Source organism: Colletotrichum graminicola (genome assembly GCF_000149035.1).
Source record: "Colletotrichum graminicola M1.001 genomic scaffold supercont1.1, whole genome shotgun sequence".
NCBI lineage: Eukaryota > Fungi > Ascomycota > Sordariomycetes > Glomerellales > Glomerellaceae > Colletotrichum > Colletotrichum graminicola.
Window position 1 is genome coordinate 1,768,387 of NW_007361005.1, and position 54,095 is coordinate 1,822,481.

Below are 54,095 nucleotides of genomic sequence, written 5' to 3' on the forward strand. Positions count from 1 at the left end.
TGGATGGCGGGGTGCGTTGGGAGGGGATTGGAGGGGCTGGACGGTGAGGCTGATGTTTCTTTTGGGGAGTTTGAGGTTTTCGTGGTTCGATAAGGGGCGTGTACAACGTATGTTACTAGCTTTCTGCCCTTTTCTCTCTGCCTCTTTTCCTTGGCCTTTAACATCCCCCCTTGTGTGTGTGTGTGAGGTTGAGTGGCGTCGGGACTCAGGTTAACAAGTTCATTTCTGGGGGAGGGGGAGAAGGTTGAGTCGGGCGACAATGGCATTGACAGCACGAGCGCGTGGGCGGGACCCGTGGCCTTGTGTCTTCGCCTTCAGAGGGTTTCCTTTTTTGCTTTATGTTTTTTTTTTTTTTTTGAACTTCTCGTCCCCAGTGACTGGGTAGCTGAATCGTCTTCTTGGGATGGTAAAGTCTATGCGGAGGGGCCGGAAAGCCGGACTGGACGAGGTTCAGGTAAAACGACGGGATCGCGATGCTTGATCACGATGGCGGCGGATGGTTCAGAGGTTTCTGCGATACGCCGCGAGTGGCTTCTGTGGACCTGGCCACACACACACACACACACGCCCCTTTGAGTATTATAGCAATGCTGGTGTTCCAACTGCCGTACACATGCACGCTTTGTTGGGGGAGGGGAAAAAGTACAAGCGTTGTTCGGTCGAGAACCAACTCCAACACGGCGAGTCCCCAGAGTTTCGGGGAGGCCTTCCGTCTGATATTCCGAGCCACTCGCGGGCGTCGCAGCGCGAGATGTTGCTTACTCAGGTGTCCATGCTGGGGGGGGGGGGAGGCCGCACGCGGACGGGAGGGATGGGGCATGTTCGAGAAGCGTGGAGCAAAGAGGTTTGATATTGCCAAGGTTTTCTTGTGATAATTATATCAAAAAGGTATATCGGCCTCGATCTGTGGTGGTCGATGCATGGGCCGGCTCGCCGGGTCATGCCGGGACAGGGGGCGGAGATTCATGATATTGGGTTCAGTGAAGAGATTGGCGTGACATGTACTTCTGGTTGTTTTGAGACTAGCATTTCTTTTAGGAAGATGGAGTAAGAACCTATTCGTCTTCTGAGATGTCGATGACCGCAATCTTCTAGATTCGACGACAGAGAACCAATCTCTAGTTCAGCAACGTTATGTTGTTGTTCACTTGTTGCAAACGCAGCATCTCTTGCCGTTCTGCCCCTACACGAATGACTCCTTGTTCCCAAATATCCCCATGACCCGTACGACCGACGCCCTGGCTTCGTCCTGTGAATCCCGAGCAGTCGTGCAACAGCCGCCTCCTACATTCGGCTGTAGCGAGACTAGGATTACTTTCTGCGAACAAGATGACGAGAGCGAAAGCGACCGCTATTGTAAGGCACTCGACGATCCGCCTGTCTCTTTCCCCGTCGTGTTCGCTGGCCGGGGGTTGGTCTTGGTAGTTTCTCCGTGGGTCTAAGGGAGGAGGGTCCCATTGCGCCAGTGGTTCAGTCGCGAGGTTAGTCTGGGGTGGCGGGTTCGTGATTTCCTGCGGGTGGCCTTGGAAACCAACACTCTCCTCCTCCTGTTGCATCCACAAACGCTGAGATCCCAACAAGCTATCGCTGGGCAGTGTACCAAAGCATTCGTCGATACTACTGGCCAAGATCGATGCCGTGTTCTGGAAACCTCCATGATTGCCAGACGGAATGTGTTGGGCCGGAAAAGGATGCCCTTGGGGTGTCGGGAACACATCGTCTGGATCTACATCAATGTTCCACATAAGCCAAACCGCCTCTCTGTAGGAAGCGCAGTCGGTCTCGTCGAAAATCACCTGCCACCTTGGGAGGTCTTGAACAAAGTCCGCTAGATAGTCCCTGTGGTGGCGGGCTTCGAAAGTGTCAACCATTGCCCGTGCGAGACATAGGAAAGCTATTGATTCGGCGAGGCTCTTGGGTGCTCTGCCGTGGATCAAGAGTCTCAATGTCCTGATTCCGAGATTCCATAACAAGCGGTAACTGGACAATTTCTGGCCAACCCCCCGAAAATTACCGGTTGAAAGACTGGCCTTTTCTTTCATAATCCCATGATGAACGAGAATACGATTCCGAAGATGGCGCATGTCTTCTTCGGTGGAGGGATTGACCGCACGTCGTGCAGCAACTCTCTTGGCCGTCGGTAACGTCCTTGGAAGCTTCCGCAACATCTTTTCAGCATTACCGAGATCAACGGTGCCCAGTTCCCCAATGTGCAAGCACTTGATGGCCATATGGACATGGGCGCCACGTTGAACCCTTGCGAGCGAGTGTTGCTTGCGAGCGAGTGTTGCCCATACTTGGCCGCAGCACTGAGCGGCGAACCGTTCTTGGCAATGCAGTTGACATCGCCGCCGTGTCCGAGGACAACATCTACCGAACTTTGAGATCCGAATCTTGACGCTGTAGTCAGGGCGTCGTTTGCATCGGCTCCTTGTCCAAGGAGAAACCTCACAGACGCTGTATCGTTGATCGAAGCTGCATAAACGACGAGATTATCAGGGCTGCATCCTCTTAAAAGATATTCTCTGACCATAAAAGCATTCTCCTCCACTGCCGAGATACTCAATGGTTCATTGAGAAGAGTTTCCCAAAGTCCTGTGCTAAACCTGGGGATCTCTTCGCGCACCATCCACGGGTCTAACCATAAGCGATAGGAGAATCTGTCGTCGGTGTGTATCCACGTGTGCGTAAAACCTTCCACTTCCTCCAGTGAATCCGGCCTCAAATGCTTTTGAAGGGGCTTGTCCAAGGTTCCAGCGAAGGCGTCAAAATCTTGGTGTGAGCGAAATGTCCTCTTCAACATTGACCTCAAACGAGTGATGGACGTCGAACAAAAGATGTCGTCCAAGCCTTCTTCGGTGGTGTAAATATTTTGCCGTGGGGCAGTGTCCAAGAGGGTTTCGTCGACAATTCCACGCTCCTTCAACTCCTCGCAGCCGAAGGAGCTTTTGATAAATTCCTCCCGTGAATCTGACACGAAACCCTGTCGAAAGGCCTCATTCAAGCCTCCAGCGCTGGCGTCAAGATTTTGGCGTGAGTACGTTTCCAAGAGGTCTTCGTCGATAATCCCGCGCTCTTTCAACTCCTCGTAGCCGAAGCTTTTGAACATGTCACCGTTGCAGAGAACTCGGCCTACGAGAAGCTCGAGCTCATGCAGTAGTGCTCCGGACCGTAGCCTGTACCAGCTCCAGCCACGCAACTCAGACAGGCGGTCCTGCAGAACAGCCCGGTGTTGAAGCAGAAGAAGCCCGTCAACAGATGAAGAGGTGCCAAAATCGACCCCCAGTTCTCCAAGTGTATCTTGGACGACGGAGAGTAGTGGCTTGCTGTAGAACGTGATGTGCATCTTCTCATCTGTCTTTTCCACCAAGAACACGGAAGCTGATGCTGCTTCATGACGGCGGCAAAGGCATTGTGATGTGCAGGGTTTGTCCGAATATTGGTTGATCCACGATCGCTCGCCAGAGGAGTCGCCCTGATACTGAGCACCGCTAGTAGTTCAAGACGGTCAGCCATAATTCGTACTGATCTCGGGAAACCATGATAGAGAAGGTATAATTACTCTGAAAGGACCTCCTTCAACCTGAACCATTTTTTTGAATGCTCGATATGGACAATTCTCTTCGTACTGTTTGTCGTCATCGGCCATGGCTGCAAGACTTGGCGGGTCTTCGGTATCAGCGCTCATGTCGTCAACTTCGGGGTCTGCCGAATCGTCCATAGGCGCTTGTCTATACTCTTCGAGTTTCTTATCGTGGCTTGCAAGCAAGGCGTCTGCAGTCATTTTCTTCCGCCGCAAGTATTTGTCGACTTTCCGTGACTTTGCTTGGGCCTCCCGAGCACCGCCGTCGCTCACCTGGCCCAGGAAATCCCTGACCCTTTCTTCCGTGTTGTATTTGTGGATTTCCCACTTCTTCAGGCGACCTTTGCACATCTTCTCACTTTGGTTTCTGTGTTAGTACACATCGGTCGATATTGCGATATTGAAGCGGAGGGAAAGGGGGCTTGGAAGAATACTCACTTGACATGGAAGCAATGCTTCTCGGAGAGTAAGTTGCACAACTTCCTTCAGACTGCGCTTGTCTTCGATGTAGAGGTGTCGGATAAGCGGTTGCATCTGATTCCACTCAGACTCCGAGTACCCTCGAGCGCGCTGAGCTATTCCTATGTCATGTTTCAATACTTCAGCCTTGTTTACGACTTTGAACGAGGGGATGCCTTGTCGACGTCGGAACAAAAGTCGCATGCATGAGATTCCTGGGAACCAATGGGATTGCCTACCACTGAAAGAGCCAATACTGGACGGCAATGGAGATGCAGCCGTTAGCGCCTAAACTTATCAGTTGTTACCTGACAAAAGTCTCATGCATGGTATTCGCCGAATAGAATCGTGCCGGACGAGCCATGAAAGGGGCTTGGCCAGCCCCATGGTATGCCTTACGGCGACCCAGATGATGACCTCAATGAATCGCTTGCATCTTTATGATTAGTCTTCTCAACCATTATTTCCCCCATTTCAGTATGCTCTCCTACTACGACGTCGTAGGCATTTAATACAAGGTCTTCGACGGATTACTGCGGTAATCGACGACTAGTTCATGCCAGGCATGTCCAAGATCACTATGGAACTTGCAAGCAGGTTTATAGACTCAACTGATGCAGGCTTGTCAATCTATGTACACTAGGCTGTCTGATGCTCTGAAATATTGCCCCCTGTTGAAGAGGGTATGCTTCGATAGCATACAACTCAAGAACATCCGAACTCCCGCCTCGCGCAGACCATGTGCCTGTCTAGCACCAACCTTAAACAGACCACAACCACGGTGCGTCAGGGTTACCAAGCCACTCAGCTAGAATCGTACAACACCACAGCATCTCTACCTATCCAGAGCCTGGCTTTGGCACTATATCAATGAAGTCAGCGATGGGTACGGGGGTCATGTAGCGTCGTGCTTTAGTGTCAAACTCACCATTTGCCAGTACACGCCTTGCATCTTCAGTAATTCCTGATGGCTGCCTTTTTCCACTACCTTGCCCTCCCCCAAAACAAAAATAACATCAGCGTTCTGGACCGTTGCTAGCCTGTGGGCGACACATATCATGGTGCGACCCTTGCTTGCACGCTCGAACGCAGCCTGGACCAGCTTTTCCGACTCAGAATCAAGTGATGACGTTGCCTCGTCGAGCAGGAGGATTTTCGGGTCGCGTATAAGGGCCCGTGCAATAGAGATCCGTTGCTTTTGACCTCCAGACAGAGAGAAGCCTTTAGAGCCAATGTCAGTCTCGTATCCTTCCGGTAAGGAGACGATAAAATCGTGGATGGAGGCATCGCGGCAGATCTGATGCAATCGCTCATCGGAAATCGTGTCTACATCAATACCAAGGCATATATTCTCACGAATAGTGCCCTGAAACATGCATGGCTCTTGGGCCACGAGAGATATGTTCTTGCGGTACTCAGCAGCATCAAGGCTATATATACTCTTGCCGTTGCACAGAACATCGCCTTTGTCGAGGCTATAGAAACGTTCCAGGAGGGAGATGACAGACGTCTTCCCACACCCCGATGGACCTACAAGGGCGGCAAACTGACCCTTGTTGATGGTCAAGTCAATGCCTGTGAAGACAGGAGTGTTACGGGTGGGGTAACGGAAGTGGGCATTCTTCAGCTCGATCTTGATGCCGCCTTCTGCGTCAGGGATCTGCTCCGTGGCGCCAGTGCCATCTTTTGTGTCTGCGTTGCGTAGACTGATGATCCGATTTGCAGCGGCTGAAGCTTGAGCTGCATTGGGACCATAGCTGAAGCCTGTTCCAGCGGCCTCGGCGCCCTGGATAACGGCCATAAAGCAGACGAAGAAGTTTACAAGACCATACTCGCGGCTGGCCAGAAGGCGTCCACCATACCAAAAGATAAGACCTTGGCAGCCCAGGCTCACGCTATCAGCCAAGCCAAAGAGCAGGCTGGTCCAGCGGGCTTTTCTATAGGCTTCGGACACGTGGCTCCGCAACAACCTGTCATACCTCGAGTGAATGACGTTCTCCATAGTCAGGGAAGTGACGGTCCTAAAGGCACCGATGGCCTCGGCGGCGAACCTGGAGCTCTCAGCAAACACGGCAGCGTTCATCTTCTCGAATTCGAGCTCGTATTTGAACTTCCAGTATCCAGCAAACAGACCGACAGGCATCGTGACGAACGTCGCGACTAGAGCTAGTTTCCACCCGAACGCGTAGGCGATAGAGAGTGCTCCTATAACGTTGAACACGGCCATCACGAGGGCCGACATGTTGAGTCCCAAAAGCTGCTCAAGCTGCTTAGGGTCGCCGGCGACGCGGGCAACAAGAGTGCCGAGCGAGTTCTCGTCGTCGTCAAAGAAGGCCGTCTTCTGGTGGAGGATGGACTCAAAGTACTCCTTTTTGTAGACGGCGCTGATCTTGTGCTGCACGTGGACGGCGATGGCTCCTTGGAAGAAATAGCCGAAGCCGACGCCGACGGCGAGTGCAACCCACATGAGTGACCAAAATTGGCCCTCTGAGCGGACCTTGTTGATGTCGGAATGGGTAAACACTTGGAAGATTTGAGCGAACAGCCAGGCCATCAGCGGAGTGCTGGCGGCGGAACAGGCGGCGAAGAAGGCGATTGCCATGTAGACCCAGCGGTTTTTCTGTTCTGCGAGGAGCCGGAAGAAGCTGTAAAAGACGTTTGGCTCTTTATAAGAAGACAGGGGTAACTCTTCACTGGCTTCCGGGGCGTTGGCACTCTTTGTTTTTGCCACAGCCACTCCTTGGTCTGAACTGGAATCTTCCCCAACGGTTACATCGTCAGCCTGGGTGGGTTGACCAAGTGACAGCTTCTGCGCATGGACGAGACTATGATATGCCCCTAATTCGTTCCGGAGGAGACTGTCGTGCGTACCCGATTCGACAACTTGTCCTTTGCGCAGGACTACGATCCTGTCAGCCTTCTTGATAGTCGACAGCCGGTGGGCAATAGTGATTGTGGTTCTATCCTTGGCAACCCGGTCAAGGGCGGCCTGCACGATCTTCTCGCCGCGAACATCGATGGCGCTGGTGGCTTCATCGAGGATTATGATCTTGGGCTTTCTGACAATGCTCCTGGCGATCGAAATGCGCTGGCGCTGGCCTCCAGAGAGCTTGGCGCCGCCGTCGCCGACGGCAGTGTCGTAACCGTCTGGGAGGCGGTCGATGAACTCGTCGGCAAACGCTTCATGGCATGCCTCCTTGACGAGCTGTCGCTTCTCCTCCTCGGAGGAATCTTCAAAAGGGGATCCGATCAAGCCGTAAGCGACATTGCGAAAGATTGTGTCGTTGAACAAGAACGGTTCTTGCTGAACAAGCCCTATCTGAGAGCGCCACCACTTGAGTTCAATGTCTGTAAGCGCTCTTCCGCCCGTCGTGATGCTTCCCGAGAGTGGTACGACAGGGTGGTTCTCCTCGACGCCGGTGTCTTCTTGATAGTCGACAAGTTCTGTCATATCTCCTTGTTTTTTCTTCCTGCCCTTCTTGCCACTTTTCTTCTTCTTGGTCTTGTCTTCTTCGGTTCCGTTGATCTTCTCTGCCCCTATCGTCTTCTCAATGATGTGCTGCTCCCGCAGGTCGTACCACCTCTCGACGAGACCGACGACGGTGCTTTTACCAGAACCAGAGGGGCCAACAATTGCTGTGTTCTTGCCCGCCTCAATAGTAAGGTTCAGGCCGTCCAAGATTTTGACATGTGGCCGGCTGGGATACGCAAATGTGACGTCCTTGAAAACGATGTCGTTGGTCGCGACGACATCTGGCTCCCTCAGACACCCATTTTCGGGCCGGGGAGCGTCGATGACGGCGAAGAACTCGCAGGCGGCCACCATAGCCCTGGAGACGGCCATAAGGGGACCCGAGAGGCGCTCGAGAGACATAATGATCATCATTACAGACATGAGAACGACAATGATGGTACCGGGGTTAGTCAGCTCGCCATCGGCAAACTGCTTGGTACCAAACCAGAAGCTGAGGCCAAAGACGGCATACGTACCGAAGAAGACAAGACTGAATTGTAGGGCTAGCAACGGTGCCGACCGCTGCCCCTTGGCGCGGGCATCATCGACCCATTCAGCATAGCGGGCGCTCATCGTTTTCTGAGCGCCGCACGCGGTCAGCATACGGATGCTGCTGAAGGATTCGCTGGCGACACTGTTCGCCTTGGCCTCGGACTTGGATTGCTGGTCTTGCAGCCGAACGATGAAGGGCATGAGGGTGCCGACAACGACCAGGATGAAGAAGACGAGCGAAGACGTCACCAGCGTCAGTTTCCAGCTCCAGATAAAAGCCACGATGATGGAGCACCAGATGGTGCCGTTGAACTCCATGAAGGTGCCGAGCTTCTCGGAGATGCCGATCTGGAGGGCGTTTGCCGTGCCGGTGATGGTGCTCGAGGCAGAGCCGGACGGCATCGAGTCCAGCACGTGGATGGACTGGCCGAAGAGAGACTCTATGTAGTGCAGGCGGATGGCGGAAGAGAGCCGGACGCCGATCATACGGAAGCAAAACTTGTTGATGCAGTTCAAGAAGAAACGACCAAGAAACAGACCCAAGATAAAAAGAGCCAGCTGGTTCAGCACGGCCTCGAACTCGGGCTTGGTCATGCGAGGGGGGTCCATGAAGTAATCAGTAAACTTCCCAGCGAGGCTTCCGAAGACGATGTTCATCAAGGGCATCGTGGTCCCGGCGCCGACGGACGCGACGGATGCGAGGATGTAAATGACAATGTCCCATTTCGTGGCGTACGAGAAGACACGAATAAAATCCTTGACGCCGGGTTCGCGCTCATGAAGCTTCCTAACCTCCACCACTTTTTCAAATCCTTCTTTCGACGACATGGAGTCTGCTCCCAGAGGAGGCTTCCCCATCATCAGAGTTGTCTGCTGTTCTTCGACGACCATCGTGGCAAGAGCCTGGCGTTGTGACGCCTTTTGCGGCCCAGTCGGCTCGTCTGGGTTTTCGCTCTTATGCAAAGCGAGAGAGGGAGAGGCGGTAATGTTGTGGTCTGTGTAAAGAAGCGAGGTAGCCCTGGGACGGGTGGTCGTGACGCTGCACAGGTCTGATGCGAAGAGGCAGAGAGAAACTCAGACAAGACAAATAAATCTGCAACGTTCCCATGTATATTAGGGAACAAGGATGGGGTCGGGAGAGAGAAAAAAGGTAAATTGTATGTAGCTTACACCAAAAAGAGGCTGGCAGAGGTAGAGGTGCGCAGGTGGTATATACGGGCCACTGAAGCAGATGTGCCACGCAGACGGAATGGAACGCAAGACCGAATTGTCCGATGCAACCACTAACCACAATGATGGTCTTACTGGTATACGTGAGTACGGGATGTGCATATACCAAGATCCAATCACGAGTTGTATCCCATCGCGAGTGGCGGGGCAGTGACTAGCATCTGGAGACGGGAAAGATCTTTACTCCGAGCCTAGCCTGACATCGACCTAGTGCTAACCAGTCACTCTGTTACGCATTCCTCTGTCCGCCTCCATGTCACAAAACAGGTTTAGTCTGTATAGCTGAAGATGAAATCCCTGTATAGTGTGTCGTACCCATCTCTCCTTGTCAAGACTTGAGTATGATGTTGAAGGATGAATTCGTCAACTACAAACGGCGACGCTGTAGACAGTCTGCGGATCAATGTCTCTCAACTTGTGGGGTTAGAGATAATACAGTGTAACTTCAGACGCTGCGTGGTCTGAGAGATTGAATGATTAGCAAACTCCTCCAATGTCGAGTATCATGAACGATGTTGAAAGATCGAGAACTGGGTTAAAATCTATGCATATGGACCTAACATTGAGGGGCTGTACTCATTCTTTGACTATGACGCACCGCACTCATCACGCGTATTCGATTCTTCGTCCATATCCACCGGGTCACGTGAATATATCTATAAGAGCTTGTTGGTCTGAAAATTTCCAGCGCGAAGTGGCGTCCCCTAATTATGGCTTAATTGTGATCGAATTCCAAGATCCATTCATCTCGGGCCGCCAACAAAAACTGAAGCCCGGAGTCCCAGGGCCCGGGATCCTCATGATCCCGAAACTCCTACGCCACCCGTTGTAGATGGCTGGTGGTACACTACACAAAGGCTTACAGTTGTTGCGACGACCGATGAATGATGTGAGAGGGTGGGTGGTTGAATGGGGGAAGGGATTGTGAAGAGGTATTGTGAGTGTAGGAGACGGAGTCTTCGGGGTACTGTTCTCCCATCTACTCTATCCCCAAGGGGGTTATCCAAGACGAAGGGTGCTATGGTTAGTAGACCAAGAAAGGGTACTCACGCATACAGGCAAAGGACTTTTGGGACCTGAGATGCCCAGAAGGGCAATGGAGGGCACGCTGACAACGGAGGGGAGAAAATACGGCACACGCGTAAGACGTCTGCTCTGAGACACATACATCATAATGCCTCGAATTACACAACACCTAGGTATCCCATACCGTTTGTGGGGTCGATCATCCTATGGTCTGAATCATGCAGCTCGTTAGCAAGCACTTAGAGGGTGCCCCACGGTAACGGGGCTGTCTCCCACCCCGAAGAATGCGCCGTGAAGGCTCTCTTATGTCTTAGCTCACTTAGTTGCGTTGCTTATCCTGGCGTCCCTGCCTCTATCCCGCACCCACGTCTGAATAAGCAGTCTGTAGGCCTCCGCATCCAAGGTAGATATGCTCGCTGAGACGGATGGTGAGACTTACTCGGAGCCTCGGACCTGCGTTTCCGCGACTCGAGCTCATTCATAACGTAGGGCGTGCAGAAAACTGGAAGTTAGATAGTATACATACCTACTCATGTGCAAATTTCTACTCTCATAATTTGGCCAATGAAGTGCATGCATATGGACTCTACGGGGGCATACATACATGTACAGCAGCAATGATATGGTATCCTCCTTGCCGATTTTCTGTAGCCACGTACCGAATCCGGCTGGGTCCACCACCTTTGAAGAGTGTTTTGCAAACGACTATACTCCTCTTAGATTAGAACCCGTGCGTCTGGTAGACGCTGAAAAGAAGCAGACGGAATTGCTGGCCCTTCTACATTGTTGAATTTCCAACGCAACCTCCTTTGGTGATAGGAACACCCGGCGAGGGCTTTTAGTCCATGGCCTTACACGGTTCTCAGCCATTAGTGGAATCGTATCGATGGGAGCAATGTCTTATATAAGAGCCCAGCAAGGTATAAGAACCTGAAAATCTAATACAAGAGTACAACAAGCACGCTGATGGCCCGGAACCACGGCCAAGAGAGGCTAGGAATATAAAAACAAAACCAATGAAGAGGGGTTCCCAGAAAACAAACAAAGACTGCAATATAGACATCGGAAACCCCGTTAAAGACAACCAAATAACGCCTCAGCGCCTACAACGGCCCGACGTGATCCTTCCACAAAGATCCCAAGTGCGTATCGTGACCTTGGCAAGGTAATGATACAAGAAGCTTTCCAAATTCCCGGACTGCTTGTGACAATGTGATTATCGGTTCGGTACCCACGAGTCAACAGGTGTGAAACTCGAAAATGGAATGCTGATGCCATTCCGTCATATGTGAGAACTCGCAACTCCTGGGCAATGTAGACAACAGTGCTCTGTTGAGAGAAGAATAGGAGCGAGCAGTAACCTCGTTTACTTTGAAGAACTGGCCGGTGGCAGATGTATCCGATACCTGGCCTTCGTGCATATTGCTGTTGTGGTTCAAGGTAGATTAACTTTGCTTCTTGTTTTCGGTGGTTGCAACATTGGCGTGGCCATTGGATGTATGCTGCGAGCTGCCATTGACCGAGTGCTCCCCGTTGCCGTTGAACGTCTTCCTTGCGTCTCCGTTTGCCGGCTTAGGTGGCGAGCCATGCGCGATGGAGCTGAGCGTCTGGATCTTGTCACAGAGACTAACCAACATGTTGTCGACCGTCGACTCGTCGCAGAGTCTGCGGTTCGCCATGACGATAACCCGCAGATGTGCCCCGTCAGCATCGGGGATTCCCACGAGGTCCATGTCATGCGTGGAGATTTCGTCGGACATGAATCTTTCTACGGTGGGGTCCAGCCCGATGGCCTCACGCGGTTGAACCTTTCGGGGGAGGTTGCTCAGCTGGATTCGCTCGTCTCCGTCGCCGCTGTGGGGGTGCCGGTTGAGGTTAAGGTAGGAAGTAGAGCAGCTGAAGTTATCCACCGTCTTCGGCCATTCTGTGCAGTTGTCCCTGATGTCGTCTAGGCCCAGCGTATCAAAGGGCAAACTGTCGATGTACTGCTGCTGCACCTTGCGGAGCATTGCCCTCGGGTCGGCGGCCGCGTCAAGGACGACCCGGACCGGGACTGTGTTGGAGCAGAAGCCGAAGACGCTCTGGCAGCTGATAGGGAGGCATTGCCGCCCCGATACCACGTAACCGAGGACGACGTCCTTTGTCCCGATCTGGTCGCCCAGCACGAAAGCGGACGCCGTGTTGAAGACCGTCGCCGACGTGATACCGTCCGCGCTGGCCTGGATCGGCGTCTCGATGGTCTTCTCCGACAGCCAGACGCCGTCCGGGACTTCGTGGCCCTCGCCGTGGTGACGGCCGGTGCCGTCCGCGCCCGTCCAGAACGTCATTGACGAACCCTGTAGAACCGAGCGCCAGAACTTGTAGCCTTCCTCGCGGGTATTCATCATATGCTGGACGAAGCTAGAAAAGCTAGGCTGCGGCGGCAGATGCTCGCCAATGTAAAAGGCGTGGAGGCCGCGCATGAGGGGCGGCAGGCTGAGGCCGTCATACAGCGCGTGGTTCATCCGCAGCGCCATGCGCACGGGGGCGCCTTGCTTCTTAAGAATACCAATGCGATAGAATGCGTGCCCCAGGGTGAACGGTTCGCGGATGTCCAAGTCCTCGAGGGCGCGGGTCGCGCTGGTAAGGTCTCCCTCGACATGGATCATCTCGGTGGGCACCTTCAGGTGGCCCAGAACCACCTGGTAGAACTTGCCGGAAGCCGGCAAAAACACGGATCGGAAGACGTCAAAGCTCCGGACCATGGCGGCAGCGCACTCGGTGACCCTCTTGAGGTCCGCGCTGGCGGGGAAGTCGATGATGAAGAGGGCCGGGTCACGCGGCTTTCCCGTGAAGGAGTCTTTGATAAAGGTCCTCTGCGACCACGTCACGGGGTAGGAGTCCAAGATCTTGCCGTAAGAGGGATCCAGCTGGGGGGCGAGCTCTCGCTGGACGAAGCCCTCCGGGTCTTCCTGCGAGAGGAGCTGGAAGGGCTCACTATTTACCGCCTCCGATGTCCCTTTGCTGGGGCCGTCGAGCGCGGCTTGCGTGATCTTGATGGCGAGATCGGCAGGGGACGGCTTGTCAAAGATGTCCTTGACGGTTACGTTGATGCCCAGTCGCCGGCTGATGCGCGCGGCGAGCTTCGCCGCCATGAGCGACTGTCCGCCGAGGTCGAAGAAGCTGTCAGTGATGCCGGTCTCGACGCCGAGCTCGTCGGCGAACTCTTCGCACAACGCCTTCTCGACCTCGTTGCGCGGCGCAATGCGCTCTGAGGGCGGCTTACTGACCGGCGCGGCTCGTGCCTTGCGCGTGAGCTCGCGCCGATCGACTTTGCCGTTGGCGTTGACGGGCATCTGGTCGAGGGCAATGATCTGGGCGGGGATCATGTAAGACGGGAGCAGGGTCTGAAGTTGCTCACGGATCTGCGCTTCCACCTTGCGGCTCTGGAGGCGCTGGAGAGGACGATTCGTGAGCAGGCTCGCCGGCCGGCCCTGATGCTCCGTGGGAAACTGGACGAGGACGCGTAATCCCTTCTTCTCGGGTTGGTGACGGTGGAAGACGGCATCGATGCCGCCCTTCTGGGACCGCTGCCGGGCCCAGCTGAGCTCCACGCGGAATCCGGCTGCCTCGCCGATCTGAACCAGATCCAGAGGAGACAGAGCCACGCGACGCTCAGCGGCCTTTTGGATGTCCGAGATCCAAGTTGCGCCGTCGACGCCGTCCTGTGCGTCGTCATCGTCCTGCTCGAGGGATTCAACCAGCAGCCGCTCGAACATGGTTTTGCTGTAAGGGATATTACCGACGGCGATGGCGGATGCGTTCGGCGAGCCCTGCAACAGAGCAAGAAGGCCTTGATGATCCATCGATGACGCTTGGAAGTCGACCCAAGCGTCGGGGTCGACTGGGTGTACGGTCTGATTTGGCGATTCTGTGCCTCGTACGTGTAAGACGGCGCTGTACCGGTATCTGCTGAGCTCGTTGGTGGCCTTCATCCTCTTGGGTAGGATTTCCACGTGCCAGATGCGTTCTGGCATACGGGTGAGGAGCCCCGTGAAGAAGGCCGGGTCGACGAGGAGCTCTTCCTCGTTTTCTTCCAACTCGGTGATCTTTTGACGAACGCCGCCTCTCGTGATGTTTTCTCCCAAGGAATGCAGGGCTCTGCCCGCAAGAAAGCCCTTATTCGTGGCGTAGGTCCGCATGTCGCCAAAGAACAGACGCTTTACCCCCGGTAGTCGTGTAAGTGTCTCAATAACCTCCAGGAGATAGTTGGCCGAGGGGAAGTATTGCGCAACCGAGTTGATGACGACCATGTCGGTGCGGCTTTGGGTTACCTGGTCCAACCGGCCTGCATCCATGGCCGTGCCGACAAGCACCTGGGCCTTTTCGGCAAACGATGGAGAAGCCTTGATGCTGTTGTTCACGAAGGCCGCGGCCGAGCTGGATGGCTCAAGACCTATGTAGTTCTCCAAACCCCGACCAAGATTGAACAGGATCATGCCGGTACCCGTACCAATTTCGAGCACGCGGCCAGCTGGTTGGCCGTCCAGCAGGGCTGCTATGCCCTCGTCAAGCCATTCCTGCATCTCCGCCTTGTCGATCAAAGTGCCGTCGTACATGGACGTCCAGCCCAAGAAGTCATTGCCGATGACGGACTTGTCGATTGTTTCGATATCTGCGTACGTCCCGATCTCGAAGTGGGTTCCCCAACCCTCCACCTGCTTGCTTGAGTCGTCCTGGACGGACTGGTCCTCCTGGACGGTGACGAAGCCGACCATTTCCTGGTCCTGGCCGGGCGTGCTGCGAATAACGATGGCCGCGTCGCGGACGACCGGATGCCTCAGCATGGCAAGCTCCACTTCGGCGAGCTCGATCCGGTGCCCGCGGATCTTAGTCTGCTGGTCGATGCGGCCGAAGAACTCGATCTGCCCGTCCGATGGCCGGTACCGAGCGCGGTCTCCGGTCCGGTATACCCGGACAAGACGACCTTCGATGGTGACGTACATGAAGCGGTTTTTATCGAGCGCGTGGTCTGTGTATCCACGAGCAAGGCCGTCTCCAGTCACAACGAGCTCACCCATCACGCCGATAGAGACCAGTTGCTGGCGTGAGTCCATGATATAAACCCCGGAATTGCTCACGGCCCGACCAATAGGCACGCCATGTTCAAACAAGTCGCCCTCCTTGACCTTATAAATGGTACTCGCAACACTGTTTTCCGTGGGACCATACGCATTATAGACGCCAGTCTTTACGAGGGCTTTAGCATCTGTAGCGTCCAATGGGTTCAGTCGATCTCCGCCCACGTAGAGGATCTCCAGGTCGCTCAGAGTGCTTGGAGTGTTTATAATGCACTGTTTGAGCAGTGCTGGCGAGAGCATAGCCACACGAATGCTTTCGCGGGCAAACACAGCCCCAAGGGCCCGGCTATCCAAAGTGGTATAGTAGTCGATACAGACAAGGGTAGCGCCGTTAAGGAGGGCCGTGTACATTTCCCAGGCTGAGGCATCAAAAGCAATATTTGAGACGTGGGCGATCGTTGTTTCTTCCGGAAGTTCCCGTACGATGTTGCTCTGCTTCACCAGGCGGACGATACCGCGGTGTTCGACCATGACGCCCTTAGGCCGGCCAGTAGAGCCTGAAGTGAAGATGACGTATGCAAGACTTGTTGCTGATGGGAAAGAAACGCTTGCTGGAGGCTTGGTCGACGGTTGACGCGATGAAGCAATGGCGCCACCCAAAGGAACAAATCGGAGGTTAGACAGACGGACATTAGGCGTGGAAACGTCGTCGCCGAGGAGAACCAGAGTAAGCCTGGGGACGGCTGATAGAATCGACTCAAGACGCGCGGCGGGGACGTTGATGTCAAGTGGGAGATACGCAAGGCCGGCCTTCAAGATGGCGAGGAAAGCAACGACGGTCTGGCAAGATCTTGGAGCAAGCACAGCTACAAGCGTCTCGGGCTCCATTTTCCGTAGCCGGAGCCAGGCGGCGAGTCGATCCGACGTCTCGCTGAGCTGAGCGTAAGTCATCTGAGTTGAGGCGTCCTTGACAGCGACCCGGTGCGGATGAGCAGCCACCTCGTCGAGGAACACGTCGACCACACTGGATTGTCGGGGGTAGTCGGTCTTTTCAACCTCGAGCAGACCCATGCTTCGCAACGCCGCCAGCCCATTGGTGAGAGGAAGGCTCGAGATAGGTATCTCGGGCTGCGCCAGACCCCGTTTTAGGATCTCCTGGAAGGTATCCACGAGACACTGAATGGTTTCTGGCTCGAATAGATCGGCAGCGAAGAGCGCGTTGCCGGCTAGACATGCCTCCTCTTGGAAGAGGTGAAATTCGAGGTCGAAGCGGGTGGTGACAGCTACGGGGAGCGGTTCGCTGGCAAGGCCCTCGAGCTTGATGCGGCCGAGGTCCTGCTGCGAATGGACAGCGAACATGAGTTGTACCAGCGGGTTCCGGGAGGTATCCCTTGAGCCCGGGAGAAGCGCCGAGACCACGCGTTCGAAAGGGACATCCTGGTTTTCAAAAGCAGCCGTCGTCGTGATGCGGACCTGCTGGACGAGACCGTCAAAGGATTCATCATCAACGACTACCCTCATACACTGTGTGTTGACAAAGAAGCCGATCAACTCTTCCAATTCCGGTCGGTTGCGGTTGGCCATGGGTGTCCCGATTGTGGCGTCTTCCACGCCCGTCAAGCGAAAGTGCGCGGCGCGGAACGCAGCCAGGAGGACTGCGAATGGAGTGACTTGACGTGTCTGGCAGAAGGCCTGGAGGCTTTCGTAAAGAGGACCGTCGATCTTGGCCTGGATGACGCCACCTTTGCCAGAGGGCACTGCTGGGCGTGGTTTATCGCAGAGGAGCTCCGCAGGCGAGCTGTCAGCTAGTTGCTTGGTCCAGTACTCTAACTGTCTCTGATGTTCGACGACCTGTTCCTCCGTCTTTTGCCATAGCGAAAAGTCGCGGTACTGGATGGGGAGAGGCGTCACCTCGGGATCCTGACCTCGGAGTGCGGCGGCATAGAAGATTGCTAGCTCCCTGCGAAGGATATCGACGGACCAGCCGTCTGAGATGATGTGGTGCATGACGATGGAGAGGATATGGTCCTCCTTACCTAGACGGAAAAGCGCCACTCTCCATCCCGGTTCAGAGGTCAAGTCGAACGGGGATTGTTGCTCCCGCTGCAGAAGGGGGAAGGGTCCATCGGGGCTCTCGTGCGAGATATCCATGACCCTGAGCGGCCTGGAGTTGCTGGGGTTTACTATTTGTACGCCGACGCCGCCGTGCTCCTCAAAGGTGGTTCGAAGCGTCTCGTGCCGTTGTTCCACCGCGCGTAACGCCGTTTGCAGAGCCTCAATGTTAATTGGCCCTCGCATGCGCGCGGAAATAGGCATGATATACCATGATCCGCTGATGTTGAGCTTCTCCAGGAACCAGAGACGCCCTTGCGCAAAGGACTGCTCAACAGGCCCCGTGTAGGGTGTTGATTTGATCGCGTTATGAAGCATAGACCCTTGACGAATCCCGGCCGCGAGATCAGCTACAACAGGACGATCGAAGACATCTTTAACGGAGATATAGGCATCTAGGCGGCGGCTGATACGGGCCGCCAGCTTCGTTGCCATGAGGGAATGCCCACCCAGGTGAAAGAAGTTATCAGTGACGCCGACTTCAACCCCAAGTAGGTCTGTGAACTCATCGCATAGGGCCTCTTCTGCTTTGTTGCGCGGCGCAACACGAACTGCAGCAGCACTTCTCCTGGACACAGTGAGGGCCATCCGAGCGAGCTCGCGGCGGTCGACCTTGCCGTTTGCGTTCAGCGGCATTCGAGCGAGCAGGATAATCTGCGACGGCACCATGTAGGGTGGAAGCAGGGCGCGAAGACGCTGGTGAACCTCCCTTTCAACGTCCCCAGCAGATTGTTCTTCCGTTCCGAGACGCTCGGCGTGCGAGGCAGAGGAACCGTTGGCCTGCCGCTGGGCCGTGACGAAGCCCACAAGCTCTGAATCCTGACCTCCTTGTTTCCGAACGACGACGGCAGCGTCATGGACGGTGCTGATGGTAAGAATGGTCTGCTCTATCTCGGCCGGCTCGATCCGGTGGCCTCTGATCTTGGTTTGCTGATCCATGCGCCCGAAGAACTCGATCTGGCCGTCGCCGGGTCGGTATCGTGCGCGATCGCCAGTGCGATAGGCCTTGATGGACTGCCCGCCAACATGGACTTGCACGAATCGGTCCTTTTCCAGTGAAGAATCAGTATAGCCCCGGGCGAGGCCATCTCCAGTCACGACCAGCTCGCCTATAGTGCCAATGGGGGTGAGCTGTTGCAGAGCATCCATGACATAGGCCCCGGAGTTGCTGATAGCCCTCCCGATAGGGACACCATTGATACAGCGCTCGTCTTCACCCATATGGTAGAGAGTACTGTAGGTTGTATTCTCGGTTGGCCCGTACACGTGGTAGAACCTTTGCCGGACTAGTTCGCGCGCTCTGAACGCATCCTTTGGCCGCATCGTTTCACCTCCAGAAAGCAGCAGATCCAGGCCACTGATGACCGATGGCGCCTCCTCGAGAACCTGCCTCAAGAGAGCAGTCGTAAGGAAGGCGGCTGTGGCGCCGTTTGCTACAAATGCCTGGCCGAGCGCAGTAGGGTTCAGCACCGACATGTGATCGATGCATACCACTGTGCCTCCGTTGAGGAGCGGTGTATAGATCTCCCATGTAGCGGCGTCGAAGGCAAGATTTGAGATGTGGAAGACCGTCATAGCTTTCAGCGGATGCGTCACATTCGACGACTTGACGAGCCGCACGATGCCGCGGTGCTCGACCAAGACGCCCTTCGGCCGGCCGGTCGAGCCAGACGTGAAGATGACGCAGGCGAGGTTTGTGGCAGCGACCTGGGTGTACTTTCGGGCGCTGGAGGTGCTTGCGGTCTCTCCTTGGCTCAAGGCATGACTGATTTGTACCTGTTCCATCTCTGCAGACTCGGTCGGAAGGGGGGAGACACCGGTGCCGAGCAAGACCAATTTGTGTCCGGGAACCGATGACAAGATGGCCTCAACACGGGCAGCGGGAACGTTGACATCCAGCGGGATATATGCGAGATTAGCCTTGAGAATGCCGAGGAACGTGGCAACTGTCTCGCACGAGCGCGGCGCGAGTACCGCGACCATCGTTTCGGGTGCCATCTGTCGCTGTCCAAGGTAACTAGCGATTTGGTTGGACTGCTGGTACAGTTGACGATACGTGAGAGAGGACGATGCATCAGAGACGGCCACTGCGTCCGGACGAGCTATGACTTGCTCGTTAAAGATATCAACGACGCTTGCATTGCGCGGGTACTCTGGAGTATCCATGTCGAGCAGGCCCATCTGGCGCATCTGCTCACCGAGTCCCCGCTGGGCAAGCGGAAGTCCTGCAATCGGCACTTCCGGCTGCTCGAGGCCTTGGAACAGGACTTCCTGGAAGATGTTGACGATGCCGCGGATGGTCTCCTCCTCGAAAAGGTCCGTGGAGAAGACAACGTTACCACCCAAGCAGCCTTCATGCTGGGCCATGTAGACCTCTGCATCGAACCGAGTGGTGGGCTTTATCGACAGAGGCTCACCCTCGAGCTCGCCCAGCCTGATCTTTCCAAGGTCTTTCTGCGCGTGAAAGGTGAACATGAGCTGAACCAGGGGGTTGCGGGACGTATCTCTGGACCCGGGCAGGAGAGTAGAGACGATACGTTCAAATGGCACATCCTGATGCTCAGAGGCGGCCGCCACTGTGGACTGAACCTGACTAACCAGGTCTTTGAAGGTGCCCTTTTCGGTCACAGAAGTTCGTATACACTGCGAGTTGACGAAGAAGCCAATCATTTCCTCAAGCTCTGGTCGGTTGCGGTTGGCGATGGGCATGCCAATGGCGGCGTCCTCAACACCAGTGAGGCGGTAGTGCGTAGCTCTGAAGACTGCAAAGAGGGCACTGAACAGCGTTATCCGATGGTTCCGGCAGAAAGACTGCAGCCGCTCATATACGGCCCCGTCAATCTTGAACGGGACGACACCGGCATCGCCAGATAGCTTCGTGGGTCTCGGCTTGTCGCATAGCAGGCTGGCCGGCTGGCTGCCATCGAGCTGGCCTTTCCAGTATGCCAGTTGTTTCTCTTGCTTGGCCGCCTGTGTCGGTTGTTTCTGCCATAGTGAAAAATCACGGTATTGGATAGGGAGAGGTGAGACTTGCGATGAGGGGTCCTTGCCCTCGACTGCAGCAGTGTAGAACGTAGCCAGCTCGCGCTGCAAAACATCGAGGGACCAGCCATCGCATATAATGTGATGCATCACGATGGACATGACGTGGTCCTGGTTTCCGAGCCGAAGCAGGGTGACTCGCCAGCCTGGCTGAGAAGACAGATCGAACGGTGTCTTTTGGTCCTTCTCCAGCCGCTCCATGAAGTCTTCTCCCGCCGGCACGTCGACGATGTTGAGGTTTCTGGCTCGAGCCGGCCGGACGACTTGCAAACCGACACCCTCACGGCCTTGAAAAGTCGTCCGGAGACTCTCGTGGCGCTGCTCGAGAGTATGCAGCGCGGCTGTGAGGGCTTCGGCCTGCAGCGGCCCGCGGAGTCGTACGGCAAGGGGAACGAGGTATCCCGTCGAGCCAATGTCAAGCTGTTCGAGGAACCAAAGGCGCCCCTGGGCAAAGGATTGCTCCACGGGACCGGAGTATTCGCTCGCCTCGATAGGCTTGTGTTGAGTCGAGTCCCGCTGCAGCTGGATCGACGCGGCCAAATCGACAATGACCGGCTTATCGAAGACGTCCTTCACCGAGACCCTGGTGTGGAAACGCCGGCTCAGGCGTACCGCGAGCTTCGTTGCCATTAAAGAGTGCCCGCCAAGGTCGAAAAAGCTGTCGGTTGTTCCGACCTCGACGCCAAGCACGCTCGTGAACTCTTCACACAGGGCGGCCTCGATATCGTTCGTTGGCGCGGTGCGCTCCGAGATCTCCTTGCTGTTGCTCTTTGGCGCTGCCTCGGCCTTGCGCACAAGCTCGCGGCGATCGAGTTTGCCATTGGCATTGACGGGCATCTGATCCAGCACGATGATCTGGACGGGCACCATATAGGACGGGAGAAGGGCCTGCAGCCGTTGCAGGATCCTCTTTTCCGTCTGGACGGCAGCGTCGCCGTCTGAAGAGACGCCATCGACGACAACGAGACCGACAACTTCACCCTCCTCCGCGCCCTCGGGCTTGCGGACGACAACAGCCGCGTCGAGAACTGCTTTCTGGGCGAGCATGGCATGCTCAATCTCCGCCGGCTCGATGCGGTGGCCGCGGACCTTGACCTGGTCGTCGATACGGCCGAAGAATTCCATCTCCCCGTCTGGCCGGTACCGAGCGCGATCGCCGGTCCGGTACGCCCGGATAGGCGGCTGGCCATCCCCGAGGGTAACTTCCACGAACCGGCCCTTGTCCAGCGCCGGATCGGTGTATCCCCTGGCGAGGCCGTCGCCCGATACGACGAGTTCTCCCATGACACCGATCGGCACAGGATTTTGACGTACATCCATGATATAGGCGCCAGAGTTGCTGAGAGCATGACCGATGGGAACGCCGTTGACGTACTGGGCTTTCTTGCTGATCTTGTGCATCGTGCTGAGGACCGAATTCTCCGTCGGTCCGTACGCATTGTAGACGCTTCCCGATGCTGATATAAGAGATCTGGTTCTGATTGCGTCGTGGGCGTCGAAGCGGTCGCCACCGGAGAGAACAAGCTTGAGCGAAGCCAGCATTTCCGGCACGGTGGCAAGGTACTGCTTGAGCAAGGGGGACGGGAGAATCATTGCCTCGACCCGTTCGCGTATGAACAAGGCCGCCAGGGCCTTTGGGTCCAGGAGGGTGAAGTAGTCTACACAGATCATGGTGCCTCCATTCAGAAGGGAACCAAAGATCTCCCAGACGGAAATATCGAATGCCAGGTTGGACATGTGCGCCACGCGAGCAGCCGGGGGTAAATCAGCCACGCAATTGGTGTTCCTAACCAGACGCACAATGCCACGGTGCTCTATCATGACGCCCTTTGGTTTGCCGGTTGAGCCCGAAGTGAAGACGACGTAGGCAAGGCTCCTTGCGGACGGCTGCGACCCGGCGGCACCTTGAGTGGCGTGTTTTCCCTTGAGTGCTTCGCCGACCCGAACCAGCTCGACGTCTGGAAGCGGTGATTCGGGAACGGGAACACCGGCGCCTAGGAAGAGAAGTTTACGCCCTTGCAAACTCGATAGGATGGCCTCGAGGCGAGGTAGAGGCACTTTGATGTCCAGCGGGAGGTATGCCAGGTTTGCCTTGAGGATACCCAGCAAGGCCACAGTGGTCTCACACGACCGCGGCGCCAGGACACCGACGATCGTCTCGTCAGGCAGGCCCCGGAGTCGTAGCCATGCAGCGAACTTGTCGGATTGCCGATCTAACTCTGAATAGGTCAGTGTCGAGGAAGCGTCAACAACAGCTGGCGAATCAGGGTGTCTGCGCGCCTGCTCGCGGAAGAGCTCGACCACGCTGGCGTCCCTGGGGTATGCTGTCTTCGGGATTGTTAGCAAGCCCATATTTCGAACCTCGACTAGGCCGTCTGTGAGTGCGAGTGAAGAGAGGGCGGCCTCTGGCTGCTCGAGGCTGCGACGCAAAATCTCTTGGAACACATCCACTACGACACGGATAGTGTCAGGACTGAAGAGGTCAGTGGCGTACACAATGCTACCCGTAAGCCGGTCCTTTTCCTGGAACAAGTGGAATTCCATATCAAACCGTGTTGTCGCTGCGTTGGGCAGACGCTCGCTGGATACGTTGTCCAGCTGAAAGCTACCAAGGCCCTGCTGGGTATGGACGGCAAACATCAGTTGCACCAGCGGGTTCCGCGAAGTATCCCTGGATCCGGGCAGCAAAGCCGACACAATGCGCTCAAAGGGCACATCTTGATTCTCGAATGCCGTGTTGACGGTGGCCCGGACTTGCTGGACCAGGGATGCAAAGGTCTCATCTTCTTCCTCGACGGTGATACGCATGCATTGCGTGTTGACGAAGAAGCCCACCAAGTCCTCGACTTCGGGCCTGTTACGGTTGGCGATAGGTGTACCTATAGTTGCATCTTCAACGCCTGTCAAGCGGAAATGGGTAGCCCGGAATGCGGCCAGGAGAACTATGAACGGCGTAGCCTGGCGAGCGCGGCAGTACGCCTGGAGGTTCTTGAATGTGGAACCCTCGATAACAACAGAAGCGAGACCAGCGTCGCCGGTCTGCGCAGTCGGCCTGGGTTTATCGTTGAGCAGACTTGCCGGCTGGCTGCCCTTGAGCTGCTGTCGCCAATATGATAGCTGACGCTCATGCTCAGCGACCTGGGCCTCTTGCTTCTGCCAGACTGCGAAATCCCTGTACTGGATAGACAGCGGCTGTATTTGAGCCAGGGGATCTTGGCCCTGAACTGCGGCTGCGTAGAATGCCGTCAGTTCCCGCTGGAGGATCTCAAATGACCATCCATCGTAGATTATATGGTGCATGACGATGGATAGGATGTGATCCTGCTCGCCTACGCGGAAGAGCGCCGGCCGCCAGCCGGGTTCGACACCAAGGTCGAAAGGAGTGTTTTGCTCCTCGCGGAGTGCCTCGGGATAGTCTGCTGGCACATTAATCACCCGGAGCTCCTTGGACTCGTACGGGTGAACGACCTGGACTCCAACACCGTCATGGTCTTCAAACGTGGTGCGCAATGTCTCGTGGCGCTGCTCGAGAGCACCGAGTGCTGCAGCGAGCGCGTGGACCTGTAGCGGACCACGCAGACGTATCGCAAGAGGCATGACATACCACGATGCTCCAAAGTCGAGCTGGTCGAGGAACCACAAGCGACCTTGGGCAAATGACTGCTCAACGGGGCCGGTATAAGGCGTGGGCTTGATGGCGTTATGCTTGCTGGAACCCTGTCTGATATTGGCAGCCAGGTCGATGATGAGGGGATTGTCAAAGATGTCCTTGACGGAGATGCGGGTGTTCAACCGTCGGCTGAGGCTTGCGGCAAGCCTCGTGGCCATGAGGGAGTGGCCTCCAAGGTGGAAGAAGTTGTCCTTGATTCCCACGTCGGCCCCGAGGATCACGGAGAATTCCTCGCACAACACAGCCTCAACCTCGTTGCGCGGCTCTACGCGCTCGGATGACAGGACCTTTGTACTCGGTGCCGCCTTTGCCTTGCGCGTCAGCTCACGACGGTCGATCTTCCCGTTGGCGTTGAGAGGTAGCTGATCCAGCGCCACGATCTGGACCGGAATCATATACGGGGGTAGCACGGTTTGGAGGTGTTCCCGGATCTGCGTCTCGAGACGCAGACTCTGGTTCCGTTGCAGGGGCCGGTTCGTGAGCAGACCGGATGGTCGTCCGTCGTGTTCCGTCGGGAAGCCGAAGAACACTCGGGAGGAGTGATTGCTGTCGAGCCGGTGGCGATGGAACACGGCATCCAGCGCTCCGTTCTGGGACCGTTGGCGGGCCCAGCTCAGCTCGACGCGGAAGCCGGCCTGTTTGCCGATTTCGACGACATCTGCCGCAGAAAGGGACGCGCAGTTCTCTGCTGCGCTGCAGATCGCCGAGACCCAGGCCGCACCATCGACATTGCGTTGTGTCTCTTCGTCGTCGTCCAACGACTCGACTAGGAGCCGCTCGACAATAGTCTTGCTGTAGGGAATATTGGCTACAGGAACGGTCAAGACATCGCTCTTCGACCTCTGGAGCAGGTCTAGGAGCCCGGACGAGTCCAGCTTGGCCTTTTTGAAATCGGTCCACGCGTCGGCAGCGATGGCGTGCACAGGTTGCTGGGGCTGCTCGTCCTCGGAGCCTCGCACGTGAACAACGGCCGTGTATCGGTAGGCGCTGAGCTCGTTGGTGGCCTTCATCTGCTTAGGCAGGATCTCTACGTGCCATACATTGTTGGGGAGGCGGCCGGTAAGGCCGGTGAAGAAGGCCGGGTCAATGAGCAATTCCTCTTCGCGTGCTTCCAGCTCGGCCACCCGGAGCCGGACCCTTTCCCGGGTCGCAGCCGGGCCGATTTCGCGGAGTGCCCTCGATGCCAGGAAGTCTCGGTTTATGGCGTAGGTCCGGACGTCGCCGAAGAATAGACGTTGAACGCCGGGGATGCGGACCAGATGCTCCATCACCTGGAACAGGTAGTCGGCTGACGGGAAGTACTGAACGACCGAGTTGGTCACAACCAGGTTGGCCCGGACATGGAGCTCTGCCACGTCCATCGCCGTGCCGACTTGAACCGTGGCCTTGTCGACAAGGGACGGAACTGACCTGATGTTTCTGTCGACGAATGCGGCCGCAGAGCCGGAGGGATCGAGTCCGACGTAGCTCTCGAGGCCCTTGAGGTTGAAAAGGATCATACCTGTGCCAGTGCCGATCTCCAGGACGTGGCCGGCCGGCTGTCCATCGTGGAGCGCCAGCATTGTGTCATCGAGCCACTCCTGCATCTCCTTCTTGTCGATCTCGACCCCATCATACATAGACGTCCAATTCAAGAAGTCGTTACCGACCTCGGGTTGGTCGATGGTCTCGATGTCGGCATAGGTGTCCGTCTCAAAGTGGTTGCCCCAGTCTTGGACCTGGTTCCTGGCCTCATCCTGCTCCAGGGACTGATCGCCCCGGGCCGCCACGAAGGCGACCATTTCCGTCTCTTTGCCTTCCTCCCGGCGGAGCACGACAGCGGCATCGAGCACGTCAGCATGGTTGAGCAGCGCCTGCTCGACCTCGGCTGGTTCCACGCGGTGGCCACGGATCTTGACCTGCTGGTCCATCCGTCCAAAGAACTCGATTTGCCCATCTGTGGGACGGTGGCGCACGCGATCACCGGTGCGGTACGCCCTGAGAACCTTATCATGGATTGTCACCTCTGCAAAGCGGCCCTCGTTGAGGGATGCATCGGTATAGCCACGAGCCAAACCGTCTCCCGTAACAACAAGCTCGCCCATCACACCCGCAGGAACGGGCTGCTGGTTAGTATCCAGTATATAAGCGCCAGAATGACTGACGGACTTGCCGATGGGGACGCCGTTGACGAATGAGTCCATCTCAGACAACTCGTAGATGGTGCTGATGACCGTGTTTTCAGATGGTCCGTAGGCGTTGTACACGCTGCCTCGCACTAACGCCTGTACCGCCGCAGCATCGTGGCCGTCGAATCTGTCGCCTCCAACGAGCAAGACATCCAATGCGCCGATTGCCGCAGACATCGGCTTGATACACTGCTTCAGCAACGCGGGTGCCAGTATGGTCACCTGGATCTGCTCCTTGGCGAAAAGGGTGTTGAGGGCTGCGGGATCCAGGGTGGTGAAGTAGTCGACGCAAACCAAGGTGCCGCCGTTAAGCAGCGCTGTATAGATCTCCCACGTGGATGCGTCAAATGCAAGGTTCGAAAGATGGGCGAGTCGTGCTGTAGGCGGGAGCTTTGCAACAACGTTGCTATTCTTGACCAACCTCACGATGCCCCGATGCTCAATCATCACCCCTTTTGGCTTTCCAGTCGATCCAGATGTAAATATGATGTAGGCAAGACTTGTAGCAGTCGGCCCGGCAATGTCCTGGGAAGATTTATCGCCGGGGTAGTTACGGAGGGTATCGCAGATTAGCACCATCGAGACATTGGGTACGTCAAGAGCCGGTCTGGTGACTGCGCTTCCTAGCAAGACGATGACCCGGCCCTCCAGAGTGGAGAGGATGGAGTTGAGTCGTGCTGCCGGCATTTTGACGTCCATGGGAAGATATGCCATGTTGGCCTTGAGGATACCGAGGATTGCGACGATGGTCTCGCATGACCGGGGAGAAAAAAGCGCAACGGGCGTCTCCGCCGCGAGATGCTGGTTTCGAAGCCAAGCCGCCAGAATGCTGGATTTCTCGTCCAGCTGCGAGTATGTCAACTGCGAGATCGAGTCTTTGACTGCGATTGCATCGGGGGCTGCAGCAACCTGTTGGGCAAAGACATCCACGACGCTGGATTCCCGCGGGTATTCGGCCCTCGTCTCCTCTGCATCGTCGATACCAACGGCTCGAAGGCCATGCGGCCCATTCATTCCATCCATTAGTGGTAGGGACGCAATGCGCGTGTCTGGCTGTGCAAGCCCGCGACGCAGCACCTCCTGGAAGATATCTGCGACACCCTGAATCGTAGCGGCCTCGAACAGGTCAGACGCGTACAGAATGGTGCCGGCCAGCTGGCCTTCTTCCTGGAACAAGTGAAACTCAAAATCGAACCGCGTCGTCGGGGGCGCCATGAGACGCTCACTTGCCAGGCCCTCGAGGGGAAGTCTGCCAATATCATGCTGCGAGTGCAAGGCGAACACGACCTGCACCAACGGGTTACGCGACGCATCGCGAGAAGTCGGCTGCACGGCCGCCACAATGCTCTCGAACGGGATGTCCTGATTCTCAAAGGCGGCTGCGGTGGCAGCGCGGACTTGCTGGACGAGGCTGTTGAACGTCTCGTCGTCTTGCATGTCCGTCCGCATACACTGGAGGTTGACGAAGAACCCGATGAGATCCTCGAGTTCGGGCCTATTTCGGTTCGCGATTGGCGTCCCGATGGTCGCGTCTTTGACCCCGGTGAGCCTGTAGTGGGTGGCACGGAAGGCTGCGAGCAGCACGGCAAAGGACGTGGAACGGTTGGCTCTGCAGTACGTCTGCAAACTCTCGTAGACGGGGCCCTTGACGGTCATTTGAACAAGTCCAGAGTTACCTGAAAGAATGGCCGGACGCGGCTTATCGGTCAAGAATTCGGCCGGTGTACTGTCGGCCAAATGTTCGGTCCAATACTCAAGCTGGCGTTGTTGATCGATCGCCTGGGCATCGCTCTTCTGCCACACGGCAAAGTCACGATACTGGATCGGAAGAGGGCGCACCCGCGAAAGGGGGTCTTCTCCATGCAGCGCTGCGGCATAGAATGCCCCGATTTCTTTGCGCAGGACGTCAACAGACCACCCGTCTGCTATGATGTGATGCATGACGATGGACAGAACATGGTCGTCCTCGCCGACCCTGTACAAGGTCACCCTCCAGCCCATATCCGAGGCAAGGTCAAAGGGGGTTTTCTGCTCTTTTCTGAGCGGCTCCGCGTAGCTCCCGCCGTCACGGGCGGTAGAGAGGTCGACGAATTTCAGCGTCTTGTTGCAGGGAGGGTGAACAACTTGCACGCGGACGCCGCCTTGTTCCGCAAACGTCGTCCTCAACGACTCATGGCGCTCCTCCAGCGTATTAATGGCAATAGAAAGGGCATCCACGCTTAACGGGCCTCGCAGGCGGGCGGCAAATGGCATCAGATACCATACCGCGCCAGCATTGAGCTTATCCATGAACCAGAGGCGGCCCTGAGCAAAGGATTGCTCGACCGGTCCGTAGTACGGCATCGGCGTAATGGGACTGTGCAGGGCTGAGCCCGGCCGGATGATGGCAGCAAGGTCGACGAGAACCGGTTGGTCAAAGATATCCTTGACCGACACGCGGGCGTCCAACCTGCGACTGATTCGTGCCGCCAGCTTGGTTGCCATCAACGAGTGACCACCGAGATCGAAGAAGTTATCGGTAATGCCGACTTCGATGCCGAGCACTGTTACATACTCTTCGCAAAGTGCCGCTTCAACCTCGTTACGCGGTGCCACGCGTAGCGTAACCGTCGTGGTTCTCAGAGTCGTCAGGGCTCTTCTGACCAGCTCTTGACGATTCACCTTGCCATTCGTTGTAAGTGGCAGATGGTCCACCACAATGATCTGGGTTGGTACCATGTAGGAGGGAAGAACGGCCTGGAGTCGCTGGCGAATGCTTCTCTCGGTCACGTTGGCGGCGGCGGCGGCGGCGGCGGCGGCCACGGCGGCTGTTTCCCCGTCCCCGTCTCCATTCTCCACATCACCGTGTTCGGTATCGGTGTGGACGGTCACGAACCCGACCATCTCCGGCAGCTGGTCGTCAAACTTCCGGATCACAATGGCTGAATCGCGAACCTCGGTGAGACCGGCCAGGGCCTGTTCCACCTCGGCGGTCTCGATACGGTATCCTCTGATTTTGACCTGGTTATCCGTTCGGCCGATGAATTCGAGCTCCCCGTCGGCCGGGCGGTATCGCGCGCGGTCACCGGTCCGGTACGCCCGTACAGACTGGCCGTCGATGGTCACCTGTACAAATCGGGCCTGGTCAAGCGAGGAATCAGTATATCCGCGGGCCAGGCCGTCACCCGTAACGACAAGCTCGCCGATCACGCCCAGCGGCACCAATTGCTGGCGAGAGTCCATAACGAAGGCCCCGGAATTTTTGATACTCCGCCCGATGGGCAGTCCGTTCACGCAACGGTCATCAGGGCCCATTTCATAGAGCGTGCTGAACGTTGTGTTTTCTGTTGGTCCGTAAACGTGGCAAAAGGCCTTCCGAACGAGTCCTCGTGCCTTGAAGGCGTCCTTGGACCTCATCGTCTCTCCTCCGACGAGCAAGACGTCAAGGCTGCCAATAATAGAGGGCATTTCCTCGAGGAACTGACGCATCAAGGCGGTGGTGAAGAAAGCCATTTTGATATCGTTGGCGCGGAACGCGTCGAGTAGAAGAGAGGGACTCAGAACCGTCATCTGATCCAGGCAGACGACCGTACCGCCATTGAGAAGGGGTCCGTATATTTCCCAAGTGGTGGCGTCGAAGGCGAGGTTGGATACATGCGCCAAGCCGACTCCCACGCCGGCCTGTAGATGCGGGCTCGTGTTCTTGACGAGCCGCACGATACTGCGGTGCTCAATCATAACACCCTTGGGGCGGCCAGTCGAACCGGAGGTGAACATGACATACGCAAGGCTGGTTGCTTGCGGCCCTGGTGTTGCATCCTCGCCATCGCCATCCTGCCTCTGGCGATGACGGCTCCCGTTCGTTGCCTCAACAATACGCACCAGCTGGACGTCGGGCATCTTCAGGTCCGGCATGGATACCGTGGAACCGACCAGTAGAAGCTTATGGCCGGGCACCTCCGATAATATGTCCTCCAGGCGAGCAGTAGGCACATTATTATCAAACGGTAAGTAGGCCAAATTCGCCTTCAGAATTGCGAGAAGCGTGACCACAGCCTCACACGATCGCGGAGCAAGGACGCCGACCAGTGTTCCAGGGGCGAATGTGCGCTCGCGCAACCAAGCGGCAAGGCAGTCCGACTGTTCGTCAAGCTGGGTGTAAGTCAGCTGAGATGAGGAGTCCTTCACGGCAGTCGCCTCGGGATAGGAAGACGCCGTCTCAAGGAAAATGTCAACAACGCTGGAATCCCGGGGATATTCCGACTTGTTAACCTGCAGTAGACCCAGATTCCTGAGGGCTGGAAGTCCGTCGGTCAGGGGCAGACCTCCGATGGGCGCCTGTGGCTGGTCGAGGGTCCGGTGCAGGACCTCCTCGAACACGTGAATCAAGGTCTGCACGGTCTTGGCCTCAAAGAGATCTGTCGAATAAAATACGGTGCCCCTTAGTCTTGCATCCTCTTGGAAAAGGTGGAACTCCAGATCGAATCTCGTGGTTGGCGCGACGGGCATCATCTTTTCAGTGAGGCCCTCGAGCTGGATCTTGCCAATATCCTCCTGCTGCGAGTGGACGGCGAAGATCAGCTGCACCAACGGGTTGCGAGACGTATCCCTCGACCCCGGTAGCAGGGCCGATACGATACGGTCAAAGGGCACATCTTGGTTCTCAAACGCAGAGGTCACGGTTGAGCGTACCTGGCGAACCAGCCCGTCGAATGTTTGATCGTCATCAACGGCGATCCTCATGCACTGGGTATTGACAAAGAATCCAATCAGGTCTTCGAGCTCCAACCTAGTACGGTTGGCGATAGGGGTGCCGATCGTCACATCGTCGTCGCCCGTGAGGCGATAATGCGCTGCGCGGAAGGCAGCCAGCAGCACGGCGAACAGGGTGGCCTGACGGGTGCGACAGAAGGTCTGGAGCCTTTCGTATATGTGCCCTTCGATGGATAGTTCCACGAGGCCTCCGTTTCCGGAGATCGTGGCAGGCCGTGGCTTATCACACATGAGGGTGGCGGGTTGGCTGCCGGACAACTGCTGTTTCCAATATGCCAGTTGCCGCTCATGTTCAGCCACTTGTGCTTCCTCCTTTTGCCAGATGGAAAAGTCGCGATAGTGAATGGGCAGAGGGTTCACCGTCGACAGCGGCTTCTTGCCACGCAGCGCTGCGGCGTAAAACGCGGCCAGCTCGCGCCGGAGGATGTTGAGAGACCAACCGTCAGAAACGATATGGTGCATCACAACGGAGAGCACATGGGACTCCTCGCCCAGGCGAATGAGGGCCGGTCGCCAGCCAGGTTCAGTTTCCAAGTCGAAAGGCTGAGAAGTCTCTCTGTTTAAGGCGAGCGTCAGCTCTTCCTCGGAGCCTCCAGTGATGTCGATAACCCGGAGCTTCTTTGGAACGAACGGTTGCACCACTTGCACGTTCATTCCATCCTGTTGCTGGAACGTGGTCCGTAGTCCCTCGTGACGTTCCTCCAACGCTAGTAGCGCCGTTCTCAGTGCCTCTAGATCAAGTGGTCCGTCAAGACGAGACGCAAACGACGAGAGGTACCACGTGAGGCCCGGGTACAGACGCTCGAGGAACCAAATACGCCCCTGGGCGAACGACTGTTCAACAGACCCGCTGTACGGGTGGGAGACAATGGGGCTGTGCTGGGTTGAGCCGCGCTTGACGGTCAAGGCGAGGTCGAGGAGGATGGGATGTTCGAATATGTCTTTGACTGTCACGCGGGCCTCGAGCCGCCGGCTGATACGCGCGGCCAGTTTCGTGGCCATGAGGGAGTGGCCGCCCATGTCGAAGAAGTTGTCAGTGATACCGACCTTGGTGTTACCTAGAACGCTGGCAAACTCCTCGCACAGAGCGGCCTCGATGTCGTTACGCGGCGGCACGTGGTCAGGCTTTTGGCCCGAGGCCTTGCTGTCTCTCGGTGTCGTCTGGGCCCTGTGGGCTAATTCGCGCCGGTCAACCTTGCCGTTGGCGTTGAGAGGCATCTTGTCGAGTATGAAGATCTGTGCGGGGATCATGAACCGCGGCAACACAGCCTTCAGTCGCTGCCATATCTGTTGCTCCAGCATTGTTGCGAACTCGTCGTCGTGACCACATACAGTCCCAGGAGTCTCGTCATCACTGGCAGAGGTGGGTTTGACTGCCGTGTTGTCGTCTCGGGCCACCGCGAAGCAAATGATGCTCGGCTCTTCTCCGTCGACCTTGCGGACGATGGCTGCGGCGTCGAGAACACCCCCCTGGCTAAGGATCGCTTGCTCAATCTCGGCCGGTTCGATACGGTGGCCGCGAATCTTGACCTGCTGATCAATACGGCCAGAGAACTCGATCTGCCCGTCGGTCGGCCTGTATCTCACACGGTCGCCTGTTCGATACGCCCGTACAAGCTCCCCGGCAATGTCTATCTGGATGAACCGATCTTGGTTGAGCTTCTGATCTGTATAGCCCCTCGCAAGACCATCGCCGGTGACCACAAGCTCTCCCATGACTCCTACGGGAACGAACTGTTGGTCCGGGTCCATAATGAATGCGCCCGAGTTGCTGATGGCGCGCCCAATCGGCGTACCGTTGGCAAGCGAGGCGTCGCCGTCCGTCACTTCGTAGAAGGTACTGATGACGGTGTTTTCGGTCGGGCCGTACGCGTTGTAGATGCTGCCGCGGACGAGCGCCTTGGCCTCGATCGCATCGCGGCCGTCGAACCGTTCACCGCCAACGAAAAGCATGTCCAAGCCACGCAGCGTATCGGGCGTGTTAGCGAGGCACTGTTTGAGGAGGGCCGGTGGCAGCAACAAGACATGGATTCCGTGCTGGGCGAAAGCGGCCCCCAGGGCTTCGCTGTCCAATGTAGTAAAATAGTCAATGCATACGGCGGTCCCTCCGTTGAGAAGTGCCACCCAAATCTCCCACGTTGAGGCGTCGAATGCGATATTGGACATGTGTGCTACGCGGGCGGCGGCCGGAAGCTTGGAGTGGGCGTTGCTCTCCCTCACCAACCTGATGATACCGCGGTGCTCTATCATAACGCCCTTGGGTTGGCCGGTAGAGCCGGAGGTGAACATCACGTAGGCCAGGCTCGTCGCCCGTGGCCCGGCAGAGCCGTCTGTCTGATGATGTATCTCGGCGGCCTCGCCCAGAGCATCTGTGATGGAAACCATCTCGACGTCGGCCACTTTGATGGGAAGCTTCGGCGCGTCAGCACCAAGTAACATCAGCTTGTGGCCCTGCACTGCTGACAGGATCGTTTCAATGCGGCCTGCAGGCATGTTCACATCGAGCGGGAGATAGGCGAGGTTCGCCTTGAGGATGGCGAGAAAGGTCACGATGGTCTGGCAGCATCGAGGAGCGAATACGGCTACCGGGGTCTCGGGAGCAAGCCGGCGTTGACGCAACCAGCCGGCGAGCTTATCGGATTGCCGGTCGAGCTCGGCGTATGTCATCGTCAGCGACGACATTTCCGTAACGGCCACGGCCTCGGGATGAGCCGCCACCTCATCCCGGAAGAGGTCCACTAGACTGGCGTCTCGGGGATAATCCGTCTTTTCGACGTCGTGCAGGCCCATCCGGTGCAGTTCCGCCATCCTGTCGGTCAGGGGCAGCGTGGCGACGCGAGTCTTGGGCTGTTCGAGGCCACGACGGAGCACCTCCAAGAAGGTGTCGACCACGCCGGCAATGGTGGCGCGCTCGAACAGGTCGGAAGCAAACAGGACGTGGCCGCGGAACCGGTCCTGTTCGCGGTACAGATGGAACTCCATATCAAAGCGAGCGGTTGGCACAGCAGGTAGAGACTCGCTGCGGACGTCCTCCAGATGGATCCGGCCGAAATCCTGTTGTGAGTGCAGTGCGAAGGCGAGCTGGGATAGGGGGTTCCTTGATGCGTCTCTTGATCCAGGAAGAAGTGCCGACACGATGCGTTCAAATGGCACGTCTTGGTGCTCCCACGCCGCCGTTGCAGTCGAAAGCACTTGTTTTACCAAGCCGTGGAACGTCTCGTTACCCTCGATAACCGTACGAAGGCACTGGGTGTTAACGAAGAAGCCGATCATGCCCTCTAGCTCAGCGCGGCCACGGTTAGCAACGGGCGTGGCAATAGTTGCATCTTCTGCGCCGGTCAAGCGGTAATGCGTCGCGCGAAAGGCCGCGAAGAGGACGGCAAACGGGGTCACCTGGTGGTCGCGGCAAAAGGCCTGGAGGCTCTCAAACAAGCGGCCTTGGACGGCGAAGTCGATCTCCCCGGCATGACCCGAGAGGATCGCCGGCCGCGTTTTATCGCATATGAGCTCGCTCGGGGAGTTATCTGCCAGTTGCTCTGTCCAGTAATCGAGCTGTCGCTGATGTTCGGCGACTTGCGTCTCTTGACGCTGCCAAGAGGCGAAGTCGCGATACTGTATGGGTAAAGGGGGTAGTCGGGTCAAGGGGTCCTCGCCGCACCGGGCGGCGGCGTAAAGGATGCTGAGCTCCTTGCGCATGATATCGACCGTCCAGCCGTCCGAGATGATGTGATGGAAGACAATCGAAAGGACGTGGTCCTCGTCGCCTAGCCTCAGCAGCGCTACGCGCCATCCCGGCTCGCTCGATAAGTTGAAAGGTGTCGTCTGCTCTTGTCGCAGGACCTCCTTGTACTGAGCAGGGGCCGACGGTACATCGACGACTCGAATCTCCCTGAAGTGGCTCTCGTGGACCACCTGCATTCCCACGCCGTCGTGATCTTCGAACGTCGTCCGCAGGGCTTCGTGCCGCTGCTTCAGGGCATGGAGGGCGGCGGTGAGGGCCTCAATATTGAGGGGGCCGCGCAGCCGCTCTGCGAAGGGCACGAGATACCACGAAGAACCTTGGTTGAGCTGCTCCAAGAACCAGAGGCGGCCCTGCGCATACGACAGCTCGACGGGTCCCTGGTACGGCTCCGCGGTGATCGGGTCGTCCTTGGACGATTTCTCCCGCACCATGGCCGCCAGACCCTTCCAGGTTGGCTGCTGGAAGATGTCGGTCACGGTCAACTTCATGCCAACCGACCTCGCCATGTTCACCAGCTTGATCGCCGCGATGGAGTCACCGCCCAGGTCGAAGAAGTTGGCGCCGTGGCTGGCCGACGTGGCGGGGAGATTCAGGCTCCGGAACCACATCTGCCGCAGCTGGTCCTCTGCTCCCGCTGGCTCCCCGGCTGAGGCTTCGGGCTGCGATATGGCGCTCTGGATGAGCTCCTCGACGAGCTTGGCGCCGATGGCACGGAGACGCTTACGGTCCGTCTTCCCGGTCACTATCGTCGGACGCTCCTCCATGCGGATGAAATAAGACGGGACGGCATAGTCGGGTAGAGCCTGCGTCAGCGGCGCCCTGATGCGCTGGGAGGCTCTTCCGTCCAGTATGTAGGCCTCCTTGTCGAGATGGGCAGCTTCTTCGGGTTGGAACGGCCCAAAGAGGAATCCGACCAGGGCCGCGCTGCTCGCCTCGTGGGATCGTTTGACGACCTCGGCCACGGGTACCAGATGTTTAGGAAGCGCCTTGCGCAGATGGCTCTCCACGTCGCCGAGCTCGACACGCTGTCCCCGGATCTTGACCTGCAAGTCCCTGCGCCCGAGGTATGCGACGGTCCCGTCTGGCCTGTAGCAGACGAGGTCACCGGTCCTGTAGAACCGGTAGCCGTTGGCCTTCTGGTGCCGCCGCCACTCCGCGGGGTACCAGGCTGGCGCGTCGTCGAGGAACGGCGACTGGTCCGGGGGCGGGGGCACGACGTAGCCCCTGGCGATGCCGGGGCTCTCAATCATCAGCTCGCCGACGCACCCGATCGGGGCGAGTCTCCCGGGGTCGTCCGGGTTTGTGATCCAGTAGCGGGCACCCAAGGCACGACCAATGTTCTGCAGGTCGGCCGTGTCTGGGTAGACGCGAGAGCCACCGCATATAGTTGAGCTCTCGCTCTGGCCGTAGGAGTTGATGACCTGGATTCGGGACGAGAACGAGTCTCTCTGGTACGCCGAGAAGGACTCACCTCCCGAAAGGAGGGTCCGAAGCCCGGAGAGGCTTTCCGGGGGGATGGTTGAGACGAACGATGGCGTGAGCGTCGACCAGTTGACGCGCGCTCTCTTGATGAAGCCCGCGATGTCGTTCATGCGGTCGTGGTCCGAGGGAATGCAGACACAGCCTCCGTGCATCAGTGTGCACATGGTCTCCGCCAAACTCGAGCCGAAGGCATACGAGGAGAACTGGAGGGAGCGGGTATTCTGATCGATGCCTAGAGAAGGGCTGAACTGGAGCGCACACGAGGCGAACGCCCGATGCTCCAGCATTGCTCCCTTGGGCTCGCCGGTGCTCCCCGACGTGAAGATGATGTAGGCCAGGTCTTGTGGCTTCGCGACAGGCGTGAAGCCTGCTCGACTACCGGACAGAGAACGCAGGAGATCATCCTCGAGAACGATCGTGGTAGGCACGAGCCCGCGGAAGGTATCGGCGTGGAGCCGGGAGGCGAGGGCGAACGTGGCAGACGTTTGCCGGCATATTTGGGCGACGCGTGCCGCCGGATGGGCCGGGTCGACCAGCGCAAAGGCATGGCCGGCCTTGAGTACGGCGAGGACTGCGGCGACCATCCACTTGGACTTCTCGAAGCAGAGGGGCACTGCGTGGCCGGGATCGAGCTTCAGGGACTGGATGTGTCCGGCGAGGCGCGAGGACACGCCGTCCATCTCCGCATGCGACCACTCGCCGTCCCAAGCGTACACAGCGGGGCTGTCCGGCGCCTCGGCGGCCTTGCGGGATACCACATCGTGGAGGCACACGTCGTGCCTCAGAGGCAGCGCCGAGTTCCAGCTCTCGATCTCGGAGCGGTCTTCCGCCGTAACGATGTGAAGTTCCTCAAGGGGCTTCTCCACGGCATCGTGTTGGAACTGGACGATCAACAGCCCCAGCTGCCGCAGGAAACGGGCCACCTGCCTGGCGTCAAGGACGCTCGGGTCGTATCTCGCAAGCATCGAAGCCGAGTCCTCGGCCATGTGGCAGTGAAGCAGGAGGGCGCGATCCAAGCAGGGTGTGAATCTGTCTGATCCTAGGGCGGTCCGACGGAGCACGGGACTCGAGCCGACGGGAACATGGTCACGGCCGTGCTCGGAGGATGTGACCGCCAGCACGGTCTGGAAACCACACGCGGCGGACCCGAACTCCCCGGCACCGCGGACGCTATCTAAGCCGGCGTGCTCGAACTCGCGAACGGCGGCATCGTGGGCCGCCAACGCCCGAAGAAGGTCGGAGGCCGGTTGGCGAGGATCGCAAAAGACACGGGTGGGCATCACGGTCCGTGTCAGGCCGCAGTGGAGCAAGGACGCCTGCGACTCGGGATAAGGAGGCGGCCTCTCCACCGCGACGCCGAAGAGTGCTTCCGACGCATGGGTGTAGCGGGCCAGGAGGACCGCGAGCGCCGCTCGGCAAACCGCAGTGTTGTCCCAGTCCCTTTGGACGGGGACCTTGTTGTAGGCGATGCTATGGTCAGCCTGCGCGCCAGGCCGGGGTTTGTTTAGGTGCGAGGGCAAGGCGGGAAACGAAGAGGCATCCAGTTGGTCAAAGTGGCGCCGCCAGAACGGGGCCGCGTCCGCCGGCGCGGCTGTAAGACCGTTGACTTGTTCCCCGGCCGCCGCACCAACAGCATCCCGGGCGGCGGCATCGTCGCCCGAGTATACGGCAAGAACTCTGTTTACGACGTAGTCCTGCAGGGAGCTGTCTACCATGGCGTGGCTGAAGGTCCATAGCAACAACCTCTGCTTCTTCATGCTCGGATCCTCAAGCAGGGCGTACCGGGTATTATGCTTCTCCGCCGCCGCGGCCGCGACCTCGGCCTCGATGAAGGCTTCTCTCTCGTCCGGCCGGTTCGAGCGGACCCACGAATAGCCCTCTGACAACACCGCCTGGTAACGGGCTCCAGCCCCGGAGGTGAAGATGCGGGTGCGCAAGGCGGGCGTCTGGCGCGTGACCTCTCTCCATGCTGCGGCCAGGCGCTCGAGGTCAACGTCTTCTCCGACCTCAAATATCGCGTGGCCAATGTTGCTCCGTTCGTCGCCGGCAGTACTCTCCATGACATCGAGTTGGGACGGGGTGCAAGATAGCGTCATCTCGATCTCGCTCGGCGCAATGCCAAGCTGCCGAGCTGCCTCCAAGCGTAACGCGCTATGAGACTCGGGAGACGCTCCGTCCGTGACCGAGGTCCCATTGATGCTAGGTATCTGTAGGATAGAGGGCATTGTTGCGTACAATTGGTATGTTGTATTGTCGTTTTGCCTGGGAACGGTGTGGGAACTTGGTCTTGGGATCTTTCGGGGGGGTTTTTTTTTTTTTGATCGTTTTCAAAATGGAATTTTCTGGTTTGTTTGACTTTGTATGATGGAATATTCGTATCAAAGGCTCTGATAAGCTCTCGAAGGTTTCCAAAGAGTCAAGAGTCCTCGTTCTTACAGCTCGGTCGCTGATCATCTCATGGCAACCGCTTCCAGCTAAGTATTTACAAAGTCACGCAAGACATATCTGATATCAGCGCTAGGACCGGTCCGAATGTCGCCCATTCCCAGCCGCACACTAGTCCAATCACCGTTGCAATCATATTCCATCACGGTTGGCAAAAATGGATGGCAGCCTGTCTTACACGGGGGTTGTTGAATGAAGTCAAACATCTCCACCTTCCTCGTCGTGATTGACTGGAGGCGTATGGTTGGCTGGTAAGTGACAGGAATGATTGCCGCCACAAGGTTTTGGATGAATGACTTGTCAGTATTCCCTTAACTCGGCGTCAAGAAACGAGGTCTCGTGATACTCTCAAGCCAATGTCTGGAATTCTACCCATCTCAACACGACCTTGGCCAATTGCGTTTTTGACATTAGCCCCTTGTATTGCGAGTCTGGGCCAACATTGAGATTTTAGGACCTTGTGTTGACTGAGAAATCATTAGTATCACACCTGTTGTCTGTGTCGTGTGTCAGCATATAATGCAGTATAGCATAAGCTGACGCCAATCATCACCCAAAGCAATGGCTAGTTGCAAATCGATGGAAGAGGGCTTTGACATATCCTCGTACCTATAGAGAACCAACGACCAGCATCCGCCCTTCATCTTACAGTTCTGAACGGCAACAACACATTCGCGTGAGTCTTGACTAAACCCCGAGGTCTACTACGAAAATTCAAAGTCTCTGCACGTGCTACAGTAACGGCGTTGTCATAATAGGGGGGGGGATTGTTTACCTTCGGTGCCCAGTTAGCCGATAGCCAATCAACTAGTAACAGCCGGCTACCAGCGACCTCCCTCCGATGGCATCTTCTCGTAGTAAGACATTCTTTTCCTGCTAAGATGGCTTAGACGTTTCCTCTTTAGCCCTCAATGGCCTCGATTGAGACGGGCTACCCACCCGTCATGACACAGCCCTAGCCGCGAATAGCACACAAACACATCCTAACAACCCCGCCTTCTTTTCCGACATACTGCCCCGACCCGGTCTCGGATGATCGTTGCCAGTGCTAGTGCTCCCTTTGCTCTTTACAGATCTCCCTACATTGGGATGCCACATGCCTCGTTAGTGAATCAACCGACCCGATTAGGCAATTCTCCGCGGGAAAAAAATGCTGCCAGGCCCGCATTCGTCTTACGCACATAACGGTGCATGTATTCAGAGTGGCCGGAGTGGGGTTTAGTTACATGTAGTCATTCTCACATTCATTGACGAATATCAGATAGTTGCATTGGGGGTGACGCAACTCGAATCGACTATATCCAACGCCCCGCTATAACTTCATGTGTCTTTCATCCAACTGTCTTGGCCTGTGTCGCGGGCGTGACATGCCTCCTCCAAGAGTGCTCTTCCTTGAAGCCCAGCATCCTCTGGATCTTGGCGTTGGAGATGGGGGCCTCGCGGTCGCCCATCTCTCGGGTGAAGGGCGTCGAGGGGCTCACCCGTGCGAGGAAGTCGGATGTCCTCTCGTTGTTTGTCATGTCGTTGTTGGTTGCGTTGTAGACCTGCCAGCCCAGGCCGTCGGACGACAAACACAGGTGGCACATCTGACCGAGGTCCCGGAGGTCGGTATAGGACCAGCCGTGGACGTCCCAGGCCTCGGGTTGGGCGAGGTAGGCGCCAAAGGTCTCTGGGTAGCGGTCAGGCTCCACGATGGCTCCGATGCGTAGGCAGTAAATGTCGACGCCAAAGCGGTTAGCGTAGCTCCGGGCGACAGTCTCACCGAGGAGCTTCGACAAAGCGTATGGATCGGTAGGGTTGCACTCGGTGGTCTCGTCGATGGGAAACTGGGTGAAGGCACGGCGGCCCTCGGCGAAGGTGACGCCGTAGACGGTGATGCTGCTCGCGAGGATGATCTTCTTGATGCCCAACTTGCAGGCGGCCTCTATGACGTTGTGGATGCTCACGATGTTGGTCCGGAAGACCTCGTTGTCGGGTGCCAGCAACGGGCGGGCATAGCCGGCGAAGTGGATGATGGCGTCAGGCACGGACGACTTCTCCAGCGGCTGGGTCAGGTGGAGCTGGGTGTGGAGGGCGCTATAGACTTGACCGGCGTCTGTCACGTCGCACTTCATCGTGTGGACGAATGGTTTGTCGAGCGGGACAATGTCGAGGTTGATGACATCGTGGCCGTGCCGTAGCAGCTCTTGGATGACGTGAGGGCCAATTACACCGGAGCCACCGGTAAAGATGACCCGTTTACCCATGGTGGCTTGTTGTTGATGGATCGATCAATTCCGGAAATAGACTAAAAAGAAGAGGGGAGTTTTCGGAGAGAGAAAGAAACAGAAAAACAAAGGTAGAAGAAAAGGGCCAAACGATGGTAAGGGCTTCGGCACATGTATCTGAGATAATTACGTAGTACGTACGTTCCGGATGACTGGCGTTGAGAGATACTACCTCCCACCGGGATGAAGGCCAGGCAGGGTAATGAACATCTGAGACTCGGACGATTGCCTCCAAGGTTGCAACACTAATTTGATATACCTGGTTATGCGCCGATGAAAGCGCCTATATCAACACCTGTGGTTGGAAGTAGATATGCGAATGCATGATTGTGATATTGGATCTGCCGCCCTCTCCCTGTCAGCCGTCGAGAAGAGTCCCTGAACAACAGGTTCCACTCCTCTCCCCTCCTGATGTGAGGTATGACTATCGCAATTCAGGTGCTGTGTGTTAGACATGTCTAAGACAAGTCCGTTCCTCGTGCTTTTCAGTAGGTAGTACGGATAGAGCAACTTATCCACAAAACCATATTAGGTAATTAGGGAGGAGTGACTTTCCAAAACGGGAAGTTCTTATAGGTATATGGGAGTGGGGCGATGAGTGCACGGGCCATCGCTTCGGAATGCTGTTCAGCCCAGTCCTGTTACGTAAGCATCCAGACCCCAACCAATCACAGCGGATACCTGGGCACATGTGAAGATATGTCAGCATCGCATCTCGGCTATTAAGTAACCTGATTGGTCATTTGGATAGAACCGATAATCACCCGAAAGGGTATAATATGTCGCTGATAATATGTTCGTATATGAATGAGTACGTCCATATTCCATTCCGTGCTGGCTAGTCTCATTGACTCTAATTGCCAAGCAAAACTCATTGAGTAGAGCCACGCGGACGGCCTCAACAGGAATCATCTATCGGATAAAGCTCTGACGGTTATTATGAGAGCTACTACACGATGTGACAACAACATCATCGTGTTGCCCTTCTGAAGCATGTAAGGTCAGTCAGTTATCATAGCCAATAGGAGTGACTATATCGTAGCCAAGCGACCTCTCACATCATCTGGTCGTTTCATTCCAAGTGCTTCCAACGACCAAGTAAACTACCTATAAACTATGATTGACTTGATTTCAATAATAAACGGCCCATCACCCGCTTTCAAAAGCGTACAAATCGCCGTCAAACACCCACTACTCATACACTTCGCGCGGACGCGATCCTGTATCAAGACATGCCACGCATCTGGTAGTCTCCTTGCTGCTTGCTTTTCTTCTTCAGATGCTTCGACTCCTTGAGAAAAGGGAAGTACACATATGGGTGGAAAACGGTGATGGCGCCAATAGCAATGAGCATCATCGCGCCGTCGAGGCCCAGAAACAACGGCTCGTTGCGCAACACGTCCATAGTAATGGCAGGAATATTCTCCGCGATACTTGCAGCACAGTCATGTCAGCAAAACGAAAATCATCATGAGGCAGGGGTGATTCTCAACGTACCGATACGCGCAGCGGATTATGATCGCAATGTATGCCACCGCGAGAGCATACACAAACGTGCGCACACGCTTCGCTTCTGCTTCAGATGCCGCCTCCCGGGACATGGGCTGGGCGTTGCGCTCCATGAGATGGGCCTCGTCGCTGGGCTGCCAGCCGGATGCGAGCGCCGACCGGCGTCTCGCCATGTAAATCATCATTAGCAGTCCGCAGCAGACCATGTTGGCCACCTGAAAAGCCACGCCGCCGATGATGAGCTTCTCCCCGATCGCCGCCATCGTCTCGTCGCTCGAGCCAGACGCCTTGGCCGCCGTGATGGCGCCTCCGCCCACCTGGATGACGATGGAGAGAAAGTCCGTACCGACAAACACCCACGGGTACAGCGACGGCCGGAGGACGGACCACCGCGCGCCGTACCAGATGACAATGTGCTTGAACGTGACAGAAATGGCGGCTGCGACCAGGGTGGGTGCTAAGAGTAGCGTGAGGTACTGCTGGGCGAAGGAGTTCAGCTCCCAAGGATTGTCCGCAAGCTTCACTCGTCCCAGGTACCCCAGGACCTCGAAGATGGTGCCGATGCCGAGCCAAATGATGAAAGACCACGTCCGCGACCGCATTCCAAAGTAAAGCTGAAATATAAAACAAGCGCCAAAGGCGATACCGAAAAATGTCGCAGCGGGCTTTGACAGGTAGGTTCCGTAGACCGTCAGCTCGACTGGACACCGGTCGCTCACCTCATCGCAGGTGTCGTACGACGGGACAAAGGTATGGTTGGTTGACATGGTTGTACAGAGAGCAACTTGACGCCGTAAAAAGCACCCGGATTATATTCTCTTATTAAATGGATATCTGCGTAGGGGAAGAGGATGAGATTTGGATTTCTGGAGGGCTTATTCACTGTAATAGCTAAAGGAGAGTCGGTCGTATTTAAAACTCGACGAGTACTTTGACCCCTACAAACACAGAAAGCCTAACGCATACAGCCAAGATTGAGATGCCCGTTTGTTAAACCTCATAGAGACAGTTTTCTGCTTCTCTTGCATCTCACCAAATTAAAAGGTCGAAATGTTCCGAAAACTGATGTCTATTGAGACGTTGACGGGGCATTGCCAGGTCGAACGGAGGGACGGCTCGCGAGCTAATCAACAGAACATGACGCGGTCAGATAGGTGCGAAGCCACGCTTGGCGATGGATATCGGACCGCTAAATTCCTCCGTCCGCAGCTCAGCGTCCTCTGGGTAACGATCGTTCAGCCGTACCAGGAGCCGCAGCAGATGATTGCCGTTGGCCCAAGACAGGAGGCAGGAGAGACTTTTCAGTAGATCCATCTGCTTTGCTCAAAGCGCCCTCCAAAGGAAACCAATAGCTCCAGAAGACTCACTTCCTATACAGCCTCCTCCCCATCCCTCCTCCCGCCACGATCGACGCGGGCACCAACCTTTGAGACCATGAATTATGTATGGAGAATTACTGCCGTCCGTGGGGGGTGGGGGTGGAAAGGGGCTACGGAGGCGAGGGTGAAAAGACTGTGAAGAGAGTGAATCAATGCAGCGGCTTGTCACGCCAACCGCCATGTCAACGGTCACGTCAGCAGAGACAACATAACCTAGCGATATTTCCGTCGATCCAGACATACGCTAATCAGAGAAACTTTAGGTGTGTAGCGATGGATGAATCCTCCCCCCTCGCATGGACTACCCTACCTAGGGATCATCTGCCGCTCATAGGAATCTTTTCTCATCAAAACAATTCTTGGCGGGAAGCCTTTCGGGCCCTGGAAAGTTTCCGGCCCCGCCATTCTCCCTCGCCAGATGCTCAGCCCTCGATGTACAAACGGCCGAAGGCGGTTGGCGGTTAGACAATGCTGCGTGAGACATTGTTCCATATTGTGGCGCGCCGTCCCGTGCCGCTCTCGCCCAAGGCATGCCACGCCCGATTGCATCTAGGGCACCCAATGTGGTCCAAAAAGTACGCCTCGGCCTTTAGACTCTCAATCTCCCGTTCACAATCTCACAGCCCCTCCCGTCCGCCCCCCCTCAACCTCGTAGACAGCCTGTGGAATTCGGCGGCAGGGGGTCATCGTTGCCTCCCTCTTCGTCTTGTCTGTCACAACCTTTCGTCCCTGTTTCCCATTGTTTTTCGGGCTACTTCGAGGATACCGAGCATGGGCACACTGCAAGCTCGAGACCAGCCTTCGGCCGTCGCCCATGTCATCGCCGAGCCGAGCGAGAAGCGCCAAGGACGCCGGCCGGCGTGCGTAGAGTGCCGGCGGCGGAAAATAAAATGCGACCGTCAGTACCCGTGCGTGTCCTGCATAGCAGTGTGTCTATCCCCTTTCCGATGTCTGCGCCGGGCTTCCCGCCGCTAACGCTTCTAGCTTGACCACGAATGCCGCCAGCCGCCGCCCGGGCCGGCTCGCCGGCCGAGGCGGCGCAATCACCACGAGCTCTACGACAAGATCGCTCGGGTCGAGTCGCTTCTTGCGCAGTGTGCTATACCGCTCGAGCACAAGGAAAGCCGAAGTCAGCTCTCTGACCTTCCCTCCTACATGCTTCACTCTGGCGAGCCGGACAGTTTTCAACAACCTGCTGCGCTCGCCCAACCCCAGAGGCAGCAGCCCAAAGGCACGCTTGTCCACGTTTGGAACGGCGGTCTGGAATTCCGTGACAGCAAGGCAATGGCTGTTGTATTCGATGACGTAAGTCGCCCTGAGAAGTGCCGGGACGGCCGTGTCGTCCGAGGCCGTCTTGCAAAGCATTCGGATGCTCACAACTCCTTTGGGGTGGGAAAACACAGTTACAGACAATCCGTGCTCTCATAGATGTCGAACTCGAGCAGGAAGCATGGCTTCCGCTCGTCGAGGCTCCTGGTCAACGACAACAAAGCTGCGATACAAGCATCCCTTTTACGGATCAACTGTCTGCCTGTGTTCCACCAGCCCATGCGATCGACGTCCTCTGGCGCGTGTTTCTCGACCGCGTGAATCCAGTGACAAAAGTCATCCACGTGCCCACGTTTCGCATGCGCGTCATTGAAGCCATCAATGACTTCACCAGTGTGCCTTTGGCGACGGCAGCTCTCCTATTCTCCGTCTTCCTGACGGCCTCCGGTTCCTTGTCACGACAGGAACACTGGGATGAGCTCGGTCGAAGTCAGGCCGACACCATCGCCGACTTCACACTAGGACTCAAGCTGGCTCTCACCGAACTAAATTACCTGAAGAACCACAACCCGGAAGTACTGTGCAGCCTGGCTTTGTATTCGGTCAGTCGGTCCATGTGCCTGCTTCTTAAAGCCCCTCCCCAGAATTGCTGGCCGCTAACTGTACCCCAGTTGTTCCAGCAGACGCGAAATGGCTCGTCTGACCCATGGATCTTGAATGGGGTCGTTGTGAACATTGCCTACCGGCTCGGTCTACACCTTGATGGATCGCACGCAAACCTTTCAGCTTTCCAGTGTGAGATGCGGCGCCGTCTTTGGTGGCAAATCGTAATCTTGGAGACAAGGTCCGGCGGGGCGTTCGGGACCGGCTCGCATCTGCTACCCTCTCACCGGGACACTCGTATCCCCCTCAACGTTAATGACGAAGACCTGAGTCCTACCATGCCAACAGAGCCCTGTCCTCACGATGGTCCCACCGAGATGTCGTTCTGCATAGTAACATACGAGCTTAGGAAACAAGCCTTGGCTCAACCTCGCCTGTGGTCGATTGATGATATACTATGGCGCCAACTGCCATCGCCGGCAAACCCCTACAGCAGTCCCTCGGCGGAAATGCTAGGGGTGATGACGGCTCTCCAATGGTTTTCCAAGGACATCGACGGGGTACTCCATCCGCTAGAAAACAACCTCTGCCCCGACCCTGCTTCCAACCCGCTGCACGCCATGGCGCAATGTAACCGCGAGGCGCTGTCTCGGATTATCCAGCTCCTCGTCACGCCGATGGAAGAGTCGCCCGAGTGGGGAACTGAGGTGCTGGGCCCAGACGACAACTTCTTCCGCATAAGTCTCGCTGCGAACGAGGAGGCGCTCCGGGCGAGGAAAGCGGCCGGTCGACGCTTCGCCTGGTACGCGGACATCGACTTCAAGATGCAGGGTTTCTACTACCTCGGGGCCCAGCTCCAGAGCCGCCCCGCGGGCTCCATGGCCCACAGGGTCTGGTCGGTGATGGAGGATACGTACGCGCTCCACGAGGAGCTCTGGGAACTGAGGGATAAAGAGAACATGACGCTGTGTAATCTTCTACTTTCTGCCTGGGATAGGCGCTCCGTTCATCTCGCGACAAGTCACGAGGTGCTGCCGGAGCCGCCTTTTCTGAGCAGACTGCGGGAACAAGTCATGGTGATGAAAGCTGAAGCACTGGGTATCCTCTAAAATTTGGTCTTGCACAACAGACACAACCGTCTGGGGCGGCAGGAAATAGACTTGTCATTGATGAGAACAGACATTCATTGCACATGAGATTAGGTTTACTTGTAAACAGGCTACGAATGCCCAGATGAACTTTGAACGACATGCTGTTTGAACACATGCCATAGTCTTGGTCGATAACGCGGAAGTTGCATGCAATTAAACACTTTTCAACCTATTTCCACCCTACAGATACATAGAAGCTGGAACTAAATTACGTGATGAACGTCATTCCAAATTAGGGCTTGAGAATTGTCGCGTTGCCCTCTTGTTCTCCAGGGCCGGGATAAGTCTTCCGACCCTCAGAGCCTACCCATCACGCGGGACATGTATTTATGTTCTTCTTATCAGATAGTCTCACACCTAAAAATTTAATTCGTTTTCTTTAAATTCTTTCCCGCTATAAAGGTGACGCTTTGGCGTTAATACTTTCGAAAATCAAGACCTTAGTATCTAGGGTGGGCGATGGATCCGCTACCTACACTGGTGATCAGTTTTGATCTGCGAAACCAGCAGACTCAAGCATATTGTTGTTGTTGTTGTTGTATTTAACGCCTGAAACGTTCCTATAAGAGGACAAAGGGCGCCTAGAGTAGCCAGCTTTTAGGAATAATATATACAGCACTTTTTAATTATCTAAGCGGCCTATTATGTATGTTCTATTACTAACCTTGCCTAGGAGTTTTAACCTAAAAGTACTGTCTGTGCCGTTAAGTGCCTAAGGGCTTTTTAGCTACTAGGTGCTATACGGCTTACTTTATGCTCCCCTCTTATAGTACTATTATAGTTAGGTCTTATAAGGCGTATCTATATATTTAGTTATATAGTGCTATTTATATATCTATATTATAGTCTGCTAGTGCCTTATACCTTACTTTATTACCTTATTAGTCTTATTATATAGTATTAAGGGTATTAGGGGTTCTTTTTAGTAAAGAGGAGTAGGGGGGGGGGGAGAGTAGGGGGGGTAAGAGGGGTATATTACCCTTACGCACTTAACACTACTATTTAGTCCTATAGACTAAGAGGTATTTTTTTAAAAGTGCTAAAGTAATATTACAGCCTATAATAAAGCTATATCTTCTATATAGTCTTTATCCCTCTTATAAGCTACACTAGTAGTAGTTTTACTACTTACTATACGCTAAGAGGTAGTGTTATAGCTTTTTTTTATTTAGCCTTATTTATAAGTTATACTAGTATAGGTAAGTCCTATACTATATACTTATAGGCGCTAATAAGGAGTACTAGTTTTACTACTATAAGAGTTATAGTAATAAAGTAGGTATATATTATTTTACTAAAGATAGATTTAGCTAAAGAAGTTATTCTTATAGATAATCCTTATAAACTTCTTATAGGTATAAAATAGTATATTATTTATAAACCTATCTATATCTAGCTATAATATATTACTACTATATCTTATTTTTCTATATTAGAAAATATAGGTTAGTGTCTTTAGCTACTTATAGGAGCACTCTAGCTTTACGTCTAGGTAGTTAAATCTTTTATAATATAAAGTAAAATTACTATAGCTTATCTTAGCTACTAGTAGCTAGTAAAGTTTTTATTTATTAAGGTCTTATATCTTATAGGTAGGTTTTAGTTTAGTATTAAGATCTAGTTATTTATAGCTATTTAGTTTATTCTTATATTACTAACTATTAAAGTTATTCTTAATCCTTTATTATACCTTTTTTTTTACTTATAAATACGTTAGGGGGTAGGTATATAGGTCTACTAGCTTTATCTTAGCCTTACGCTTTACTAAGTTATCTACTAGGTTATTTCTTATAATACTTAGGTGCCTTAGTACTTAGTAGACCTATATATTCTCTTTATAGTTAGTAGCTATATTAATAAAGTCTAAAAAGGCTTCTTATAAGGACGTTAAGGGTAATTTATTTAGGCTAAATATAACTACTATATTATTAAGGTAAATAGTAATCCTACTAACTACTAGGCTATATATACTCCTAAGCACTACTTAGAGCCCTACTTATACCTTTTTTACCTCTATATTATATACCTTTACGTTAAGGAGTCTTTTTTACCCCTAGTGTATTAATATCTTTTTATAGTATACTATATACCTATAGCCTATCTTATTAGGCTTTATCTATAACCTATTAGTATAAACTTTAATATAGTCCTATAAGAGCTAGGCTACTTAGGCCTTATAGTTATATACTACTTACTTCTTATTTATAGCGTCTATAACTTAATATTTTAATAGCTTATAGTAAGTTCTAAACTATAGTACTAGCCTTAAGAAATCCTATATTACTTTTACTGTTTTAAATAGTATAGTTAGGCGCACTTAGCCTCCCTTCTAATTCTATTATTAAGTGTTTAGTACCCTCTATATAAGGGGGTGTTAGGTGTCTAGCCTGCCTATATATAGGCTATGTTATTTCCTAGCTACTTTAAGGAGCTACGCTACTAGTAAGGTGCTTACTTCTTAAAGAAAAGTAGCTATTAGTGTAGTCCTTTACGCTAGGAGGTATCCTTTTACTACTTTATTTATTACCTTTTATGTTCTTTTAATTTAATATATAAGCCTATAGTTAACCCTTAGGTGTTATCCTTACTTTATTTTTAGCCTTAGCCTATTATCCCCTAAGTACTAGATCTCTAATCTATATAGCGCTTTAGGCGTAACTATAATATAAACTACTTTATATATAAGCTTTAGAGGGGCGCCTTAGTATACTTTATTTAGCCCTTAAATATACCTTACTATTATATTTACTATTACTATATGTTTTTTAATATATATCTTAAAGCTAAGGTTATAGTCTAGGTAAACGCCTAGCTACTTTATACTTTTTTTAGGTGTTACTTTTTACTTATTATATTATATTACTAGGCCTCTTATACCTTTTTATTATATAAAGTGTAAAACCTTTATTCTTACTATATTAAAGTATATTTTATTTAGCTTTCCTTATTCTATTATTTTATCTAGGATTTACTATTCTTAGTTTTTACTATCTTTTACTATATTTCCTATATATAGGATTATATAGCTATTTATATAGCTAAATCTTATTATAAGTAGGCTAAAGTAATATAATAGCTTAATATAGTAAAGATATAAGACTAGTAAGGCTAGAGACCCTTATAAAAGCCTATAGTGTAGTAGTATAATAGGCGTTATATTACCTTTATATCTAACCCTTACTTATTATTAGTTAGTAAAGAATTAGGCTTATTATATAACGTTATATAGCTACCTCTACTCTTATAGGATATAGACTAAACGTCTACTATTAACTATATTAAAAGCTTTTTTTATATTTATAGTAATTAGTATATAGTGTTTTTTATTACTTAGTACTATCTTTATATTATACGTTAATAAGGCTATAATATCTATTATTAAGCGCTTTAGGAGTACGCCTTTAACTTATAGGTATAAAATACTTAGTATAATATACGTTTATACTATCTATTTAGTAATTAGACGCTTTAGCCTCTTACTTATCGTTAAGAGGAGTAAGATTAGTTACTATCCCCTAGGGACGCTTATATCCTTATTAGGTTTTAGTATTATTACTATTTCTACGTCCTAGAAGGGGAGGGGGTAATACCTTAGGTAGAGATAGGCTTTATATAGCTTCTAGGTGTAGTTACTAATATATAGCTAGGCTGTTTATAGTAAGGTAACTATAATTCTATTTACCCCTAAGGTTATATTACCTACGCCTAGTAGGGCTGCTTTTACTTCCTTAATAAGGATTACGTTTTCTTACTTAATTATCCTCTATAGGACTACTAGTGTAAAGAGGTTAATATCTATATTAGTATTAAATCTTTTTAGTAGGCGTCTTTAGAGGACGTTTACCTTCTTAATAGGTATAGTAATAACTTTTTTACTATCTTATAAAGGGGAAGCCTTAAACTAGCTTATTAGTTTATATTAGCCTATTATCTTATATATTTCCTTATTTATCTTTATCTTATTAATTTAATCTATTTAGTATTTAGCTTTAGTAAATCTAACTATCCTCTAGAAGTCTCTAGCTGCTATAGTTAAATCCTCTAGGGATAGCTCTTATTATTATATCTATTAGTAGTGTTACTAGGCCTCTATATATTCTAAGGACTACTAGGTTACTAAGCTAGCTTATATTTATATCTTACTAGCTATTATTACTACCTCTTATAGTAGCTTTATTAGCGTAGTAGCTGCCTTATTAAGGTCTTATATACTAGTTACTTTATCTAGTAGTGTCTAAAGTTACTTAGCTACCTCTTACTTAAATTATTTAACTACTTTTAGTATATTAATAATTATCTTTATCCTCTTCTTTAGGAGTGTCTTATATATTTATAGTATTACTATAACTAAGGTAAAGTAGTCTAATCTTATATAAAGGTGTTTAGCTACCTATATTAACGCCCTTAGTAGGTTTAAGAAGACTAAATCTAGTGTATTTCCTCTGTTACATATTAGAATCCCTAGGGGGCTAATAAGGTATAGTTAATATTCCTCTGTCTAGGTAGCTATTTAGTTACTACTATAGTCTAGAGGATCCTCTAGTTACTATAGGGGGTGTCTAGCGTTAAAGTTACTAAGGACTATAACTTATATTAAGGGAGTCTAACCCTTAAGTAGGTTAAGTATATATTATATCCCTAGCTGTTAGTATATATTTAAGAAAAGTGTCTTATAGATAATTACCTTTAGTATATCTTAGGTTAGGTATTAGTTAATATAGTAGGTGTCTATAACTTAGTAGTAGTTCCTAACGTATATAAGGACTTAAGGTTATATAGTAAGATCTATTTATTTAATAGTAGGGATTATAATAGTTACTTAATTAATTCTATTATATGTTCTATATCTATTATAAATTACTATAGAAATAAAAAAAACCCCTATTTCTTAGTTAGGAAATCCTTAGCTAATTCTAGTAATATTATTAGTAAAGTTACTATTAGAAGTAGGGCTAATTTACTACCTATTCCCTAATAATTTGCTATAAGGCAACTGTGTATTTACTAGTAAATTTATATATAATTCTGCTATGTTTAATACACCCCCTTAGCGCTAGTAGCGTAATTAATTACTATAAAGCCTATACTAAATATTATCTATATATAGCCTATTTATTTATTAATTATCCTTTAATATCCTATACGTTTTCCTTCTCTATCTAGTAGTAAAGCTTTACTTTATTATTAGCTAATTCTTACTATTAATTTACTTTAAGGCGTATATATTAGTTACTTATATTTAATTAAGCTATAAATATAGTAAATTATAGCGCGCTAAGCGCCTTTATTAATCTATTAGCTATTAATTTAGTAGACTTCTTATATTTAATAGTAATTTAATTTACTACTACTTCTTAGCGTAGCTAGTAGTTAAAAATATCTATATACTATAGCCTTATCTATAATTAAATAAGCTCCTTAGTAATAAGCCTAATAGTTTAGGTATTATTATAGCTAATATAAATAGTTAGTAGCTGTTTAGTAGCTATCTACTTATTAAGTAATAATTTAGTTTCTAGGTATATTAATAGTTAAATACCTAGTATAGTAATTAATCTACTAGTAAAAAGCGCCTTCTTTATAGTAGATAATAAGGCTAGTAATTTAGCCTTAGTAGTTAATATTATTACTATATCTTATTTATTAGCTTACTAAAAGATAAGCCCTCTAAATAGCTTTAGTATATATACTTATAAGCTATAATAGTTTAGTAAGTTATTAGTAAATAAGGCGTCTAAAGCGACCTCTAACGTATTATCTTTAATACCTAGCGTTACTTTATATTTAAGGTAAAAGTACTATATTTAATAAAGATACCTAAGTACTTAATTTACTACCTTTTAGTAATCTAGATTTAGATTATAGTTAAAGCAGGTAAGCTAGCTAGCTATAAAGGTAACGTCTAGCTAAGTTATTACTACTATATAAAGGATTATCCTTACCTTTTTTTAATATAAGTTAACCTCTTATAATAAGGCTATATATTTACTAGGTAGTAGCTTAGCCCTTACTATAAGTAATAAGTTATTATATTTATATTTATTATTTATTAGTAGTAGTTTTATTATTTTATTATAGTATACTACTTATAAGAGCTAGAGATAGTAGTTACTTTAGTTATAAATTACCTTAAGGCTAAAGAACTATTATAACTAGCCTCTACCTTTAAGGTAGTATTATTACTAAAGTGCTATTATCTTATTACTTACTTATATTTTGTCTATATAGTAATAGGCTAATATATAGTTATTAATATAAAAAAAGAATATAATATAATCCTTCTTCTAATAGTAATTTTTACTAGGTACTTAGTAAAATCCCTATATAGTAAGCCCTTCTTTAAGGTGCTTTTACTATAGTAGAGGTAATTATTAAAGCCTATAAAGTGCTTTTAATAACTAGAAGATCTAGCTAGTAATTTAGGAGCCTAGAGGTATCTCTATAAATACTAACTTATTAATAGTAGTGTAAATAAATATATTTACTACGTTATATTAAAGTAGTTCTAGGTTAAAGTAAGTAGCTATTACTATAAGTATTTTAAATAATATACTTACTAATATAGCTATATAGGTATCTTATAGACTTTTTACTTATTAGTTACTATAAATAATATATTTTACCTTAAATTTAGTTAATTAACTATATTTATTAAGCTTATAGGTATATACCTAGTAGCAGCTAAGGACTTAATACCCTTTAGCTACTACTTATAGCACTATTACCTAAGATTCTAATGTTTTATACCTATATAAATACGCTATTTTAGTATCTTTAAATTATTTTTTATATAGGTAGCCTTTTAACTATCTATAGATTAGTAGAGGGTGTAGTAACTTCTAATACGTGCCTATTAGCCTATAGGGTCTAGTAACGCCTCTATTACGTACTAGTAATTTACTAGTAATGTTTTTATAATTATTATACCTATTAGGCGTTATGTAGTTAATTAAGTAGCCTTAGGCGCGCTTTAGCTAAAGGTAGTAATCTTTACTTATTAGTTAACTTTATAATATACTAGACTATATTATTACCTATAAGCTGCCTTATATATAGTCTATAATCTTTTACTATAAAGTAAGCCTTATAAGGAAAGCAGCCTTAAATAAAGTCCTTAGTGTAATCTAACTACTTATATAT

At 53.0% G+C, this 54,095-nt stretch overlaps 6 protein-coding genes across 6 annotated transcripts; 1 reads left to right on the forward strand and 5 right to left on the reverse strand.

Moving 5' to 3' along the window:
• Positions 1-2,038: 2,038 nt before the first annotated feature.
• On the reverse strand, positions 2,039-3,934 carry GLRG_00467 (uncharacterized protein; the record flags this gene model as incomplete). The annotated part of the gene is made up of 2 exons (XM_008091152.1): positions 2,039-3,326; positions 3,630-3,934. The coding sequence occupies 2 exons, from the start codon at positions 3,932-3,934 to the stop codon at positions 2,039-2,041; spliced, it is 1,593 nt and encodes a 530-aa protein (XP_008089343.1).
• Positions 3,935-4,877: 943 nt separating this feature from the next.
• Positions 4,878-8,939, reverse strand: GLRG_00468 (ABC transporter; the record flags this gene model as incomplete). The annotated part of the gene is made up of 2 exons (XM_008091153.1): positions 4,878-4,904; positions 4,971-8,939. The coding sequence occupies 2 exons, from the start codon at positions 8,937-8,939 to the stop codon at positions 4,878-4,880; spliced, it is 3,996 nt and encodes a 1,331-aa protein (XP_008089344.1).
• Positions 8,940-11,749: 2,810 nt separating this feature from the next.
• Positions 11,750-38,557, reverse strand: GLRG_00469 (AMP-binding enzyme; the record flags this gene model as incomplete). Its single annotated transcript, XM_008091154.1, has 1 exon — positions 11,750-38,557. The coding sequence occupies one exon, from the start codon at positions 38,555-38,557 to the stop codon at positions 11,750-11,752; it is 26,808 nt and encodes an 8,935-aa protein (XP_008089345.1).
• Positions 38,558-40,108: 1,551 nt separating this feature from the next.
• Positions 40,109-41,023, reverse strand: GLRG_00470 (NAD dependent epimerase/dehydratase; the record flags this gene model as incomplete). The annotated part of the gene is made up of 1 exon (XM_008091155.1): positions 40,109-41,023. One exon carries the CDS (start codon positions 41,021-41,023, stop codon positions 40,109-40,111), a length of 915 nt encoding a protein of 304 aa, XP_008089346.1.
• Positions 41,024-42,269: 1,246 nt separating this feature from the next.
• On the reverse strand, positions 42,270-43,320 carry GLRG_00471 (RTA1 like protein; the record flags this gene model as incomplete). The annotated part of the gene is made up of 2 exons (XM_008091156.1): positions 42,270-42,477; positions 42,542-43,320. The coding sequence occupies 2 exons, from the start codon at positions 43,318-43,320 to the stop codon at positions 42,270-42,272; spliced, it is 987 nt and encodes a 328-aa protein (XP_008089347.1).
• Positions 43,321-44,703: 1,383 nt separating this feature from the next.
• Positions 44,704-46,913, forward strand: GLRG_00472 (fungal specific transcription factor domain-containing protein; the record flags this gene model as incomplete). The annotated part of the gene is made up of 4 exons (XM_008091157.1): positions 44,704-44,859; positions 44,917-45,237; positions 45,336-45,803; positions 45,873-46,913. The coding sequence occupies 4 exons, from the start codon at positions 44,704-44,706 to the stop codon at positions 46,911-46,913; spliced, it is 1,986 nt and encodes a 661-aa protein (XP_008089348.1).
• Positions 46,914-54,095: the final 7,182 nt, after the last annotated feature.